At 38.7% G+C, this 72,089-nt stretch overlaps 1 protein-coding gene across 4 annotated transcripts; it reads right to left on the bottom strand.

The window, feature by feature from the left end:
- Positions 1-21,950: 21,950 nt before the first annotated feature.
- Positions 21,951-67,341, bottom strand: FAM193A (family with sequence similarity 193 member A). 4 transcript variants are annotated; one of them, XM_018088802.1, is made up of 22 exons: positions 67,280-67,341; positions 64,340-64,585; positions 61,904-62,070; positions 61,481-61,648; positions 59,167-59,401; positions 55,863-55,987; positions 51,463-51,607; positions 47,540-47,617; positions 46,256-46,336; positions 45,850-45,962; positions 45,453-45,695; positions 43,322-43,475; positions 43,041-43,220; positions 39,812-40,063; positions 37,678-37,876; positions 36,132-36,404; positions 35,510-35,792; positions 33,414-33,600; positions 31,397-31,627; positions 28,695-29,532; positions 25,666-25,747; positions 21,951-22,815 (listed from the first exon to the last, which is right to left on the bottom strand). In XM_018088802.1, exons 2-22 carry the CDS (start codon positions 64,427-64,429, stop codon positions 22,722-22,724), a joined length of 4,218 nt encoding a protein of 1,405 aa, XP_017944291.1. In that variant the 5' UTR covers positions 64,430-64,585; positions 67,280-67,341; the 3' UTR covers positions 21,951-22,721. The 4 variants fall into 4 exon arrangements, with proteins under 4 accessions (XP_017944291.1, XP_008919179.2, XP_025752144.1 ...); XM_008920931.2 differs by lacking the exon at positions 46,256-46,336; XM_025896359.1 differs by lacking the exon at positions 67,280-67,341 and having other exon boundaries at positions 46,256-46,333; positions 64,340-64,542.
- Between the last annotated feature and the right edge of the window lie 4,748 nt (positions 67,342-72,089).

The following is a 72,089-nucleotide window of genomic DNA, read 5'->3' as shown; positions in this document are numbered from 1 at the left end:
ACCAAATCCCCCTCCTCTCACACAAATCTCTTCTTTCTCCTACCTCAGGATGCTTCTCTTAGTTTCAAACTGTTTCCTTTTTTGCTCTGGCATGAGCCACCAGTACAGATAGATGTACACAGTAACAATCATCAATTCAGCAAAAACCCAAGAGGAAGGATAAGGGAAAGAAAAATAGGAAAGAACATGTTCTCTCTCTTTACATGTATCACTGCACTTAGGCTTCTTTGCTCCACGAGTGTTAAATCCAGTTGTTTCGGTCCTTTTCCTTACAAGCAGAAGAGAGAATAAGACTGGAGCTTGTAGAAGACAGTGACTGATAACTGTGGTGGAGACCAGAGAGCAGATATGAGATAAAGGTGAGCTCCCACCTGCTGCCATGGTGACACAAGGGAGAGGGGAGGTTGAAGTCACTGTGTAGAGAACATCCATCTCAAAATGTGCTCCAAGCCCTCACAGAGCGAGCCTGGAAAGCATCCTCCAGGTCAGCAAGGTCTGTCCATGGACTCATGGCTTACTACTGCTCATCACTGCCCTTGGAAGGCAAACTAAGCCACTGCCCCACTCAAAATTCCACCTGTGACAAGCACCAGCAGAGCATCTGTAGGAAAGACCATGCAACACCCACACAGCTTCTTTCCCATCTCCTGGAATGAGAGGAAAGAAGTTGTGCTTCAAGGAAGCTATGGAGAAACAAAAGAACAGACAATGGAGGAGGGGAAACAAACCCCTCCATGGAAATGTAATTTATTAAGCACGTTAGAAAAAATGTAGTATAGTGACCAGACCTAAAGAGATTATAGGAAAGGTATTATTTATTATAGGAAATAAATACTAATTTTAAAAGGGTAGAAAAAGTAATTTCTTATGTGGTTAACACAATAAGCAGAATTTGGCATTCCACTGACTTGTTACAGATTTTGAGAATAAAGGAGAGGGTATCATTACTTCAGAAAATGAACTGTGAAAGACAGATAAATCAGAGGAAAGCTGGAAAATTCAGATAAAGTTGAGAATTCTGAGAAGACCAAATGAATTCAAAAGTGGCAGCACAGGAAGAAAGCCTTCCAATGGACGAGCTGGAGTGTCACACAAACCCAGTTTCTGAAAATCTCGTTACCAGAAAAAGTTGTGTTACTGTTCCATGAGGATGTTGTAATTTCTGTGCAAATATACCTGAATGTGAGAGAGAAAAAAAGGAACAGCTTCAGATGCTTGTTAACTTCTGGAGAAGTCAGGGTTGAGCTTTTCAACACAAATTCCAAGTTTCAGTTCTGACTTGGTGCTAACTTACTACGGTACCTCTTTGGGGTTTTGTTCAAATGAGTCCTTGTAGCACGAAAGGGAGCTAGTGAGTGACTATCATCCTTTAACAGCCTGAAAAGTGAATACAACACAACTTGTGTTTGCTAAGGGACAGGGAAAAGATAGAATTTTGTTCCTCCTGGTCCCATGGAGAGTTACCACTTAACAGCAGTGCCAAATGCCTTTTTGTTAAAAAGTAGTATTTAAAATGAAATAGTTCAATCAAATATGAAACCCACCATTATTGAGAAGGATATTTTCAGTGATCTCTCATTTGTGCTCAGCACATTACTAGCCAATATAACAGCATTACCTAAAGTCAGAAGCACCATGTTAAAAGAATGCCCAACAGGCAGCATTGCCTTTCAGCAGAAAAAAACCCATCCAACCATAAAGGCTTGTGGAGGACAAAGATGAATAGAGAATATAACTATGGATACCAGGCACACTCTCAAACCAGTTTATCACTAGAGTAAGTGAAGGAATCCTTGATTCTGTACTGACGTTAGGTGAGCTTACATCTTCAGCAAAAATAAAAAGCCATCAGGCATGGCAAAGAAAAGGATAACAGTAGCCAACAAACTGGCAACTCCAAAAAGTTACCAGCCGGTGTCTGGATTTTTGTCCGCTTGAGTCAAACCCTGGCACGGTCGACATGTGACCTCATCAGCACACACATGCCCTGAAAAAGAACTCAGGCTCTTTTGAGGTTCACTGTGATGAAGGTAGAAGCAGTACCTCTTCTCACCCCAGAAAAAACACCCACCTCAAACCATAAGAGGAATTGATATGAGCCTAATGAGCATTTGCCTTTTGAGGGAGAGACAGTGGAACATCTTGGGATTTCCTACCTAGCGTGTGCATTCCCATTGCGGAGCACTGACATTCTTAGGGCTGTGAAACTGTGCCACCTATGTGATCTTTCAGATGGCTTTGGGGAGGGGGGTATGTGATAATTCTGTTGCTGTGGTTTGGTTAAGGATGGTTTCCTGTGAGGCTGAGCCTTCAGCATTTAAGTTTCAAAAGAGAGGAGGAGAAAAAAAAGAAAGCCAAAAAACTGACAAGCAAGTTAGACGCAAGCTTGGACTCTCCAGGAAACCACATAACCCCTCTGAAGAGTGCATAAAGTGCTGTTCCTGTGCCTCAGTCATCTTTTAAGGAGACAAGAATGGAGGAGGAAGGGCTATAGAAGAGAGCTGAGCATGAAACCAGAGCTGAACACACGCTGAATGAACACAGGCACAAAGGAAAGAACGACTGGGGAATGCCAAACCCTACTGAAGCCAACAGGAACTCCACCAGCAGCTTCGTGGAGCTGGGGCTGTGCACAAGGATGAAAATCTTTCTAGACAGGAACAAAGACAGACACCAACTGTCAGCATGGGAGCCATGCACGGGAATGCCCCTGTTGAGATGAGCAAGCGACCCATGAATGGTGTGCTGGAATTACCAGGCTGGCTTGAGTGACTGCAGGATTAGGCCATCACAACCAGATCGTGGTTGAGGGATGCTGTTATTTTAAGCAGGTCTTCTGCATAGCAGGGAAGATAAATGAGATGTGGAAATTGCTAGTGGGTTACCAGTTTGTGCCTCATTAGCTGTACTAGCCGTCACCACAAGGGTTTGGAATCCTCATGGTCAAGAGCAGAGGTGAGCCTCAACCCTGCCTGTAGCAGAGGTGCTCTGTGTCTGCTCTGGTTCAAAAGCTGTCATTGAGAAACACATACCTTGAAGATGTATCTGCCTCATTTGGTTTCCACACTTAAAACTGGGCAACATTTCAAGAAAAGATCAGCTAGAAGAGGGAAAGCATTTATATCTGACTAATGGCTCTTAAATGACCATGAACTGACCTTCACCTCTGCCTGTGCCTCATGATTCAAATTCATTTTCTAGCAGTGAAAAAAACACAGAATGCTGCATTCATTAGGCTGAGCTCCAGTTTTACATTACAGTTCACTGCTGAAAACCACAGGCACCTAAACAAGCTTCAAATGATGATTGTTCTGCTAACAATTAGAGCAGAATCCAACCCTAAAAACTGAGATATCATTTGGTTGAAAGACAAAATATTAAGTGAGAAAAGCTCACTTAAATGTTAAAATCAAAATATTAAGTGCAAAAGTCCTCTGTAGCAGGTGACAGATCTATGCTGTAAGAAATTAAGTAGAGAGCTCTCTTCAGCCTAATTAAAATATTACCTAACATGTTTTGAACATTATACACTTTCAGTCAAGTGACTGTAGTTTCAAATAGATTCACATTTTGAATTGCATGAAGTTTTTTTTAAAACTTGTATTTGCAACTGTATTAATGGTAGCAAAGCAAAGTTTCCAAGTGAAACAATAAAATTATGGGGAAAAGAAGGAAAAGTACCTTTTTTGTCCTCATAACAGGAAAACCCTTCTTAAGACTAATATTAGCCCATACTAACACAGACACCACTAACTTGATGCATGAGAAACTTCTGTATTTCACTACTGGTACAAAATTATTTAGTCTGTATTTAAACCAGGTCTCTGGTTTGACACAAAGAGGAACCCATTGATAAGGGAGTGATGCTCCATGCTCTGACAGTGACTTTACTGTAATGCTTTCAGCAAGTCATTTAACTCCACAGTTTACCCTCCTGCTGATCTTATGAATGTCATGCATGCCCTCAGCATCAATGTGTACATGAAAAGTGCAATCTAAGGAAAAAATAATCTTATCCAACCACTTCTTTTTTGGTACTTGTTTACTAGCATGAACTACACTGAAAGTAGTGTAGTTAGGGGTGCAAGTATAAGCACACTTCAACTTAAGAAATTACTCTCTCCAGCAAAGCATCAGTCCAGCTCTTTCACATCCATGCTATGGCTGCATATTTATAATTATATCCTCACCAGGAGACTCCTGCTTCACTGGAGGTGTAAGTGGACCTAGCTGGGGTCAAGACTGCTGCAGCGAAGGAGACATTGGTACAGTAGGCATTCTTTATATGGAGGCATGCTGCAAGAAATAAGAAATACTAAGAAAAATCCTTCCTCCTTTGCTGTGATTCCCTGTCCTTTATCTCCTGAAATACAATCGCTCTGCATACAAGAAATACAAGAGCACAGGTATATTGTGCCTGCAGCAAAGACGCCGTCTGGGTTTGCCTTTAGCCTCCCGCTGTGGCTCAGGTCTACCTTCCATGGCACAGATATGCTGTCTGGCAGCTGTGATCCCTTGGCCCCTGAAGGGGTGTCACAAGACAGGACAAAGCAGCAGCACACCGAGAAGCAAAGCCCTTCCTCTGTGCTCCTCTGCAGAGCCCGATGTGCCAGGTGGGAGTGGAGGTACGAGCTACAGGATGGACAGACAATGCACTGGGGGCTCTGAGAGTGCAGGGTAGCTTGGGGGGTGAAGTTGGATTGGCAGTGGAGAGGGATAAAGCTTAACTTAGCAGTGGGTGTGGAAGGGTAAATGTTCCCCAAACTGAATGGAGTCAGAGAGCTTGCTTTGACAGACCTCAGTATTTAAAGTTACTTTGGACCACATACCCTGTTAGTGCAATATAGTCCCCATTAATGTACACTATGACTTGTCAGATTACGTTTTAAGCAGTCTACAAGTGGGAAGAAGCCAGAAGTTTAATAAAATAGATGAAAAGTCATTACTCAAAGAAGAGGAAAGGAAACAATAGTTTGCATGTAAACCCTCAGTGCCCATACAGAACATGGGACAAACAGACAAGAACAGAACACTCATTACACCACAGATCAGAAAATGAATTTACCCAAAGCACTGCTCTGTTAATCTTTAACAACAGAAACAAGAAAAACGTAACTATGATTTTATCAAAACATCATACATATTCTCAGATAAATGGTATTCTGAGGAAGTTACAGTAACATTCTTGTACTGTCAAAGCACGTGAAAAGTTTTACTCCTTCTTGAAAAAGATTCCACTAATAACAGGCTGTTTCCATCTCCACATCTGCCTAGTGACAGGCTACATGCAATAAAATAACACAGCAAGGCACTCCATCCCAAGCTTTCACAGCTGCCCCCAGTCTCTGATCTGCTTTACTGCAATGTTTTCACCACAACCAAGTCTCGCAAGACACGCTCTGCTGGCAGGTACAGTAAAGGAGAGAATAAAGCTGAGCAATCTGTTCACAGCAGCTGTATAGCCCAGGGACACAGCACAGCTACAAGAAAGAGTCTCTCAAACTACATACAGTAACACCTCCTCAAAGAGAAGTAACCAAGATACCTCAGCCATTGAGCACATTGTAACTTCCACAGCTACTGAGAAGTGCTCAGGGGAAGTGTGCACTGAGCTCCTAGCAATTGTTCTAGGATAGTTCCTCTTCAGATAGTCAGCTTAGGAGCTATTACAGCCTGGGTGGAATTCACCTGAAGAACCCTGGATATGACAAAAAAATTACTTCTAATCATCAATGGCTGCACACATCTGAGTAAGATGAGGATGTGGGAGAAGGGAACCACAATCTTCCAGCTTCTGAGAAGAGGAGGAGCAAGTTCAGGACCAATGCCAGCTAATTCTGCTCCCTTACACTGGATAGAGGAAGAAAATGTTTTTTCTTCATTGTTCCTCATTGGGGACTAAATCTCAAATCCACTGTGGGACAGTCAGAGTCCCCCCTATAGAAAAACACTAAAAAAAAGCAAAATGTGCTTGAAGAAGGCTGAAGAGAAGTTACCACAAAGACAGAACAGATGCATGTGTTTGTGCAAGTGCATTAAGTAGGTGAAAGAATGTATTAAAGTAAATCATCTGGAATTTAGCATGTTTGGAAACTGTCAAAGAGTGACCAATCCCTAAGAGGTAGACCAGCATCATTCTATAGGTACACAAACTGCCCCATGTCATAGAAGTTGCCTATGAAAGAGGCAGATTAGAAATGCTTGTATCTCCTACTGTGTAATCACTCACTTGGTCCCCAAGGGGTTATGAAAGGCTTTTTCACAGGATTAACAGTACCCAGGAGTGACATTTCTGACATTTCCTACACAAGCGAAGCAGCTTCTTTGCTTCACAAAAAGATTAATGTTGTGACACCAGAACTCGTTCCATGGAAAAGGAAAATTAGGGAACATCTTGAAGCCAGTGCCCCAAATCTCTTCCCAAGACTCTCCCTCTCCCCATCCTCAAGGTGTATCACACTGGGCATCTCTGAAGGGCCTGTACACAAAAAAATGCTGCAAAGCAGAAGAAAAGTCCATGTGCAGCCACAAAGCAGTGATATCTTTAGGAGTAGAGATTTGGTGGGATAATTTACATGACTGCAGTCCTGGGATGGATGGATGGATGATGAGTCTCCAGGATGGAAAACAGAGAAGGAAGGAGAGCTTAGGGCTGTGTTCTCTGCAAAGAAGCAACCTGAGCGTGCAGAGCTCTGCAAAGCAATAGGTGACAGTCTGATCAAAAGCTTAAGGGTCAGGATGAGAGAGGAGACCAACGAGCGCTACAGCGTGACAGCAGCCTGCTACAGGCCACCAAAACCAAGAGAAAGTTGATGAAATCAGCTGTCACCAGCTGGGAGGAGCCTTTTGTTTACAGGCCCTGTTTCTCTCAGTGACAGGACAAGTGGACAGAACCTCACGCTGTGCCAGCGCAGGCTCAGGTTGGACATCAGGAAGAATTTCTTCACTGACAGGGTGGTTATGCATTGAAATAGGTTGCCCAGGAAAGTGGCAGAGTCACCATCCCTGAAGTGTTCAAGAAGCAGCTGGATATGGTACTTAATGCTATGGTTTAGTTGACATGGTAGTGTTTGGTCAAAGGCTGAACTCGATCTTGGAGGTCTTTATTCTAATCTTAATGATTCTATGATGCTCTCTGGCGGTTTTCACCATGCCAATATGTACCTGGGAGGGGAACAAGGAAGAGTGTAAGTAATCTAAAAGAGACAACTTTTTGATAAAAGTGATAGGTAAGTCAATTAGGAAAGGCCCCCTGGGTCAATCTGCTGCTCAGTAACAAAGATGAACCAGTTACAGCTGTGAAAGTTGATCACAGTCTTGGCTGCAGCAATCACAAGAGGGTGATATAAAGATCCTGAAAGAGGTGAGGTAGGCAGGGAGTGGAATAGAGATCTTGCACTTCAGAAGAGCAGTTCTACGCCTGGTCAGGGAACTGGCAGGCAGGATCCCATCGGAGGCTAGGGGACCTAGGAGGCTGGTTGATCTCCATCTCAACTCTCCAACCACCACTCAAAGCAGAACAGACTGCTCTGATGTGCAGGAAGTCAAGCAAACGTGGCAGGGGGCCAGCTCTGCCCAAGGGGGAATTCCTGACTGAGCTCAAACACTAAAAGGAAGTGGGGACAGGCTAGTTAGGAGGAATATGGAGACAACGCCTGAGCACAAATGAGGGCAGGAAAGTAAAAGTTTGGGAGGTGTTGAAACATGGAAGGGGTGCAGAAGACAATTTCAGCAGCAAGGACAACGGGAACAAAAAACCACCAAGGTCTTGGCTGGGAAACTCTGCCCACAGATGTCCCTGAAGGTATCAGCAGAGTCTGTGCAAGTGAAACATGACCCAGAGTACAGAAAAAGTGGATTAGGGGCCACTTAACATCATGAAAGGCAGCAGGAGGCTGGACTAGATGACCTGCAAAGGTCCCTTCTAACCTGAATTAGTCTTGATTAAAATTCTCAGAGATCACCATCAACTCTTTTGCTGTCTAAAGAAAAAGCAAGGTTGAAGTGTCATCTCAGTCTGTCATTTTAACCACAGCTGTGCCAAAGCTAAAAAAAGCTGCTGTATTTGAAGACAGAAGACATAACAATGCATACCTGAAATGGTGATTTTAATTTCACTAACGGTTCTTATCCATATACACTGTCAGATGCTGACATCTCTAGTTATGTTTTCATACACCAATATCTCAGGTGAGAACATGATGGGGCCAAACACAGTGCTGCCCTCTGAACCATATCAGACAAGCTGTTAACATCATTGCTTCCCCCCATTACCACTGACATCAGAGATTTGGTAGCTGAGGTTTAATTCTATATTACTCTAATAAAAAGTCCCCAAGCCCTTACACCATGTCCATTGCTACAGCTGTAAATTCATTTAAAATGGAAAAGGCAATAGCAACTTCTATGTGGAAGCCACATTATCCTGCTGTTTGTATTTGCTAACTTCTCCAGGAGTATCTGAGCTTCCTTTAAGTCTGGTCTGTAGGATGCAATTGCCAACAAATTATGAAATATTTCCCAGAGGTCATCAGTATGCTGCTGCATTGTCAAGTGGTGGTATTTTGATGTAATGTCAAAGCAAGCATTAGAGCAAAATAGGGTGGAAAAAACCCCTTCAGGGCCACCTTCCAGTGGAGCACAGTAATAACCAATTTGAAGGAAAAATATAGACAGGTATACTAGCTCTGCAAAGAGAACAAACCAGACAAATATTAGGAAAATAAGTAAAACATGAGTATCATCAGTTCTCTCTAAAAGTCTCTTCAGTGAACCAATAGCCAGGTGACTTCTTTTACATGTTCCAAATTCATTGTCATCTTGCAAACACAGAAAGCCAGAGTTTTAATTATTATTTTTAAATAAAGCAAAGTCAAGCATGAAGGCAAGGATGCTGCAACAATCAAACAGCAACTACACTCTTAGTTCCTGTGCTACAGCAGGAGGGAGCTGAGCTGTAACAGCCTGTGCCTTCAGACAACTGAAGCTTCTGAAGTTCAAGCCTTTTCAGACCTTTCTTAGAAGCTGAAACATTCTCAGCTGAGTACATGCACTCATAGATGCTTTGCTTTAATGAACTGAAAGTGTCAACTTCCCATTGGTGCGTCAGATGGACTTTTTCTCAAGCAGTGGAAACAATTGTCTAGGCAGCACTTGCGTGGGGCTGCAGACACCACTGAGCTGCTAAAGTACCTTTTATAATAAATTTGAAACTATGAGGAGAGACCATTCATTCTTCACCTCTGAATCAGGAAGTCCACTCATTCAAGCAATCACCAGCTCCTGCAGCAAAACACATAACATTCACACCACCACCACCACTTCTCCTCCAAACATTAACTCACAAAAAGCCACTCAGAGGATTCCGCAAGCCCACCAGGAAAAGCAGCGGGGGCTTTTTTAGATTTAGTTTATGGTAGTCTAAAGTCAATAGCTAATTTCAGATAGGGAAAGTCCACTGGCATTTGTTTATTATTTCCTTAATGTCACTTACACAAACTGAGTAGGTTATAAAGGGAAAGGCCTGAGACAACCATGATGCAGCCAAAATGCAACAAGGCTCCTCATCAACAAAACCATCTTGAGACAGCATTAACAAACATATCCCATTGCATGCCAGGTTTATACACTACTCCATCACAAACAAACACTACTGTTGCAATGCTGGCATCATTATTGTCACGTAGTGGAAAAACCTGCCACAAGAACATGATCTCTACCAGGCTGATGTAAACCAGGCACTTCACAATGGCAGTGCTGTTTCACTTTGGAATTCTTGAAACGCATGGGTTTATACCCACTCCTTCCCCAGAACTTGCTTAGGAGCCATGAGCATAAGCTTTCTGTCTCAACCGGTAAAAACGGAGACATGAAAGATGAGCCTAAATGCTAGAAAGTAAATGAACAATAATAACAAATAGAAGGTTAATTTATTGCAACAAATAAATCAATGAACAGATTGCCCAGAGATGCTTCTGTCCTAGAAGATTTTCAGGGCCAAACCAAATGAAGACTGGAGTAACCTGACCTCATCTCAAAGCTGACCATGCTTAGAGCAGGAGGTTGAACTGGAGAATTTCCTAAGTCCCTTCTGACCTGAATTATTCTGTTTTAGATTCCTGCTATGCAGCATTCCTGGGTTCAGCCTGTAGGTAAAGAGACTATGAATCTCTTCAAGCCTGGCAATACAGATATGTTCACATGCAGGTTTCAGAACTAAAACTCCCCTTGCAGGCTTTCTAGCCTTATGGCATTGAAGTGAGAAAGTCATTAACCCTCCAGCCCAATAAAATGGAACCATGATCATCTATTGCCAGGTGGTGCAGCAGCTTTGAGAGCACATCAGAGAGCTGGGCAACAGCCCTTGAAACAGCACAGGGAGCATGGCTAGAGAGCATCTAGAAGAATGCCTAGGTTGTAATGTGTGCCAGACTTCACTACCCTGACAGATTTCAGGGCTCACTAGAAACCACAATCACTGTGAAATTCACAGCCCACACTTCATGTCTGTTATTGGGCTGTATCAGCACAGCAGGCAGGGTGGCAGGGCAGCGGCATCTTGCAACAGGCATGGCCTCAGCCTGTCTCCTTGAAGTGTCTAACTAGACTGAGTCACACAGAATCAAGTTCAAAATTTGAAAGGGAAGCCCAAACCCCTGCAAAATGCCTGTTTCCTGATCACTGGTTGCCAGCCCTCTGCTGGGTGCAGACTTTCCCCGACTGCCACCTTGTGTCTTCCGAAAGCACCGCCAGTGGGGCAGGATGCTGCATCAGGACTTCTCCCTAGAGTTATCAGTCTTCACTGCTAAACTGAAAGTAATTTTCTTGACTAACACAGGGAGAAGTGCAATTAAAATTTCAGCCAAACTCTTAGAATGAAATCTCTGTTTGTCATCTGTTTTTCTTATGAGTTCCTGGCTAGCAGCACCTCTGGCTAATTGCCTTAATGAATCAGATGAAACTCGCCTTGGTGCCCCACTGGTTGTACCATTTATTTTGACAAGAATACTATCAAATTACATATGTATATTTATTGTTACATGAAAATCCACTTTATTTTTCCCACCTGGAGAGTGCAGTTGCCAAGTTCTGCTTAAAAAAACTCATCTGTCCTTTGAGGTATGCCCAAACATACCTCACCCATGGGATACTGGGGACAAAGAACTGGAAATTATTTAAAATTTGGGTAAGATTTGAGACATTCCTGATTCCTAAACATGAAAAAAACATCTAGTGTTGGCAACAGAAAACAGCAGGGGAAGATAACAGTGAACATAAAAAGGAAGCTCAGTTGGTCACGAAGCACAAACTTCTGTACTTGCCACACCACTCTCACTTACAGGCAGAGCTTTTCCTTCCCTGGGTGGCTTCTGTAACAAGGGATGGGCAGAATGCCACTATAAAAGGGAGCAGGACTGTTTCAGCAACTCATCCTAGAGGAAAAACAGGACATAACTTCCACAGTCTGATAGGAAAAGATCCACAGATATTATTTTTGTGTTTCTAACCGGTGAAATTCAGATCTACTATGTTTTAAAAGTCGGATTTCCAATGTAGCCAAGCTTCTGCCTTGGTTACACAGACCAAAGACAAACCAAGGCAGCTGGGTGAACATTACCCTGGAAAGACACTTCAATCTCCTAGGTTCAACTTTGGGTCTCATCACCATTAAAAAAGTTACACCTTTTGCAATTCTGGCAAACTCCACCGTGGCTGAAGCACAGCAACTGACATGACTGATAATCTTCTGCAGAGATAAAGGCAACTCTTAAGTGATCAAAAAGCATCCCACACTCCTTACAGAAATCTAGCATCTACTATCTTGTCCTGTTGGTCAAAGGAAAGATTATTTTTTCAACTGAAAACCGTGACACAGGAAAACATTTTTCTTTTTTTAAGACAAAGTGTCAAATTTTATAGTGAATTCTCATTAAACAGCTTTAAGAGGGCAACTTTTCATTCTATCAGAATAAAGTTACCCCACCAGCTCAAGATGCTTAAACATACTTGGCCAAGCTCTTTGCATATACCTGGTCTCCTTCCTCTGTGTTTGCACAGCAGATCATTTCAGCTCCCTCTACACTCCTCATCAGGAAATGGCACAGAGTAGCTGAACCCATTGGAAACTATCTCACTCCTATGCAAATAAGTACATCTGCTATGAGACAAGGATCCTCACTCAATGCAAAACCTGTTACCGCTGATGAAAGCTCTCAGTTTCTTTCTATTAGCAAAAGTAAGGTGAACAAAGTAAGTCATGTGCTTTCCTGGAAATTCATTTCTAGTGGGCAGAAACCATTGCCATTCTACACAGTTGGAGATCATTGCCGGAGATCACTTCACACCATAGCTGAGCTACATGAACTACCTTTAGTTTCTTAAGCATTAAACATGTAAGCCAGATGATTCACTCCCTCATACATCAGATGGTGGCACTGCACCAGTAGCCAGTCCACGCAATACTGATTTCAAAATGCAACCTACACCATTTAATGTTCCCAACACCTCACTTACTAGTTTCTGCTAAATTTCTGCATGACATCTTTCACATGAAAATTCTCCCCATAGGCCTATTCCATGATCTAAAGACAGAGCACCCTTCAGGGGTATAAAAGAAGTATTTAATATCAACTGTCATCTTTTAGAAGTACAAAAGTGATACTTGGTTTTAGGGTCACTTCACGATTCCTATTTCCACCAGGAAATGTGGTCATGTGTGATGGAAAACAGCAACAACATTAACCTGATATGCTGATATGATAAGACAAAAGACTGATTTACTAAAGCCAGGAGCAAGAAGTGAGATCAGTCACAGAAAACTGAACACTAAAGGTCTGGACTGCAGTTTGGCCACAACTGGGAGGTACATGCTTCCTGATTTATGAGAATTTACCAAAAGAAGTATCACCAGGAAACGGACAGCTCCCATCGATCCCAGTGACTGCCTCTTCCAGCACAGGACATGCTGTTACTGTGGCAGCAAATGAACTAAGAAAGAAAGACCAGATCCCTCCTCCTTCTCTCATCCAATGCCGTTTAGAGAACAAGCAGGAGTTCTGTTGTCAGTGATACAATTGTCCGCACATGGTAAGAAATGCTACAGCATGAGGAATGCATGGAACAGTTTTACTGAACAAATTAAGCCCCAAAGTATTAATTCGGAAGTTCTGCTCTCAAAAAGCCTCAGGAGAACATCACTGCTTACACAACCCAACTGCTCCTCAGGTACTACCTGGGAACCTCAGCCACAAGGTCTGTATGAGCAAGAAGGATCGATGTGATGGTCTGGGAGGTGGTGTGGGTAAACAGACAAGGAAGAGAACATTTAGTGCAAAAATCACCACAAAGCAAGAGTGTAATGCTTCACAGTGCTTCTCCTCTTCTTTATCCAGTGACAGTTCTTGTCTAAATCCTCATGACATAGGACAGGTTTGTAGTTCAGCCACAGACTTAGGTCTCTGGATGTCAGGGTTCAGTTTCCAGCTCCATTTCAGACTTGCACTGTAGCTCTGGGGCAAAGCTGCTTTATCTCTGTGCTGATGCTTCTGTAAAATGGAGTCAAGCTGTAGATGCCCCATGTCTTTCTTGTCTCATCTATTCCAGTTGTACATCAATGTGGGATACCAGTGTCATCTTGGAAACATCTTTACCACTGTTGAGATACTCATCAATAATCCTCCTAGAAAAGACCAATTCTCAGTGCACTGATGAGCTACTGAGTTGCATGAACAATAAATCAGAAATACTGTCAGCTGGTTAAGGCAAAAACCATTTAAGAAAGTAATTAAATCAGAATTAAAAGTAATTAAAAGAAAGTAACACATTTCCAAAGAGTCAAAGACACAAAACCTTGTATTAAAATTTATAACAATCTTTTTTACATGGTTTACAAATCAAGTGGAAATGAAAAAAGGAATTGCTGAAGACTCTAGGATGAAGAAAAAGAGATTTTTTTTTTAAACTACTTCAAAATAGCTATTTTTTCTCCTTCTTCATTTACCCTCAACTACCTAATTTCAGCTATCATACAAGATGTAACACCTGAAGTTGTGCAGAGCCCAGCACTTGCTCAGCATGGTTGTGAAATTGCATATCTTGTAACGTTTAAACCTATGAAATGTTACCACAACACACACACACACAAAAATATTAAAGAGGAAGTAGGTCATCTCCTTGCAACGTTTAAGCCTTACATAGTTAAAACATTACCTTTAAGACCAATACCATTTTAGATCATTATACATTAAAACAGGGCATTCATATTTACACATGTGAATAAAGTAGCACGCTTGTTTTTCATACTTATGCTGCATTATCTCCTGCAATCTAATACACAGAATGCCTTCCAGGCTATACCCAAAAAGAAATAGGTTTGTGGTGGTGTTTTTTTTTTTCCTCCCAGTCATTTCAAAACACTATCACTTCCACAATTTCTCAACCAGCTGTGCTGTTTCCTCATTGGGCGACTTTTGTTTGGGTGATTCTGTACTACGGCAAGAACATTCAAGATTGCTTAAGCTTCCAACAGCTAAACATGAAGTGTCAATTGACATCAAAACCAAATCCAAAGTACAGATGATAATCTCCCAGTGTAAATATATAAGAGGCATTGGTTTTATTTTTTTATTTAAAGAAGCTGTGCAATAAACAAAGTCAGCCAGCCAGCCTGGAGACTTCGATCTGCAACTTTGTGTTTGGGTTCCAGCTGTTTTTAATAAATGCTTGGCTCACAACATCAGGCCACGTCATGCCGATACACTGCTGGAAGAGAAAAGGGAACTGGTAGCAGGTCCTGCCAGAGCTTATCTGTCCTACACCACATCATTTAAAGGATTCTAACCCAAGGAGAAACATACCTTTCTTTGGAAGTGCCTTCAACGTTTTAAGACATCTCTTCCATGTTTATTCTACTTGCATGCATCATGCAGATTATCACGTCCTAGTTCAAGGTACTGCCAAAATCTACGTCTCTGCCAGTGCCTAATCCATCCAAGCCCCTGACTCCTACGCCTAAGATGTTCCAAGGCATGTAGAGATGACAATCCTGTTGCACAAGTGTAGATTAGCGTCCAAAAAGGCATCTGCATGAAGAAAGAGAAAACCAATCAGGCTATACTGGTTAACACTGACACAAACAAGACACAAAGTTCAGACTACATGAGAACATGCCAACTCTCTCCAGTAACTCAGCTGTGGCCAGTCTGGACTGACCAACTGCTAAGATGGGCTAAAAATGGATTTCAGAAGAGCTGTTACAATAATGATCACAATTGGTGGTCTCTGAATGAACTTAAATGAAGAAGTATCTTGCAAGAGAGTATCAGTCCTGATGTGGCAAGATGACTCTTTCTCACACTGCATAATCACTACACTGACCTGCTTAATTCTTGCATTTCCACTTACCTCATTATCTAGCATTATGTCCCCAGCTGTAGCTCAGCAGTAAATTTAACAAACACCTGAAACCCCTTATGACTTTACATATGCATTTACATAACTGCTTCACCAGTGCTCAACCACCAATTACGCTTTCGTACCATTTAAAAAAGCAGCACATCACAGTACAGAGAAGCTGAGTGATGTACTTACAACTTTCTCTGACTGGCTGTTAATGAACTATCTTGCTACATGTTAAACAAAAGCTCTCAATAGGAATAAGGAGCATCACGTAGCAGACTTAAATTAAGCCTTTTACCTTACCATTCTCTTCTTATGCCTTCAGTTTATCCTCACCGATATTAAACCAGCTCCTCCCAGAGCTACACTTGAATACTGCAGGCAGACCCAGAATTTTTTACTATTATGTTATTTTAATAAAAGAAACCCCAAACAGTCAATACACAATTTCATGCCTCTTGACTCAAGGAGCATAACTCACGATACAGAAAGGACTGGATTTTCTGCAAGACCGCCTTTGAAAGCTTCTCCACCTGGTGAAATACTAAATATGACCAATGTAAATGACAAAAAAGGCTCAGAGGCAGCTGGGGAGAATGAATCAATGAAACAATTTCACTTTAGACCACAAAATGGCTTGGGCAAGTGACATGCACCACAGCTACATTACTGAAAAGGTTCATTAATTCTTCAAATGGACTTTTCAAACATGCACTCTGAGTCTAAGAAGGAAAGAGACATCACCTTTTAAAGCTTTCAAGACAGATTGATGGCACAGAGAGGAATAAGTAGAAGCCCCCATACAATAAATGGTAGCAAACAGCACTTTCATTACTCTCTTCAAATGGAAAAGTTTTGTTACTTGCTGACTAGAAGACAAAGACTTTACCTGCAGACTGTTACAGACAGTAAGAGTACACCCAGTTAAGAAATCTCAGAAGTGACCTTGCATGAAAGGATAAAGGCAACAGTATTGTTGCCACGTTAGGTACTGGTGTACCAGGGCACTCTCCCCATCCCACTTTCTACAGTTCTAGCAATCACACCTTTCACAGTCAGCAAGGCTACACAATTGTGCTTCTCCTTCTAGCCTTGAGATTTCACTCACTAGAGCAAAGAGCTCACAGCCTGATATAAACAACATCCTTAAGTGAAGAGTCTGATGTAATGTCACTTAAAACTTGTCTTTCCCTGTCATTCTGTTAAGATTGTCCCGAGAGGACTTCTCTTGCAAACTGGTTACATCTAATTTGACCTAAATTCATAGGAAACAAACCAGACAAAAAAACCAACCAACCAACAAAAAAACAACAAAACCAAAACCAAACAAACAAAAAAACCCAACACCTCAATTTAACTGCCCTTAGCAATACTGTAGAATTCACTTAGTGGTAAAGCAAAAGTTAGACAAAAAACTTATACAAGGTCTTGAAGACAGACTGTATTAGACAAGGTATGTATGGTCAACTATCTGACTTCAAGTGACTTGATTCCTGTTTTTTTCCCCTTTTGGAAGAAGAGGGCTTTGCTGACTATATATTTCCAGTTGATACAGAACCACTCTCCCATGAGCTGACACAGATGAGGGGACTGAAGCATGAAGTCTGTTGAAGGAACACTTAAGTGATCTGATGAATTCTGCATTGCAGCTTTTCTACTCCAAACCCCTGGATTCAAATCTTGTATTTCAATCACAAGCAAAACAACCTCACACAAACAACATCGTGTTTCTTGCATGCAACTCCCCTGCTCCCCCTAAACCAGCACAAACCACTGTAGTAACAACTTGATTTGCGTCAACAGGCTGTTTAAGGGAAACCAGGATTGGAAAACAAGTCCAGACATCTTGCCCTCAGAAAAATCAAACTTGTGTAGGCTGGCTGAATGACATCATGTGGAATGCACACTACTTTATGCAATATGAGTGACAATCATTTGTGAGTGCATGAGTAGACAGATTTTTATTTATTCTTCCACTTAACACTACGTGTCTCTCTTCACGGTGCCTGCCTGCTGCCTCCTCTCTTCATCGATGGCAAGCTGGACATCAAGTATTATTTACAGCAAAAACATTACCTTGTCACATGTTCCTTGCCAGTTGATGAATCTGAAATTGTCAGCTTATGGGTATTACACCATTGTCAAAGAGATGTTCATTTTACTTTTCTGTACAGTTTCCACAAAAACATGGTGAAGAAAATGGAGGTTAAGAGTTGACACGAAATTCCTGAATGCTCGTTACTGGCATAGGTTCTTCTTTGGGCAATTTCTAGAAAAGAACTCTCCAGTAGATCCCTCTTGACACTTTGCACCTATGCAGATCTGTGGACTACTGTACTTCTGAAACACAGACATCCTGGAAGGAAAATTTAGGTTAAACACATATCCAGACTACACATCCTCTGCTCTCCTTGCAACTCTGCCTGAGGAGCCACAAACAACACAATAAAACTATGTATTTCTGGTGAAAAAGAATGTTAAAGGCTATGGACCTGGGACTGAAGTGTAAAAACACACTTCAAGCCATTCTAAAATGAGACATTCAAACTAGTAGAAAGTTTTAAAAAATCTTAGATAAAAACTTATCAGAGAAGGCACAATCAATACATACCTTCTTCCCTTTTGGTCTTTCATGGAGATAGGAATTGGACACCATCTACTTTAAAACCCCATTTGTACCTATCATGTCTATAAGCAAACCACTAAAAACCCAAAAGCAGTCAGAGAAAAACACAGGTTTACCTGGCATGTTTTTCAACAGTAGATCCAGAATGCATCAACAGGTTTCTTTCATATCCCTTAAGCACCGAGCTGGGAGAGGCCCAACTGCACAGCTAAAAGCATCAGCAAAGCTGACACTGAATACCCAGACCTGTGAAGAACAGAAACAAGGTCCAAAGGGTTGAATTGTTACTTCTTCATTCAGTGGGGAAAACAGAAGAGAAAAACATCTTCCTTTCAGCGTCAGTTCACTTACATCACCTGTTTGCAGCAGCAGTATAAAATACAACATTTTTATGATTATTTAACATTTTCAGTTAATGACGAATAGGGTAACAGCAGATAGACAAGTTGTTGGCCATTAGGAAGGCACTTAAGAAGACTGGAATTTTTTTGAAAGTCCATTCTGATGGACAGGAAGAGGAAAAGAGACATCACAAATCAACACTTCGGTGACTTTAGTTCACAGAATTCCCCTATCGAAGGTTTCAGTCTTCAGATTTCCTGGAGGTTTAGAAAGAGTCAAAGACAACAAAGATACTGCACACCTAATCCTGCTGAGATGTATGTTACAACAGAGCAAGCAGAGATTTTTTTTTCTTTTTTTAGAACAGCTTCTGCAATTGCAAGTTGCACACCTTCATTTGTACTGGAAAATGTGTGAAATTTTGACTATTAAGTGTAAACATTTATTCCAGGAACCATCAATTTCTCTATTATGATACAACAGAATCTATACTAAAGCAAAGGTAAACTAATCTTTCTCTGAAACAGAAGGCAACTTGCAAAGCGTTTTTGAACAGCAGCAAGCACACCACACGCCCACACACTCAGCAGTCACTATGTGAATTAATTTTTAACACATCAATCTTCTTCTCAGGCTATGGTGAGATCTGTGTCGCCAGCATGCTGAACCTCAGCTTCACAGTTTTAAGTACCAATGATGCCACACCAAAAAAAAATGTGCTGAAGACTTCTGAACTCTCAGTTACATTACTTCCAGAAGCAGCAATAGTGAATGCCAAGTAGAGATAAGACAGCCCTGTCTGAGAGTTGTCTTAGATCATCCAAAATCAACACTGCTCCAAACACACACATTTTGTGCAATTATGCCCTCTTTCATTAAGGAAATGCCTGACAGTACCACACCCTCAGATTCAGCAGCACTGGTATCAGCAGACAGGCATAAAGTAGATATGCCACCAGTCACCTCCAGAACTTAGATAACCATCTTTCATACAGGTTAAGATGAGTAAGGAATAGGGGGATAAGCTACACTACAGCTATCAAAGTAGGCCACTCTCGACGTTGGAATTACTCCCTCTTCCAACTCCTATGATGAACTCTAATCTACTCAGTCATGATGTATTATTTATAGCTGTCTCCTCTGGAGCTAGCTTTGAACGTATTTGTTCTGGATTGAAAGGATCTGAACCACACAAATATCAGTGTAGAACATTAAAGCTTCCAATAGGTTGTACCTCAGGCTTCACATCACTACTTATTTAATTTAGGCATTAAGAAACATGGTCATAATTCAGCAAATCCTCAATAAAACCATTTAATGAGTGGAGTCACAGTAACTAACTCATTTGCCCAAGGCCACTAAAGTGGTAGAACTGAAGCCAGTACATTCATAGAATCCTTCAGGTTGGAAAAGACTTCTAGGATTATCAAGTCCAACCTCAATCCTACCAACTGCCGTGTTACCACTGAAGTATTTTCATAAGTTCCACACCCACATGTTTTCTGAATGCTTCCAGGAACGGTAATTCCACCATTTCCTTGGCCAGCCTGTTCCAATGCTTGACAACTCCTTCAGTGAAGAAATTTTTCCTAATACTGAACCTAAACCTCCCCTGGCTCAACCTGAGGCCATTTCCTCTCATCCTGTCACTTGTTACCTGGGAGAAGAGACTGACTCCCACCTCACTACAACCTCCTTTCAAATCTCCTGGCTCCCAAGACTAAGCAATGCTTATCTTCACTTATGAAATTAAAAAAAATATGATTTGCCTTTAACTTCTCATCAAGGTGCAACAACAGCAGATCCATGGAGACTCATTCTTGGTGCTTTCTGTGTAGTGTGTGGAAGCACATCACTTGTACTAACACTCCATGATGAAGCACAAGGCAAATATCTCTGAAGGATATTACAAATACACACATATATTCCTCAGATGCAAAAGTACTATTTCTCTTGTCTTAAACCGGGATTTCAAAATAAAGAGAAGCAGTCCTATTATCACTCATTGAACAGCTTTGTTAGTAGAGAATAAAGCTGATTTTCTTACCCAATTCCTAGTGAAAACAAATGCTAAATGAGTTTTCTAGCACCATTAAAAATCTTGGTACTTTCAAAGCATTCCAACTCTAGAGAAGATGGGATCTGCACCAATATTCACCCATGTGACATCAAACAGTTTTCCCATCCCACCTCTTGATTTGTTGACTTAGTGATGACACACACTGCCATCTTGTGTTATGGCTCAGAACTGAAAAGGTCTGAAAAGTGGGGGTTCACAAACATCCAGCTTCCACTGTTTTAACAACAGTTTTTTTCCCCACTCACTGTGCTACATGAGAAGCCTCTCCAGTCTTTTATATATATACATACATACATAAATATATATATATATACATACACACATACATTAAAAAAACCTAAGATCTAACTCAGGTTGCAACAGATGCAAGCCTCCACAATCCCATGGACTAAAGTGGACAAAGTTCATTCTTCTCCACTAACTGGTGCAGGTATTTTCAACAGCACACAGTTTTGCAGGGACAGCTGGTGCTAAGTGGTATAAATATTTACCTTTTAGGTTTGAGCTGCTCTTCCTCCAGCACAAACAAATAAGTCCACAGACTACAATACTGCATTGCTAAAAGAGTGAGGCTAAGCTATTCAACTTCAAGCTGAAAAATCATAATAGAAGTTGTCCCTTTTATGTCCTGGGACTATCTTCTGAGAGGAAGTATTGTTCTCAAAATGTCTACAAAAACAGACTAAGGGTTCATTGACCTACAATGGCTGGGTAGAAGCTGAGCAAGTATATTCTGTACCAGCAGCACACACCGGGAGAGGAGCTCCAGAACTAAAAAGAAGGATCTGAAGTTGTGTGGGTCACAGAAAAATATGCATTAACAAGTAGAAGAAAGAAAATTGTAGAATGGTTCTGGAAAAGGATATTAATGGGCTTTGAAGCTGTATTGTACTTTTAAATATGTGCTGAGTGGAAATTCCTTTTTCTTAAAAAAGAAAAAAAGAAAAAAAAGAAAAAAGGAGATGACCACCTTACAACATGGTATGGTCATCTAGAAGTAAAAACACTTCTGTTGTCTTTATTCTGAAAAGAGTATCAGAAAAACTTCTACAAGTGCACTTTACACAGATCAAATTCCTAAATGACCTATCTTCTATCTTCTTTCTCACTGGGCATACTGTGAAACTGTAAAACATCACTATACTGTTAACTATTTACATGACAGTAGCACTGAGCCTACCTACTTCACTTCTGCACTGATATTAAATTGGAAATTTCTCTATTATCTTGTTTCTCACCAATTATCCACTGAAATAGAAACATTAAAGTAATTCACAGAAACTTAGTTCCACAATTCAGCAGGAGCCTTTCTCATTCTAGCAGACAGCAGTTTTCCTATTATGTGAGCTGGCAAACAAAGAATATGCAAAAGTTAATTAGCATTCACTGACCAATTCTGACACACAATGAAATTTAGTTTAGAAAACTTTTTTTCTGTAGGTTTCTTTCTTCCCCTTCCCCACCCAAGCAGGAAAAAAGCAAGACACAAGTTGTCTGCCATACTAATGTATTCCATCTTTCAAAAAGAAAGACATGATTTTAATATTACTTAACAATATGTTAAAAAAGTAGCCAGTTAGGCTTCAGTGTTAATACAATTATACACTCTATAACAGATTTGATAGTGTGAGTACTGTTCTTTTTTAAATTTTCTCATTCTGCAAGTATTCTTACACAAGCTGGCTACAAGTCAGGAAAAAAAATCAAAACACAAATAGCGTAACTTGTACACTCTTAAACAGTAGATTGTGAAAGAATTGAGGGAATACTTGTCCCATAAGAGCCTCTTTTTCATGAAGTCATGTCAGGAGAATTCTGGAGCAGATGAAAGCACAACTGACTAGGTCCATTCCTTTGTCAGGAGTCAGAATGACAAAACATAGCTAGATGCAGAAGTGACAGGAGCCACTGCAGATGATGCAACCTAGTATTTTGGCCTCCACCCAAGCCTAAGCAATTTAAAGTCTTTGAGGCCAAGGCATTCAGAAGGAGATGGAAAAGAGCTATTGTTCCAACTCCAACGGCATACAGCTACAATCAAGTAAGTCTCACTCACAGACTACAAGCACACAAGCTAACAAATTCAGGTAGAAAGTGGCAATTTTTCAGTCCGCAAGAATTATCAGGCCAAAGGGTTCAGTGCAGATCCACACAGCACTGGGGACAAGGCAAGGCAGCACTGGCTCAAGACCAGATAAGCTCTCAGCACAGCAGGACAGATAAGTGGAGTTGTCGTTCATTGATTCCTGCAGGGTTCCCTCCCCATCTTGTGTCATTTCAATGTGCAGCAAAGGTGGTTTTTTTCAAGCTAAAATTGGACCAGTTGATGGAAAGTCTCTGCCTCGTCTGTCTGGCAGAATCCAAGCAGAATCTGAAAAGAAAAAAGTGATAAACTGAAATCAATATACACAAAATCAAAACTCCTGTGTTATCCCTCTTTTGAAGAGGAGCTCTCATTCAGAAAGACATAACCTCTTTAAAAAATCATACCTGAAAAACATCACTTGTCCATCACTCAAATACATCACAAACTTTAAACATCACTGTATTATCAGGAGTAAGTGAAGGAGGTAGCAAGGAATGCTGCGTATTTAGCGGCACAGAAGTGAGTTAACCAGAAACAGAGACGGCATCACTGTATTCACCAAAAACCTCTGAAAGGTTACCACTTGAGTGAGTGGTAGGTAGTGGGTAAAGCAGCATCACCAATGGCATGGGACACTGCTGCTTCTCTCCTTAACACAGAGAAGTTACATGTGAGACAAAGACCCAGGGAAAGGAGGCCTGTCTATAATACAGTGGATAACTAGCCCAACATGTCTGGAAAAACACCTTTAGAACAAAAATCCACTTATTCACTTTCACTGAACACAATTTATGGAAGAACACTGGAAAAGGTTGCCACATGCAAGCCTTTCATTACTGTTAATTCATGCTGAAGAACTTTATCGAGGCAAGGTGTAGCTGATTTAGGCTAAAGGCTGCATGACTGCATTAAAGTAGTGTAAACCTCTCTTGAAAGCTTTACTGCTTCTGTAATAACTGAAAGCCAAAAAAGGGGAGCAGACAGAAGGACCACAATAGAACAGGTACAGTGGAAGGTTAAAACTAGGCTTATTTTGTTCTTTCTATGCTAAAGTTGGAAGGAGTTTGCAATATTAATCCTGATGTCAGAGTTTAATTAAAGTATCCATCTATTATGCCACTACAAGTCAAGAAGAAAAGATGAATGAACAAACCATCAGTAAAAAGTATGAATTCAGTGGGCCTGTGCAGCTCAGTGCCATGGTGGGTTACTAAAACAAGCCTTGTTACTAGTCTTCAAAGTATTATGCTGGGAATTAGCAAATTATAGAGAAACCTATATACTAAAAGTACCTTCATGGCATTAAGTACATGTTTTTCTCCCCTAAAACAGCATCAATCAGGGCTTTTCTGAAACCTTTTCTAAGCAGATATACATTAAAAAAATGGACAGTTACACACAATTCCTAACAGATGACAGGAAAGGAGTAGATTACACCAATCACTGAATGAACACAAAACGATCCACTTTAAAGTGCTAACTCTTCATCTGGAATCACATTTGACAAGTTTATCTCCAAAATTCAACTGCACTTCTTCAAATACAAGACACTGTTTCATTCGTCCTACTGTGAGTAAATAACTGATAAAAAGAAATTTGCTACAGATACTGCAAACTTGAATGAAGCTAAGAATATTCCATAACAAAGGCTTATGCTATACTAACACTAGCAGTGTCTAATACACAGTGTATTTCACTTGTAAAACCTACATTCCCATTTAAAAAAAAAATCCTTTAATTGGCACCACTCATAAAAATAACTTTTGAGACTAGAGACCATGCACTGGTGAAAATTTCATCATCTTGTACATTGTAGCTCTGTAAGTAATCAGATACATGCATTTTGCAGTAATACTTAGCAGCAGTTGTATTCTGTTCTTTTGCAAGACCCAGACACACACTACACCCCAGGCACAAAGGCTATGAAAACTATATAAATTTAGAAGAGAAATTGATGCTGAAAGTCCTTGCTTAAAAAACTCATCCTTTAAACAAATAGCTTTTGTTGCTTTGTGAAATAATACTGTTGAGTCCTGAATTATTCAAGTCAGCAAACTGAGTTATTTGTAACTTTTCAGATTTGGCTAAAAGGCTCACTAAATGTATTAATGGGAAATTAGCACACTCAGCCAACATTAAAGAACACAAACTGAGTGATTGTGTGGATTGAGTGGACTTTAGTGCTACAGGAGAACATGTGCTACACTATTTAAACATGAGCTGTCTCCTTATATTTGAGGAATTTAAAAGTAACTAATATCAGAGAATCACAGAACATTCTGAGTTGGAAGGGACTCACAAGGATCAAGTCCAACTCTCAATACGATGCATAAATCCCCAAATCAACCAAAATGCACAGAAGAAAAAGCTTTCACAAGGAAAGGTTCATGCTATTCTTTTACTGTCACTGTAATAGGCCAGGCTGGATGGAGCTCTGAGCAACCTGATCCAGTGAAAGGTGTCCCTGCCCATAGCAGGGGGTTGTAACTAGATGGTCTTTAAGGTCTCTTTCAACCCAGGCCATTCTATGATTTTATGATAAGCATCCCTTCTTAATGATTTGCATAAATTAATATCCCACAGTTATATCATCTCTACTTTGTGTATAGAATTCTGATTAATAGCTCCTGTAAACAAGGAAGAAAACAAGGAACAAACCTTTCTGAAGTATCTGTTTGGAAATTTAAACAGTAAGGTTTTATTTGCTCAGCAGTTAAAATAACGTTAGGTTTTTCTTTTCTTTTTTCTTAAACACTAATCAGTTATTTGGCCTATGTGGAAAATAAAGGAAATATTCATGCAAACTTTATTTTGAAAAAAAAAAGAAAGCTACCAGAGAATATTCTAAAGCCTCGATGAGAACCTGGGGGGGACACAGATAATTCTGGCACTCATTTCTGTATTTGTGCTATTCAGCTATGAGCTGTGCCCACAGATCACAGCTCTGGTGACTGTTTCAGTACTCAACTGTAACAGGATTTGCTATGTTACACACAGTGCAACACAGGCTTTTCTGCCAGGAGCTAGTTATTAAACTGTGGGTTGGTGTGCTGGAGTTGTTTTTGTTTGTTTTACAACCATGACATATGGAAAGAAGCAACAACAGTTTTATGTGTAGAGATTACAGAACTTTACCTTTTAAAATACTCCACTTCTCTCTCTGTTTCATCCATTTCCACGCTGTCTAGATCAATGTCTTTGGGTAGAAACACATCATCTACAAAGAAAAAGGATGACACTATGATAGATTCCATGGGGAGGGGGGAAGGAGAGAGGAAGAAGCTTGAAGAAGCTGCATTGAAGATGTTTTTGGAGAACTGACTGAACTTTGTAGACTATTGATTATTCATATTTAAGCTGAATTAATAATTAATAATACATATTTATAATTAAAAAGACACTTCTTAAAACCCCTATACTAGTATCTCTGCCCAGTCTTTAAGGAGTTACACTGGGAATAAGGAAGAGATTAATAAACAGTAAATTTACTGATTTCATGGGTTGCAAAAAGATACCATAAACCTGGAATATGCGTGACAATATTCAAATTATCCAAAGGGCTCAATGAATTAGATACCTGTTGAATGTCTGAAATTCATTGATCTTATTACTAAAAAGGTAGCTTTGGAAATATTTTTAAAATAGTATTTGTATAGAAAAATACTTTAAGAATTCTGGGTTTCTACAGCTGCTGTACTCCCTCTGGGACATGATCACCAGGCTGTGTCTGAAAGAGTTTAAGTCATGCTAGCTACCATTAGGGTTTGTTTTTTTAAAAAAACCCCCCCACATTTAACACATTAATATATGACCTGAATTTAGGTCTCAGCTATAGCAAAAAAGTCACCATAAAAGTCTCTTGGTATATTGTACTAGCTCAGTGTATGGTTCTCTTTTGTACTTTAAAAAGAAATAAATCAGAAAGCATAATTTTTTGTAAAATCAATTTGAACATTTTCCTCTTGAAATTTCTTTTGTGACCACATATATACTCCAATCTCATTTCTGAAGCTGCTTCACAAAACATTCCAAAAAGGCTGAGACAAAGAAACTAACCAAAACCACCAAATACACACCTGGACCCCAGAATCCTTGAGATTATGAGAATGGACAACACTCTTCTAAAGACACTTCTGGTGGTTTAAAAGTTGCATGTATTTGCTGTTTAACTTACTCTGAAGAAGCAGAAGGCCCTATAAACACAGGGTTTCCCTAACACTCCTAGTTTTCTTCAGCCTCTTTATAACAAGAAGTTAAAATACTCTGCCAGAATACATTTTTTTAAGAAACAGAGATCCCACCAAAAGCAATAATGTTCACTGCTTTAACAGTTCATTTTAAAACCCAGTTAAAACCCCCTAGCTTTGTTACCTCCTCTTCATGTTCTCAATTACCCAACTTTTCAATTTTTTTCTCAGTTCATTTTTTGTGTCTTTGCTAATTTTGTACATCAACCTTATGTCTTAAAAGAATTACAACCACATGAAAAAAAATGTATATTACAGTATCTTTCTTGTAGCTCCAAAGTCAGAACTACTTAAAGCAGAAATCCAGTCCCAACTCCAGAGAGAGCAGCACAATTCTCTCAGAAACATGTCCCTGTGTTTTTTCACACCTAAGCATTAACTTTCAGAAACTGTAAGTATACTTGATTTAAGCAGCAGAAAACAACACTGGGGACAGGGAGGAGGACAAGATGCAGGAAGGTACCTGCATTCTCCTACAGTAAATGCCCTCCATCACCACCACCCTCTTCAATATTTTCTCCTTCAAATGTCTCCAGTCTCCTCTTTCTGCTCCCAGTTCTGGAGCTTTATCTTGCTCCAATCACTGGAGTACATTCTTCTTGGTAAATTAAAAAAGCCAAACCCCAAACACACCACAAGAACTAAAGGTATCAGAGAAAATGGTTCCATGCAGTGGTTTAATGCTGTATTGCTGCTCCACTGACATGGAATGGAAACATTAAACATAAGATTTAAAAAGAAAGACTGGTGGGTTGACCCAACCCAACCATGAAACCACAAAAAAAAGCAAAGCTGGGTTCTACACCTAGCACTTCCAACAACCATGAATTAGGTTTACATTTTTGTAACAAAGCTTAACAAACAAATATTCTGAAACTCTGGCAGAGACTGCCGAAGGATTAAGGTCTGCTATGCTGATGTGCTTATCAGTCAGAACGGCAGCAAGAACTGCCATCATTTCATTTTTGCAGGGTTACCACTCGGCTACCAGGTGATCCCAGGGGAATGACCCGGTGCTCTGAGCAGAGCCATGTCCACACCACAGAACTGCCACCTCGACTGGCAGTCCCAGCAGGGACCAAGCATGTGCAGGAATAAGGAATAACCTGGTGCCTGAGAACGGCAGTTTAACTGGTGTGCTGACAAAGCCAACCAGGCAGCACTGCACATGCTTCTCAGCTCTGGTATTAGCTTTTGGATGTGTTCAGGCAAACAAAGAATAAGCTGGAAATAAAATTTTTCAATGTAACTTGCTTGAGTCAACTCAATCTCCCATGGTTTTATTCTTTCTATCAGATAAATAAAAAAATTCTGTTTACTATGACAAGCTAAAACGAGAACACAATATTATCAACTAATTAACAATCCACTGCAACTTTTCACTTGGGCAAAAACAGTAAATTAGTTTTTTTTATTTACTTACCTGTTAATGTAATGAATATAAGAAAGGAATTATTTCCACTGGAAAAATGCATATTTATGCATGAATGACCATTCTTTGACAGTGGAATCCCCTTATTTCTCTTGCTTAAAGAATAAGATCAACTTCATACTATACTATACTATGCCATATGAAAAACAACCTCACTTTTGAAGAAATTCAAAATGGATTTCAGCATACTATTGAATTAAATTATATATTTATTTTAAGCAAGACAGGCTTTCCAGAAGACTGGCTTTCTTAACTGACAAAAACCCCACACAAAACCTGCTATTTAATTTTTGAAAATATCCTACACCTCTTTACTAGAACTCTATCCATCTCTTAATTGTTACAGTTCTGATGACTTGAGTTTTTCTGACACATTTCTCAAATTTACATTGGCAGAAAGGTCTGAAGATAAAGATGTCAGACTTCTGGATTTAAATGGTAACAATACAAACAACCCAAGTTCTTCAACTTTCTTACACACTTACCAATGGAATTGTTGACTTTGTCCCCTTTTTTCTTCTTGTTTTTCTTGTTCTTGCCTTTTGGTTGAGGAGAATCTGCAAGTATTAGCTTATTATTTTGCTGCTGTTCACTTGGTGAAGGGGATTCACTTGTTATGGGTGCTTTCTCTTCCTTTACATGGTTCAACTGTTTTTTGTTGTTATTGTTCATTTTCTTCTCATCCTTTTTAGGTTCTGCGAGTGTTGGGAGCTCTGCTGCTTTTGCTTTGGATTCTATTTGGTTTCTGGTTTTAGTCTGAATCTCAGCTGCTTTGGGGGATTCAACAGGCTTTTTCACTTGCTCAACACATGATTTGTTTATCTGCTTTAGTTTCTGTTTGCTGTTTCCTTCTTTATGTTGATGCATAATATCAAGCAGAAAAGAGAGGGGCTCATGCTGCTTTACACTGCCCTCTTTCTGATAGAGCAGCTTTGAGTCTCTAGTGTTTACACTGGATAGTTCACAGCCCGTCTCTAGAACTGGCCTCTGTTCTGTGTGGTTCACGTGTCTCGACAGTGAACCGGAGGTTTCAATCTTTTCTGATTGTTCAAGTGTACCATTCTGAATGTCTTCGGGTGCGTTTGGGACAGGTTCCTTCACTGCCTGGCAGTTTCGAGTGAGCATGTCCACCTTCTGGCAGTCCTTACTGCTTCGTTCTTTCTTCTTTTTCTTTACAGCCCGCAGCTGCTGAAGTTCTTGAAGCCGCTGTAATTCCTGTTTCAGCCTCTCTTCTTCCTCTTCCTCACGCCGCCTCTGTTCCTCGAGCAACTGGTGATGCTCCCTCTCTCTGGCTTCAGCTTCGAGTCGAGCTTTCTCTTCAAGCTGCAAATTAAAAATAGGTTTATGGAAAGTGACAAATATTTTGGAAATTTAGAGTTTTAGGGATTATTACAACTTTTCTCTATGAACTTTATAAATACTAAGATGTGAACATATGAACATACTTAATCCACAAGTCTGCAGAGCAAGTAAATAACTACACAAAATCTGCCCTTTTAAGCACACTACAATCCTTTCTATATTTCCATTTTCTACATTTCTGTGACTCATCTGACTGTTGTTAATACCAACTGTTGATCTTCTCTTTGCTATTGCTAAGCCTAACTTCCTATCAAACCCTTCTATATCCACAAAAATCTGCTGAAAACAAAACCTTCAGCTGCTTTCTCAACGACTGTGTTTATTAGTAAGGTAACTCATGTTTGCATCAGGTTGTATCTTTTACCTTTTCTCTTCCTATGGCAGCAGAGTTGCTCTGTTTCACTGTTCAGGAACTTTAGGAAGAGCAATCATTAAAAACATGCACCAAAACACTGAGCACATAATAGTTACACTGAAAGTTGTCAAAAATACTAAGGGTAGCAAAGTTTTCTATTGTCATCCCTAAGTTCATTAACCAAAGCAAAGGCACAAGGGATTTTTTCCTGCCAATACTGCCAATGCCTAAAACTTTGCTGTGCAGCACTGAACTTGCATCATTAGCAAAATGAATGAAAGTCATACACCAAGAACAATCATGACCATTTATTTTCTTGCACATTTATAGGTTCCTGTATGGCATTACTTTTTCAGTTATGGAAGTCATGCAAAAAACCCGTGAGAATCTTCCACTTTTTATGCTCGAAGTGCATTGCAAGAGCAAAGTGAATTTTGCATCTGAGTTTTACTAAATTAATTTTATTTATAAATAATCCACTAAGCCTTCAAGATGATGAACAGTGCTACAACACGAACCTAAAGAATTTAACTAGTGAACATTAGGTCTTCCAAACCCATGGAATCATTTAAAGAATGCAGAAGTAGAGTCAGAAGGAAATCCACAAACAAGAAAATATTTACAGCGTGGTCACATAACATGCCTACCAGACTTCAAAAAACATTCAGCAACCAATCTTATTGTGCTTTGGACTGAAACCTAAGGCTGATACCTGAATTGCAGTAAGAAAAGCAGATGTCCTGCTTGTTCCAATTAAAAAAAAAATTTACTCTAGTAACTCAGCAAATACTGTTTTCAAAAAAATAATTTCACTGTTACATACTGGAGGGGTTTAGAAATCTTTTTTGCCAATTCTCATTTGAAAGCAATCTGTAATTTTTTCTTCTTTGCCCCCTCTCTGCAGCTTGCCACTTCACTCCAGCTTGGGATAACCCTTTGTGTCATCATTTGGCACAGCAGTTAACCTCTGTCAAACAGGACAGCAAGGTGCACAGTGCTAGCATTCTAAAAATATCAAACTTCAACTCTTCCTCTCTCATAAAAGCACTGACCTGTGTTCCCTGGCCTCCTACAGAGATACTTTACCATAATCATTATCCCAATACAGAAACACTGGCTTTCTAACTTCCCCCACTTCTAAATGTCATTGCTACAAAATAATAAAATTCTTAATGTTTCTGACACTCAGAAATAACTTTCTTAAGTGTGGGAAATTCCAGTATAAAGCTGACTTGCACCAAAACACATGGAAATGACACTGTGAGGAATATTCCCCGTCTACTACCGTAACTCCTTAGGTAGCATCAGAACAGGTAAGCTGGCTGTGTGGAAACAAACAGGCAGTCTACCATAAACTATGCAGAAAACACTTACAGCACTATTATAAATTCAGTGTACAGTGGCATACTTACAGAGACTGCACAGATTCAAAAACATGGGGTCTAGGATAAATGTACTTTCATGTCTTACCTTCCTTTGCTTATGTCTGGCTCGCTTGGCTGCACGAGAACTGCTTACTGGTTTGGTTTCAGAGCTGTTTATAAACTGTAGCAAGTCTTCCACCTTTCGATGGTCAACAACACTTTCCCTTTCAGAGATCTGATCTGGCTTCTTCGGCTGCTCTTCTTTCCTTTTTGTTAAACGTAAACGAAGTTTTTCTCGCATCTCTGCATAATTCCTACTGGTTGGGGCAGCCGGAGGCTGAAGGACACAAGACAAAAATGTAGTGACCAAATGGAAAAATTTCACTGACCTAATACTTTTGAGATTTAGGAATTTTTGAGACCTTCAAATAATGTGGAAGGTCCAAAGCTGACTATCAAACTCCTCATTGTTTGTAGGTGCACCTAAAAGTGAATTTGACCAGCAACAGACCTGTCAGACATGGTGCTGGCTTGTGAACTACGTTTTCCAACTGAAAGAATGACTGATCTTGAAGAGGATCACGTGAGTGAGAAGACAAAGAAATTTTCAAAAGCAAGAAAAGAGATTTCCGTATTCCTCTGTGATTGGTATACCATATCTGAGAATTTGAAAGGAGCAGACATTTGCTGTTTTTATTTTCTATGAAGTCTGTTTCAGAGTTTGGGCTACACGGGCCCCTGGGCTATAACTGTGAAGGGCTGATTATCTTGCTCTGTGCCAGCATCCCCTACAGCAGAGTCACATCAATAACTTAACACTGCTGCAAGTGGAATCCTTGCATCATGTTTTATATCTGTATTCCCACTCACTGCTCCTGCCTCTCAGCTCCCTCATTCCTCCTCCCCTCCTGACGCCTTACCCTCTCCCCTCCTGTACTGGACCTGGTGCCCATCTATTTGCAGCTACACCAGTTCAACTCATTAAACCAGCAAAACAAAGGTAACTATCAAACACAGATAAACCTTGAACATGGTGGGAACACACAAGGAGAAATGGTATCCCCTCCCTGCCATTTCAGCCACAGGGGTTTTTAATTCACTTCAAGCACCAAGATGAAACTGCATTTGATGCAATCCATGGCCTACAAACTGAGCTTTTATTTCAAATGGGAAAAGTGCCAGTGACTCAAATTCTACTACTGAGCTGATTATTAAAACAGATTATACACTGATTTACATTTAAAGAAAAAACTACATATGGCAGCTTGACAGCTTTTAGCATTTCATTTGTGCAATTGAAAATATATGTTTACAAGACTTCACTAGACATGTTGCTGGTATGAAGTTAACTTATGGATTCTTCAAATAAAGTCTAAAGTATTAAAATAAAGAACGTAAAAGATTCTGTATAACCTGCATGCATTAGAACTTCATAATTTCTTCAAAACATCCTTTAAATACAAATACACGTCAGTGCCTATCAAAATACACCAGTAAAGAAAACAGTTTGTAACTCTGAAAACAGTGAAAATGCAGTTTGGGCTTTCCTTGGATAAAAATATAATTCAAACTTCCATGGCCTACATTCTAGGTAAGAATAGGTGTTTTTCCTTTTTTTTTTTTTTTAAATCAAGTTTAAGTGAATACTTCAAGGATTGGTATTTTTACAGATGGGAGAATGGCTCATAAATTGCCACAAAGATGAAATGGTTCGTAAATTGCCACAAAGATGTAAACTAATATCCTATATAAAGTGTACTTTTACCCAAACTCATCACATTTATTATAATTACAGTACTACAGATGAGTGCATGAATTTTGTAAAGTTATTGAAATGGCTCAATAACCCTGTCTGCAGTTTCAGTCAAACATGGTATCTATTATCCAAGTCAGTTGCTTCCTAAATCTTTTAGTCATTTTTATAGCTCTTGAATGTTTTCAACTGTAAAGGTTTGTTTCAATTCTTCATTTCAAAGGAAAATTACTTTCTAAGTCCTTTTACAACTTCTCTTGAGTGAGTTCCAATGCCACCCCCTTAGTTGCAGTCTGATAAATCACATGCAATCAATGATGAGTAAGTGACAAAAGACCAAACAAAAGCAATTTAAAATACAACAACTTACTCCTCCATGGCCGAAGAACTCACAGTAACAGCAGTCACAGTATTTTCCTTCCTTCTGATTTGTGGATGTTGAGGTACTGGAGCTATGCTCTGAACAACTATCTTCATCTTGGCTCTCCTCTCCATCATACTGTTGATGATCATACGTGTTACTGTTCTCACAGCGATGGCCCTCACAATCAGGATCACTATATTAAATTAAAAAAAAGCTTATAAAAACTCTAATGATAATAGAGAAGGTATTTGAAAAAAAAAAAAACCCAAACCAAAAAACCCACAAAAACCAAAACAACAAAACAAAAAACCACCAACCACATACATTTATATGTACATCTACCAGGAACAATGATTCTCAAATTGGGATATCAGGCACCAGTATTGTACCCAACCCTAAAGCCTTCATCCACTAGTTTGCAAATGGAGACATTCCAAACCAAGCAGAAGGTAAACTGATACTTGGGAAAGAGGTTTATAAAAAAATTAACCTAGTGACTCACTGAACAAGTAGAAGTAAGAATAAGTTTTGGAACTGTTCTTCCTGGCTTTCAACAGGTAAAAGTATTTCAGAAGTAGTGATTCTAGATATTTTAAATTAATGCTTTTGAAACTGTTGCCCATCTCATCGCTTGTGGTCTGAAGAAAGCTTTGCAGTTGCAAATTCCCTGGTTTTAGATTGATTTGCAAGCTCTTGACTTAAATAAAAAACCCAAGGTCAGCTAAAACAAAAATGTTCCCATTACCCTGTTTGAAGAGGAAATACTAGTATGTCTCTTCAATAAGCCTGTACAGGGCAGTTGATTTCCTCCAGAGCTCTGTATAACTGTGCACCCAACATATCTACTGTCCAGTTCTTCTAAAACTGATGTGATTTTTCTTCAAAAGAAAGCAGTATTAAAAAACCCCCTCACTTGTCTAGGACTAGCATTTCCTTGTTTATGTTAGAAAGGTGAAAACAGGCCATAATCTGTCTTGCCTACCAAATTTATATAAATCTTCTTTCTAACCTCACTCCCCTTCCCCAGAATGCAATCACTGCTTCTGGGTTGTTGTCTCCCAGTTCATTCTTTTACAAACTAAAAATATCAAGTTAGCACCTGGAGATGATGAGAACAGTTGGCTGTTGTGTTCAATGGCCCATATTCAGTTATCTCCCTGCACCAGAAAATTTCTTTACAAAATAGCAATAAATTCTCATGTATGAAACAACAGTTACTTATTTTGTGACACCACCAATGAAACCAGTTGATAGCAGAAATAAGGGCATTTTTAGAAGCACTTTAGGTGTGCAGTTACCAAACTCTACCTAAACCTTGCATCTTCCTCTGAAAACCTATAGTAGCCAGAAGGCTACATTCACAGCATCCATGATCACAGCCCTACAGGTCACAGAGCCCTTAGAGCAATGACTCAGCTGCTTTTCTGCCTCCACCCTCCAGACTTATCAAATAGTTGGCACCACTGTCAGTCTTCCACAATACAGAACACTACCAGAAGACAGCTCCACCAAACTCCTCCCAAGCTCCCAGACCTCTGACAACCTTTAGAAATCACATCCTTCCACACTATAACCACTGTATAAATGGTGGGACTGATACCTAAGAAGTCTTGAGTGTAGTCAGGAAAATGTGCTACCATGCGGCAGGTTTCAAGACCACATATGACCTTTTCATATTTTGAGCTAAATTACAGACTCCATAAGTTTTCACAGCTTTCCATTCCCGCTTGCCACGTAGTGCCAAAATGACAGAAAACTGGTACATTATACAACAGGTTTGTGTCTCAGCAGCAGCAATCACTACTGGCAATGACAGAGTAAAAAAAAAGTAGAGTTGGACTCGTGTATCCCCAGGTAATGTTTCTAAAAGTGAGCAAACATTTGTTTTTAGGACTCTAAATTCAGTAACTAGACTCTGCAATGGAAATAGTATTTGTGAAGTCTCACACCAAGTTCCATACTAAGTATCTGTGCTCAGTTTCATTTGCTGAACACACAGACAGCTCTTCTTTCACACTACAACCAGAGGCAAAGGAGAAGAGGTATCTGTATTTTCATTTCCCTTCTATTGTAAAAAACAAGAATAACCACACCAAACTTACCTGCAGACACTTGGTGGGGCACTTGCAGAGCTGTCTGTGGTTGAAGTAGGAGGTGCAACTGTAGTAGGACAAAGACCTGAATGAGGATCCACAAATCCAGGGGCTGTTGCAGCAGTTTTGGGGAAAGGAGGAGCAGCAAGGTTTGGAAGATGTGGTGTAGAGGCTGGAGACAGTGCAGCAGGAGACAGTGAAGGAAGGGATGCTAAACTGGTAGGACTATTTCGTGGTGCAACTGGTGCAGAATGTCTATGGTCCTCTTTATTAATATTGTGGAACACTTCACCTGAATTGGGGAGGAAAAGAAAACACAATTAAAAATAATTAACAGGTCTCCATTAACTACCCAAACAATCATATGAAGTGTTGGATGTTCTCAGTTTCTCTAAAAATCAGAAGTATTTCAACACATTTCTATTACCAGTTTCAAACCCTGACATCAAGGTCTTTCACAAAGTTCTTTAATCCAGGATTACAGAGACTAACTCAGGAGTAATAACAACAGCCATTGACGAAAATCATCAAGATACAATATAACCAAAAGAAACACATACATAAATCTTCATGATTAGCTAAAGGTACTCGAGCCAGTTACTAAAGCTGTATGTGAATTACACATGCTTACCTATTGATGAAGGTCTCTTGGATGATACTTTGAATTGGTTGCTGCTTGACTGCACCGTAGTTGCTGTACAGGAGACAGAAGAAGTGGCAGAAGAAGTTGCCATGACAACTTTATTAGCTTCCATAAAGGCATCCTGGAAATTGTACAGACATTTCTTCTTTGCAGCATTTTTTTTCTCTTTGCTGTCAGTAACTGCTGTTGTTTCATTGCTAGATGTAGTAGGAAGTGCTTCGGGTCTTATTTCTGAGAGTGCTGGTGCTAATATATCACTCCCTTCAATTGAAACACACATAGTAATTCAGAATCACAGAATTACAGAATTGTCTTTATGGGATTTAGAATTAAGCATTCATTAATTTAGAAGCAGACAAGCAAAGATATATTTTGTTAGTGTTGGCTTAGTATGATTAGTGAAGGGAATTCTCCTTTCCCCGTTCCTCCTCCCCAGATAATGGAGATGTAACAAAAAGTGCTGTGAAGTCACAGAGCAGAAATCACAAACCTTAAAGTTACAATTGTAAGAAGACTACTAAATATGTGTTAACAAGCAGCAAAGATGCTACAGATATCTTCATCCATTTAGAATTAAAAAATTAAAATTGGACACCATTTTACATGCTAAGTATATAATCTTAATATCTCAAGTCCAGGTTAGCCATGCAACAATTATAACCACAAACAACATATCCTTTTATCAGTACAACATGATAAATCTTATCTTTATTTATTTGACATTCCAGTTAACTACAGTAACACCTTTGTGATAGACCTTCCACCCAAATGTGCCACCACCCATCTGCTGGAACAGCTACCCATGACTACATTTGTAAATGGATGAGCTATCCTATGGAGGAAGTTTTCTGGATGTTTTTAATGTCTTTCCTTTTAAATATCACTGTAGTAACCTGACACAAGTTAGCAGCAGATCAGCCTGAAAAAAAAAGCCAAAACACAAACCCAAACTTCCCTTTTCATATGAGTCAAATGAAATAAAAAAGGCATTATAATATTTGCTGTGATGCGACTGGAAAGTTTTCTTTCTCTCTGTAATTTCTCTTTTATTCTCTTTCACTTTAACCATTAGTGTTTGCAAAGGCTTCCTCGCTTAAATTAATCTTTTTCTTGATTTATGTCTCTGTCTTTCTGAATGACAATGCAGTTATCTCTGTGCATTATAAGAAGGAGGATGTAGTACCATGTTACCAGTGCTCTTACTAGCCTGTAGAAATAAGGCAGGCCTTTGTGGCAGAATTCTAGAAGTTATTTAACTTTCTCCTTACTTCCCATTTCTCTACAGTCTTAAACTTCTGAAGACAACCATAACTCTACAATGACCATAGATGAAAAACAGCATGCTATTCTTCTGCCTTTACCATCTTCTCCCCAGTACATAAGAATTTATTTTTCAATTTTCAGCCCCACTGTAGTAGAAGTGGCAGCAAATCTGCCAGAATCTCATCTTATAAAACCACGATGCTCCTGAAAAAAACCCCTATAAAACACAAGGCTTTTAACTACTCAGTGTGAAGTAGTAACAAACCCTCACCAGGAATTGTGTCAGGCAAAAATGTAGCAGGATTCCAGTTCTTGTCATTCATCATCTCTGAACCCCAAAGACTTATAAATTTAGAGCTATTCCAATCTGGAGTGCTCCCAAAACAGCTTGGATAAATATGATCTTGGAGAGATGCATTGAATACTTGATGCTTGTTTGTATGATTCTGAACTGGAGCTGGTGGTAATGCCTACAAAAATAAAGAGTATTTTCCTCATTAATATTCTGTTTGCTTACACAGTCACTCCAACAGCAATATTCAAATCACAGTGTTTTAACTGTGAAAAGCATTATAAAAAGCATAATAAACAATATTTCCAAGAATGATAAAAAAACCTGATTTGTTGATTATTAATGCAAATAATATATTTCAGATTGTATGTAATGTATGTTTTATACTCAAAAACACTGCTTTTAGATACAGCTAAATGATGAATATAAACATCCAAATCTCAAAAAATATTTGTGTTAATATGTAATTAAAAACACTATTTGTATGAATGTAGAACTTGTCAGTAATTACTACCTTCCAAAGCCCAAGCTGCCTAAACCAATCCTCTCTGACATGCCAATCACTACCACATTACACAATTGTGCAAAAGGGATTACAAACACTTCAGCATTGAAAATAAGGGCAAGAGAAAAAGAAATAAAACACATAAAACATAAAAAAGTTGATTATTTTCTTCCGCTTTTTTTGTCTCCAAGTATTAACAGGTTCCTGACTTTAAATTAACAGGCAAAGAATAAACCTTTTCATTTTAAGAAGCAACTGGAAAAAAAAAAAGGGGGAGGGCATACACTTTCTTCTCCTATAGAGGCAAGTTGTTCTGGCTCACCCCATTTCTTCTGGCTGAAATTGTTTATTTACATTCTAAAATGTAATTTCTCCTACAGACCTTATGCAATTCAAACATTATATTCAACTACTGCCTGCTTTAAAAAAAGGCAAGGAAAAGCAAGTTTATTCTATTTTTGCACTAGATTTGATGCAATGAAAAGCTATGCAGAAGTAGATAAAGATATTAAAAATACCAGTTGAGTCCAATGACATTTCAGACATGAAAGCCTAAACACTCATGGCCAAACAAATTACTTATCTCATTTCTTTATACAGAAGAATTTTCATTATCTGACTAATGGGGAAGGTGGGAGGGGCTGGAATAACATGCATTAAAGAAAATTCATATACATGAGTGCAAAAAACCACTTAATGGGGTTTCAGAAGAACAGTAGCAGTTGTTGCTGGCACACTGCAACAAAGCAAGGGACACTGATAAGACAGGAAAAAAGAAAATAAGTGGATGTTAAGGAGGAAAGTAAGAGTCAGTAACAGTCATCTTGGTGAGCTAATTTACTCTCCTTACAACCACAGGATCACTGGATCAGACCAAAGGGAGACAATAAGAATATGTATCTAATGACAAAGGCTTTGCCATTTTCAGCAGCATCCACAGTTCAACTCATTTAAATAGTGTGTTACTATTAACATCCCGTTAATAGTAACTCTGGTTTTTGACTCCTACTTCTCAAAAGCTGCCACCTGGTCCCAGTTCTTGCTCCATATCTTTCTCTTGTTAATTACCAAGTTTAAGGTCAAAAGAATTTTGCAGAACCTGCAAAAATGCAAGTTCTCTCAAAGCACAACAAAACTTACAAATAAGGCTCCTATGCCTCTGCTTTCTCAAAAAAAAAAAAAAAGAAAATATCACTAACATTTTGAACTACAAATCTCAGAATATTATTGCCAAAATGGAATACTAAATTTTGACCTCTGATATAAATGAAATTAATATTTAATTAGTCCTATTACACTGACTAAAGTCCCATCACTCTTTCCACCATTCAAGACTCATTTGACTCAACACACTTTCTAATCACAGTAAAGACATTATCAGTCTTCCTGACAAAAACTATCCTTAGCCCTTCTGTACCAAATCTTCACCCAGTTCTGAACCTGTCTAATTCCCCACCCCTCACTATTCCTCACAAAAGGAATACTATAAACAAACCACAATGTAAAGCAACTTTTCACTGTTGACTGGTAGTCAGTCATGCTGGTTTGTTCAGATGTACAGCATTTTTCCTGGGATGAGGATGCATCCCTGTCCTTCATCAGGCTTACCTTGTTGTGTGTGAAGGGAGAAGCAGTATACAAGGTGGGATGAATAAGTGGACGAGGCAGATGAGGAATTGTATGCAATGGTATATGCCCATGGATGTGAGGATAAAGATGAAGTGCAGGATGTGCAGGTTTTTCAGGATTCATAAACTGGTGGCCAGCAGGCAGCCTTCCAGTTGCAAGTGCAGGGGCTGTTAGTCCTGAGGCTTCTTGTTTGCAAACGTGACATTCACAAGCATTTGGACCTTGATCAGCCTGTAAAAAAAAAAACAACAAAACCATAACCAAAAAAAGAACCAATTAAAAAATTCAATCTACTCAACAGACAGTAAAAACTTAGTAATCATTATTTCATTATGCATACATCAATTTATATTTTCAGAGCATCCACAAAATTATTTTGTCTAATACCAATGGAAAAGCCTTGTAGTAAAGTGAAAGCATTAATGAAGGATCTTTATCTTACTTAAGAATACCCTAAAACTGACAGCACTTCATACTATACAGACATTTAATGTCCATGATCAGTGACAACAAGCAAAACACTCATACAAAATACTGATACAAGCCTTGACAGTGCTTGATCATTACTAGGAAATTAATTACTCCAGTATACAAAGAAAAAGTTGAATTGGATAAATATTGTCCACAATTTTCCAAGCATACGGAAAAAAGTACATGTAGGAAGTAGTGATAAAGGCTGATTTGCTGATAAAGTTGGAAGTAGTCCTAAGCTGCATTAGGCAGAGCACGGCCAGAATCTGCCAAGGGAAGCAATCTTTCCACTCTGGTTAGCACTGGTGAGACTGGTGCCAGGCTCAGTTCTAGGCTCCCTAGTATGAGAGAGACATGGACACACTGCAGTGAGGCCACTGAAGGACCACAAAGATGATTTAGGCCTCGAAGCATCTGTTAAACAAGGAGAGAATGAGATCACTAGGATTGTTCAGCCTCAACAAAGAAGACCCGGGGATCTTATCCATGTGTGTTCGCTGACTGGCTGGGGAAGAGACAAGTACAAAGAATGGAGCCTGACTCCTCTCAGTGGTGTCCCATGAAAGGGACAGGAGGAAATGGGCAGAGAGCGAAATACAGGAAATTCCACCCTAACCACTGATGTGTGAGAGTGGTTGAACACTGGAACATATTTACCCACAGCAGTTCTGGAGCCTCCATCCTTGACGATACTCAAAACACAACTGGACAGAGTGTTGATCAACCTTCTCTAGATGATCTTGCTTTGAGCAGGAAGGCTGGTCTAGATTATCTCCGGAAGTCCCTTCCAAACTCAACAGTTCTGTGATTGTGTGAAGCTGACATTTCTCATGAAAAAATTCATAATCCCACCAACCACACCTTCTTAGAAACTTTTACTCATCTCAAGGTATTATCAGCCTCTGTTGTCTCAAAAGGACTCAAGACTTTAGAAAAAAAGCAGCCCAGGAAAGAGCAGTTCCATTTACCTCTCTCAGCTCAGTATTTTTTGCTGCCACTGTCACCTGATATTTCACTGAAAGATAATTTTATCAGAAGCAACAGCAGGACCACTTCCCAACTGCTCTTTTTCCCAGCAATATGGAAGTACACATTTTTCCAAAAATGTAACATTAGCTAATTACATTTCTAAAAAAGAATTGACAGGTGATATTCTTCTTAAATATGCCTTCCTCTTAGAAGCAGGGAATTCTTCATTACCACCTAAAAGCATTAAAGCCTTTAAGATGAGATATATTTTAAGAACAAAAGATTTTATAAACCAAACACAATGATTAAATTAATTTGGTGTATAAAGAAGAAAAAAACCCAACTCTCTCAAAAAGGAATAGTATTACTAAGAAACCAACACTAATCTACTAAAAATTAAAAATGGAAAAAAGAAGTCAAACAGAATGATGAGACTCAAAACCTAATTCTGACAAACCTTTGCGTACTGAAAAGGAATCCAAAGAGAGACAGAGATACTGAATAAATGAGCAATCCCGAGAGACAATGCCAAAAAATCTCAAATGCACATGACATGTACCAGTGAAATTAATCACTTAAATACAACACTATACTCACTCAGCTCTGATTAGAAGATCAGACTAAAAAAAGAAAATCACTACGAGTTCCCCAGAATAATTCTGAGAAAATCCCTTTTCCATAAAAAAAATCAAAAAAGTGAAAGGCTAAATCCATCTTTTTATTTTGCATTTTAGTTTGCTTCCCTAAGGCAAGTAGACTTACATAATCTCATTTGATTTTCCACAACAAATGCAGAATCTCTTCACTGGTTTCAAACTAGTTTGACAGAGGTCTCACCCCATGTAAGTACACCACTGGTCAACCATACACAGAAAAAAACCTCTACATACTTGCTGAAAGAAAATCAGTTTACTCTTAACACATGAGAAAATACTTTCAGTGGAAGGTCTTACAAACATCCTAACCAGAGGAGAACACCTACTGGGAGATGACTGTTGTCTAAGCCCTCAAAGGTGCACCAATGTGGATTCTTTTGTACAGTAAGAAATAAAAGTAACATTCTCCCTTCAAAGCAGTGAGTCTGTGTCATAGCTGTGTGGCAACTCAGATTAAAAGCCACCCAACTACAAAAGCAAATCCATCAGATACTTTGCCTTGGCGCTCAGCTGTTAAACTGAACACCACTCCTGGCTGAGCAGATATTCTGGGCATGGTTCTCTGGGTGGTCTGGTGACCTTACAGTCAAGAGCTTAATAATCTTAAACCATTAAAAACAAACAAAATCACACACACCAAGCCCCATGACATAAGTCATGCAATAGATTTAAATACCCAGGGTTTTTCAATGGGGAAGGTTAATCCTCAAATATAATATTAAAAAATACTTAATGTTAACTAAGTACTTGTAACATCCCCCAATTAATTTCAAATAACATAACATTAATATTTAGCAAAGACAAAGGTCAAACTTCCAAACAGAAATGCTCCTTAATGTCTCTCATTCATACAGGCAAGAATAAGTTTTTTACCCTTTTAACTGAAGCCACCTTCAATATGACTTAACATTTTTCAGGTTTTGACTACAGGAAGATATTTGCCATGACAATATAACCTTTAGTCGAAAAATATTTTACATGTCATACTTAACCATTGATAACTTAATATTTTAAAAGTTAAGGAAATAATTGATGATATACATGTCTTCTCATTCAAGCAGCCACATTTCAGAAATTAAATTAGTACAAGGGTTGCTTTTAGATGACTATACCTGTTGACTGGGGTAAGAAGGTGGTGGACTATCCATTTTTGTTTCATCTTTCCTTAAAGCCCTTTTTCCTAGAGATATTTCCTCCTTTTGAGTCCCTGGTGGTTCACCACTGCTCTCCCCATCTGCTTCTTCATCATCTGCTTCTGAAGAACTGCTGCTCGTACTGCTCACCTGAGGAGACTGGAAAACATCAAGTCATTAACACGGGAGTGAAGGACAGGCCTTTCCCCAGTGAGCACATCCAACTGCCAGAAAAAGACAGGACACTGGAAATGCTGTACCTCATCTTTCAATGCCATATTTTCACCTCCACCATTCAGCTCACTGTGAATTCCGTTCATGTTGGCTACAACCTCTGCATCATCGTAGTTATTCAGGGGGTAGATATCAGCAAACTTTGCTGATAATGGTGCAACATCTTCATCATCACTACCACTGAGGGGAAAAGAGGCTTCAATAAATCACAGTGCTCAGTAACCTCAGTTACAGTGAAAGCAGCTAAAACACCAAAATGAAATGAAGTTGAAAGTATCCCTCGTATAAATGTTCAGATTAGGAATCAAAGGATGGTCTCTCAAGTTGTTCAACTGAACCTACACTGTCAAGCAAGTAAAATCAAGCAAACTGCCATATAAATCCTACTGAATGTAGCAGTCGCGTGTCTGAACAACAAGTTCGATCAAAAATGTGATTCTCTGCTGGTTTTTAGTAAAACATTTTTCCACCACTGCTTTCTGAGCAAGAATCTATGGAATTAATAATCACAGGATACGGATGACCTTTAATTTGATGGAAAGAGCCTCATGCCAATGATTTCATTTACAGAAATTGTGATGTGGAAAAAAATACAATATAAAATTCAAGTTTTTCCACATATTAAATGTCAAACCAGTAAGTAGGGAACACTGAACACACCACAGTAACTCTTAAATTTCTCAACAGCAACTAGTTGGTAGACAACCCCACATCTGCTTTTCAGAATCTGCTCTAAAATACTTAATGGAATTTTTTGCCATACATCACGGCTAGGCTTCCCATACAGATAGCTAGTAAAAGAACCTGCATGTTTAATTACTCACTCCAGGGATATGTTGCAAAGATTGGCTAGTTCGTGTTGCTACAACAACCTAGAGTTCTTAGAAGAGTTCTTAAACTGCACACTTTATCTTGTTGCATTCCACAAAATACTGTGCCAAAATCTAATTACATGACGGCACCATCAGGCATATTTCAAATGTGCAATGAAGAAATAAAACACAGCAGATAGTATGAGACACAAGATGGCACCTCCCCAGGGAGCAGTGGTACTTCCCTAAAAATAGGCTTCTGACAGTAAATAATACTTGGATTCAACTGAACTAGCTTCTAAAGAGACAAACTGAACAGTTTTTGACATTTCAGCACCAAAACTAGTGAGAGTTTATGGAAATGGCAAAGCACACACTTAAGAATACACAGCTAAACATACCACCACAAAATCTGTTTTCAAGTGTTCCCTGAATGGGATCAGAAACTTAAGTCCTGTTACGGAAGATTAAATCATTGATGCTGGTAGATAAACGTTTAGAGGAAATGGAACTTAGTGAGTGACAGTCATCAGAAACACCTCACACATTGGCACTCTCCTCGTTCATCACACCATATTAACATGGAACACTAATGCAAATTTCCTTGACTGTACCTACAGCAAGTATTTCATCAGTGTTCCCACCAGTACCAAAGCTGGGTGGTTTTTTTAAAGTATTCTTTTAGAATATCACATGACAGAGGAGACTCCTGGTTAGCTGTACACATACCCAATACAAAAGCCAACCCACCAAGCAACTCTAATTCTTCAGAATTATGAAGGGGTGGGAGTTTACATTAGACTAATCCTCAAACTTGATGGTTGTGATCAGAGTATAAGAAAGGGGGTGGCAGATACTTCTGATAGAGACAATCATTTTTAATGACTCGGGTTAACACAACTTCAACAATCCTAAAAGCCTTCTAAAAAAAAAAAAAAGGCTTTCTTGGAAGTAAACTGACTTATATGAAATGACAATCCTCCAAAGCAAAGAACACCAGTTCCCTTGCTCAGTCCAGGAAAATGTGACATTTTAAAATGATCCTCTAAATTAGATATGTATCTGATGTCCTTGTAATTGCTAACCAGGAAAGCACACACTACACACAATTCTAGCAATATTGGTAAGTCAGTATCTTCAGAAATTTTTAAGAACTTCACAGGATTTTTTTATATATGTATGTTAGCGCACATACAGCACCCGAGTTGTGGTTGGCTGAATACAGTACTGTTATTAAATCATTTTCGGAGGCAAAACTAACATTACATAACAACAGCCTGCCAATGCCACTTGCCTGCTCAAGTCCAATTCACTACAAAAACTGAGAACAGAGAAAAGAACTTACAAAGTTGGTGCAGAACCATTATCTGCGAGGATCAGTCTGGGATGTTGCTGAATTGTGATAGGTGAGCTGGAACCTGATCCTGAACTTGCTGAAGACATACTGGGTGGGCGGATCTCAGACAGATAATCCGGAGCAGAATCAATTTGTAGTGGTAACTGGTTAATGTGGATATCATCCGTTATAGGGGAATCCATGATGCCACACGTTAAAATGTGTGAAAGGCTGCAGTCATCACAAGTACACCTGTTCAAGAATTAAGATTACATGTTTCTGTGACCTTGTTTAAGTAGCAATGATTTAAAGTAACCACATTCTTTGTTCCAGTAATGCATTTCTTTTTTCCTTGAACGAGAAAGTTATGCTTTATTATGATTCCAAACTAAAAACATCAGCTCACCTTCTTCTATAATTACAGTTGGGACAGTCAGGCATGCTCAAACGTGATGACAGCATGTGTCTCATTGTGTCTGTGAAGTTGTTCTCCCCAGCTAGTGCTTTCTTGTTATTAAGCTGAAGTAAATGGTAAAGGCAGTGTTTTAGTAGTGCAAGTCTTTCCATTAAAAATTCAATGGCACATAATGACAAGTTACATAATCAACAGGGGTTCTTTGGGCAAAATAATTTAAAAGCAGAACAATTCAGAATAATTTCATGAAGGTGGCGTTTTGATCATGGGTGAAAAAGGAAAAAGTTCAAAGTTACAAACAACAAACATTTGGCACTGAGACTCTTTAAATAAAGTATGTTTCTACTATGAAATAGCAAAGTGGACAAGTCCATCTCCTTGACTCATTCGTACGTACATCTTGCACGGTATTTCTGCTGACGCACTCTGAACTTGAGCAGTTCTTGTCTTGTTTCATGGTATGCACAAAAGGACACTGCTGACAAACGGAGAAAGCAAACTCACCCTTAACTGGCAAAGAAGAATTAGCACTAATTTTGTAGCCACAATGGGATTGAGTCAAGAAACAAAGTAGCTGCCCAAGACAGGACCTGACTGCATTAGTGAAAAAATAAAATCCAAATAACCTCCACCTGGTAGAGGTCTAATCCTGAAAGCACCTAATTTCATTAGATACCTACAAACCTTAGGTTAAACAAGGATGTGCCTAAGCTCCCACTTCTATGGATGCCCAGATCTGATCCCTACCTAAGCAGCCATGGTCTTAGAGCTCACTTAAGGCCAATTAGGATCAAGGAAAAAGAGGATTCTTTCCTCAAGTCCTCTGAGAAGACCTGTATACCAGATGTTCTAAAAGCATTGTTAACATAGGCTTCCTTTCAGGAAAAAGTACTTACTGATGACTGCTTTGAGACATTGCCAATTTAAGCTTAAGTTTATTAAAATGTACTGCCATACTCTCTGGCTCAGGACTAGTGTTTCTTGCTGCATACTGGTACAGGAATGGGGAGGTTCTCCATCCAGAGTTGACTCTACCCAAAGCCCACTGTACTCTTATGGAAAGCATGATGCACACTTGAGCACTTCCAGGCTGGAGAAGAGAGTACTGAGTCCTAAACAGCAGTTTTATAATAAGTGAGGAACTTCTACTGGCCCCTGTCTGGTTAGAGCTTAAAAAAAAGAAATACAGTTCTGCTCAGCCTTTTCCCCCACAAAACAGATGCAGGAGCCATCTCCAAAGTCCCGAGGGATGGAATCATCTGCCCTGCTACTGTAGCTCACAATCCTGCACACACAGGAATTTGTCAAACTCCTGAACACAATATTCCCTATCAAGCAAATTAAGACAGCTCCACACTCAATGTATTGGCTGTTTTGGATTCCACTCTAAGGCAGCAAAAATTCCCCTTCTTTTGTACAAAGGTTTTAAAGACCTGGTATTTAATCCTAAAACTATGGGTTTATCTTTTTATCTTGTAGTAAGTGAGATTACATACTTTTACTTACTCTTCTTGGATCTTACTTTTCTGTATTTTAGCTGATCAAATTTCATGCCTGGCATAGTTGCAGAATTAGATTGCACAGAACTGGTACAATATACTACACTCATTGTTTGCATCTTACAAATATATGTGTAGCATTATTATAACTTAGAATGGTATAACAAAAAAAAAAATCCTACCTGCTCTTCAATAAAACGCCTCTGCTTAAAAAATTCCCAGTCTTCCTTTAGCATGCGTTGTTTTGTTTTCATTGCCATCTAAAACAGAATTTAAGGAAAACTCATTGACTTAACAATAGAAAACCTAAATTATTGTCAATTGATTTAAGTTTCATTAAACCTAGCTTATCTATACTATTTTGCAAGTACTTACTTAGTCAATATGAAGCGTACTTTATTTGCTAATAATTTGATTAGATTTACTTAAACGTAAGAGTTCATATTCATTAACACTACTTTTCAGACTTTCCCACTGTTACTCCTTATGTTAATATTTCTCTTCATTAAATACGTGCAGAACATTTTCAATAAAACGTGACTGGCATTAAATACTCAGCATCTCAGATCCATTAAAATCCACTAAAATCTAGAGATAAAGGACTTATGGCAAGGCCTCAACACAGGCTCAAGTGCAAAGCCTGATGTACCACATGTGGAACTTATCACCCCAAGAGTCAAAAGAATCAAAAGTACTGACCTAGACTAACACTATTTGGCCCATTTATTCCTCAAAGTTTTTCATGTTCCTTGATTTTGCTAAGGCTGGAAAAATACTTTATAATTACTTGTCTCTTGAATCATATCACCATAAATGCACATAGAGCCCTTAACTTTTTGTACACAAATGATATTTTTCCGGTTTAGCAAAAAAGTTGTCTCTGACAGGACGCAAAAACTTTCGTGAATTTTAACACAGTAAAATGCAGGAACAAAGCTCCTCCTGTTGTACCTTACAACATTTTAACAGCACTACTTCATCAGTGAGGAAACAACTACCTAAGGTTATCTTTTACAGTTCTTCTTTTTTTCATTTACCTAATTAAAAAAAATAAATCTACTACCTTATAGAATATACCAAATTGCTTCATAAAAATAGGTTAGTGAGCCATTAGTTATACCACTAGAAATCTTTTTTTTCTTCAAAAGCATGACTCCAGGAATTCATACTTGATCAAAAGTTTAAAGTCTAACAACTAAGCTAAGTATATTATTGTTATTATCATTATTTAACTTAGGAAAATGAAATTTTAAGCTGGGGATCTGGAACAGCATTAAGTGGTAAAATTTTGCCTAATTAATTTCTGAAAGGATCAGCATCATATTCTAACTACTACTACAGATTCTGATTTCCTTTGCTCCAGCGAGGTTATGTTAACATCAAAAAAAATGAGTTTATCGTGTCCATGTGTGTTTAAAAAAAAGAGGTACTGCAGAGCCTGTGGCCAGCAACACCAGAAATTTCATCCTGGGTGCAATACCAGCTTCCCAGAATCCCTGAGCTATATTTAAACCGAGTAACACTCCCTGGTTTAGTTGCCCTGCCACCTAGCTGAATCCTCACCATCAGACAGCTACCTACATTCAATATACAAGAGAAGACTTTTAATGCCAGAGAAAGACTTTTTTAAAACAGCCAGTGCATTAACTGGGAGCTGCCTACTCAAGCCTGCCAAGAAACTGTCAAAGCAAACAGCGTGGTACAAGTGTTGGTACTCTGCTATTAACGGGAACAGGGGCTGACACGCAAGATTTCCTACTTCTGACTTAGCAGCCTTTCCAATATTCCATGGATGCAAGTATCTTAAGTTATTGATTCCATAAATAATAGAAAATCACTTCTCTCCCCTCTTTCTTTTCCCCAACGAATATTTATTTCAGCAGAGCAGGGCAGCTGCAATACAAAGCACACGCATCGTGCCCGAGAACTCTTCTAGGGAGTGCGAGATAAATTCAAATGCCAGATACTCCAAAGATCTTCCACAGATGTAACAAGTGATGAACACAGGCACTGATATGAAAGCAGTGTATTAAGTTGTACAGCAGTGTATTAAGTTACATGTCTGTGTGTGACACAGCTGTCATACACTGTCTTAAACTAATATTTTAATCACTTGAAAAAACTATTAACTTTGTTTCCCATGAACAATTAACATAACACACAGTAGGAGAGTCCACTACTTATCTCTGCTGATGCCTTGTCTACAGTTTTGGGTGTAGTTCCACAATAGATAAATGAGAACCATTCTTACACTTTCCTTCCCCTCTAACCTTTCAAATAGTAGCAATAAAACCTCACAAGTTTGTTAAGTCAAGAGGCAAGCAAACAGTGAATGCACGTTCATTATTAAGATCCACAGTTTCTATAGCAGCAGGGCTTTCTGATTTCTACCCTGTTGACAAAAACATCACTGCAAACTCAGGTTTGATGGTCATATTGCATGATGTATTTTTGATCAAGAGAGTAAAACCACAAGTTATCATCAACATGGGGTTTAAGGTATGATTGTGAAAATGCTTTTTTCTACGTATAAATACCAATATAAATACCAATATCTTCTTTAAAATTTGATGGTTTAAATTTTTGAAATGTTTCCTCTACCTACCTGCACTTGCAGGTATTTTTGGTCATTAGGAAATAAGCCATCACATTAAGTTTTCCCTATTGGGAGAATGGTGTCTGTTTGCACCAGGATACAGGTTTCACTGAGCAAATTAAAAAATTATATAAGACAGCACTTGTGGCAGTTGCATGGTCACTTGATATGAAGAAATACAGAAAAAATCAGTTAAGAACTTTATTTTGGCATGATGCAGAACCACCAGTCAGAAGCCTGATATGAAAGTGACTCTACAGAAGGGCCACTTTTTTAAAAAAATAAGTGAATAATGCAAAATGAACTGGGTTTCTTTTCTTACTAGAGAGGCATCAGACAGCCATGACACCCTGAGACTATGGGGAAAATCACTTTTAGTAGCAAAAAATGTGAGATGATCAAATTTTACTGAGCTGCAATCAAATATTTAGGTGCACAAAATCTGCCAGGCCAAGACAAAACTTTGTAACTGATAGCTCACAGATGCAGTCCCCAAATATAGAACAATCTCTAAAAATAAAATTAGTTATGTCTTGTCTCCATCTTGAAGGTACTGGTATTAATGGTATAAGTTCACTTAAATCTTCAGCACAGGGAACAGCTTCTGAAGGACATTTACAATGTACAGTAAGACTAAAATATGTTTGTTATCTATAAGAAGTAACATAACATTACTGAATCTCAAACTGGATGTCCATATTCCTAGTGCTCATAAAACTTCAAAACAGAAGAAAAGTTCTATAAAATTCTGTATCTTCAGATATTTCCAAGACATTATTTCTTTCAGACCACTTAAGATTGAACTAAATTCAAAGCCTTATCCTGAGGTGTTTTAGGAAAATCAGGTTCTTTAAGCATGAAACAAAAAGCATGAGAAATTTTCTTTGAAGAATATGAACAACCACTTGCAAAATAAACAGCTATTTTTCTGGAAAAATGTAGGAGTCAGCACAACATGATTATTTTCTCTAATGTAGCACAAATTCAGAAGAACCAGCTATCAGATCATATACTTTATAAAAAGACAACTTCAGAGGTCTCAAATATTTGTGTATGGAGACAAATTGGAGTTCCTTTTCTGAGAACAGTACAACGATCATCATCACACTATGCAACATGCAACAGTTTTTAAAAGCAATATCTTCCTCTGGCTTCATTTAATGCAGTTATTATTTTGGAAGCTTAGGGGGTTCCGTGGGATAAGTTGTTTTTTTTCTCCCTATGGCTAATTTACTGGGTAAAGTAATTAAAAAACGTTCAAAGACCATCTCTAAACAACGACAATACAATCTGCTTCAACAATTTAAGGAAGTTATTGTACAATCAGCATTAAGTATTGGTATGTTAGTGTTCTTTTCTATTGGGAATGAATGACATAAATGAAAAAAGTTACATTTTGTTGCTTCAAAGCTCTGGATAAAAATATCAAAGAAATTATTCCTCGCTGAAGGCACAGCCCCGAACAGGCTACTCCCTACATAATCAGTCTTGAGACTGCATGACTCTTACCTGCTCATCAACATAATCATCTATTCTTTTCTGGCATTCAAGCCATGCTTCAGCAACTTGGCCCATTTCCTGTTCCAGCTGATGATACCTTTGTAGCAAGGTACTATACATATCTTCACTACAGGAATCGTGTGTTGTTCCAAGCCTAAAAGTCCAAACAGCACTTGTTACAGAAGAGACATTTCACTGAAGAATCACGCTTTTAAGTTCTGCCAGCCAAAAAAAGTGGTGTTACAGTGCAGTTATTGACACACCCAGGCCCACAGAGCTGCTAGTATCCTAAAGTTGAGGACTATTTTTAGTAGTTTTTCAAAAAATATCCCAGAACTGCTTATTCCCATCTTCTGTAACCAACAATAGCAAGAATGTGGGAAGTGCCACATTGCTAGAGCCTCTTTTCCATGAGCAACCAGATGACAAATACTGAGCTGTATTCATGCAAATTTTGTTGCTTGATATATTTATCCTTCAAAATTCTATGGGCTAAATATACATGTTGACTATTTACTGAAGAGCTACATAATAAAAATAAAGCCAGAAGCTTGTTAAGCAGAACTCTCATGACCAATGCTAAAAAGATTACTAGACGAGTTGGAGTTCCAGGTGGGAAATGTGCTGCAGAAGGAGGGAAGTGAGATATAAGCAGTTATTCACTAGCACTTGAGCAGCACTGAATTAAAAACATGATTATGCCATTCACTGATGACTGTCTCTGTGAGGAGTCTCAGAAACAGGAGAAAGACTTACATCCTTTTCTACATCTTTGCACGGCATCAACAAAATGCTTCCTGAGTAACTATGCAAACTCCCAATATGTTGACTTTAGAAATAACAAAAGACAAAATTCTACATGTGTTTAAAGCACACTGAATCGTAATGACTAGTCAACTGACGCAAATAAACTGAAGTTTTATAACATTTCTACTACTCAAAGTAATTAAGGAGAAACTGGGTAGTAGTTAATTAGGCACAGAGGTTGCATGGCAAGTCAACGTCAGTACCAAAACACCAGAATTGAAGCATCTCAAAATGTGATATTTAAGCCCAGTTCCAGCATTTGAGGGAAGTTTGTTACAGATTTTCACTGCAGCAGGATGTTAACCCAACCTAAGAACTGCACAGTCTTGTTTGTCACCTGGTAAAGAACTAATCCCTTAATTTTAACTTGACAATTAAGTATAATGAAGAGCTAATCATACAGACGACTCAGTAAGCACCAAGTTACAGCTGTTAGTGTGACTTCACCAATAAATTCAAATTTGTTTCATTTTGTTGTTCTTTCCAGAACCTGCAACACAACCACTTAAGAAAGGTGCATAAGCAATTCTGCACAATAAAACTTGGGAAGTCTACAATTGGAAGAGTAGAAAAAGAAGTTTCAAGGTATACAGTGACTCTCCCTTACTATCAGTGTAAACACTGTCAATTCACATTACTAGACCACAATTTACTGCTTTTCTGAAGTCTTTCTGATATCATGCAATTATGTGAAAATAGGACCCCTACTGTACAGAAATCAAGAATTTGTTCTTGTAACTGCTGCTGTGTAGCACTATTCTTTCAAACACTTGTGCACAAATTATTTTAATTTTTAAAAATTTAGATTAGCAACACAAAAGAACAGCATTTACACTGTCATTTTTTATTGTGATTCTGAGTAAAGGTTAACAGGTTATTAGTAAATACAGTCTCCCCCCCCAAGGCAAGTATAAAGCAACAATCTAGGTAATATTTCCATTCTGTACACAGAGGTGGAATGTATTTCTGGACTGCAGTATAAAAAAGTGATAAAAAGAATAACACATACATAAAAAACTTAACAGGAGTTGCTCAGTTTAAAGTAACTGAATCTTACAAGTGGTACCTGTTGACACAGGTCTTACTGTATACCCACATATTTTGATTTTCTGGACAACAGCATTTAACTGAAGCTGTACAAACATCCTGAACACTGGGAAAGCAAAGCAGACAGAGAAGCTCCAGGTATCAGTTGTTTCATTACCAAACCCCAATAAAACAGTCTGTTGGATGTAGGAGGCACGTCAGCGGCTGCATGGAATCAAAAGCATCTTGACCAAGCAAGATATTTAACCTCTAAGGAACTCTTCATATCGACACCACCATCAGAAGTACTGGAAACTTATCTTTGAAAGGACTGGATTTCCTTAAATACTGATTATGAAAACACAGCCTTATGAAATGCTGTGTCTGACCTAGAAGCCCTGCTGATTAATCAACTCTTGCTGAGCTATGGACAGCTCTCACAGCTGGTCTGCACACTGTGCAGCTGAGTGTGCCTCCTAAACCAGCCACAGATGCTGACTGGGTAGCCAAATAAGATCTAACACATTAAGACCCTGGTAGTTTACCCTGAGCAGATGACCAGTTTCAGATGTGAAACACTGGCACAGCAGATCTGATATCAGTTTATAACCTCCATCCCCACAAGAATGCTGTCTAAACCTCCCTATGTGAACATCTTTTCTAGTCTGACATCTGATAAAACACCCTTGGAACTAACCATAGCACACCAACTACATATTTTGAAAGAGCCAGAGATACTTAAATCACTGAATTTTTTGTGTAAGGGATGAAAGAAAGGGCTAACACCCAAAATCTAAGCAAAGCTGAGATGCCTAAATGCCGTTTCACATTTCTGTTCTTTGGAAGACAAAGCAATGAGGCCAATGTTCTTTTGTAAAGAAACTGGTAACACCTTCTCTACTGCACACAGATGATTCTCTGTTGATCAAATGATTAGAGGACTAGCCTGATCCCTGCTTCTCCATGTGAGGCCTCTGTGATGGAACATTTCTCCACCAATTCCCAATGGAAGGCAGATGATTACCCTCCAGAAAGATTTCTCAGGGAAGGATACCCAATTCTCTCACTTCAAGATCCAGAGAACTCAGAAATAAAATCCTGGGAGTCTATGAAAACAGACACAATCAAAGAAAAACAAGACATACACTATGTAAACCTAGAAACCATGGAACAGGAAGCTTGTGCTGAACCTCTCCTTTCAAAAATGCTCATGTGAACCAACCTAGGCAAAACTGTAAGTTTAAGGGTGTTTCACATAAACTACTTAGTGAACACAAATGCACTGGAAAAGAAATTCCTACAGGAAGAGATTCTGACTTCATCATGTGTAAGCTCTGAATGGAGCTGTCACTACAGTGACAACAGAGAAACCACCTCTGTTGCTCAGAGTTTATTTGCAGTAGCACAACAGGTAAATTAAAACAATCCAATGCTTTTGTTAAGAAAAGACCATAAACTTCACTGAGACCATTCTCAGCTCTTCAGATGAAGGCAATATAAAGAGTCTTGATATAGCCAGGATTGCTGGAGTAAAGAGATGGAGAGAAGCCTTGTCAGAAATCATGGACATGACTGTAGGATGGCCACAAAAGAAGATACAGATCACTGAAAAAAGTGCAACTGAACAACATGATGTTGAACACAGCAACACAATTAGCTGTCTGGAGAGGGAAAGCTTTTAGTGCCAACCCAGCCTCATGTAAATGAACTGAATAACTTATGAGGGACCTTAGACATCTAGCTGAGCTCAGCAACAATGAAGCTTTCTTGTCTTTTCTTGTTTTCCTTTCTATTACCTATCAGCAAAAGGAGAACTCATCAGAAATTTTCTTTATTCACTGTGAGCAACATCTCTTGTGACAGACTTAATCAAACTGCTCTTATACCATGGAAAATTACCCAAGACAATACCTTTAAAACACATGTACATAGAGCATAAATGCATCTTCATCAGAAACAAGACTGAGAGGTCAGCATGAACTATCCATGACTGTACTGCAAAAATGTTCAGACTTAGGATAAAGAATAAAATTTCTATTCATTAATACCTCTTTCTCAGGAAACCCAAACACTTTGCCAGTACACAAATTACAAGCAGAGAAATCCTACTAGGAAAATATACAATTTAAAGCCTCAGGAGTGGTGAAGTCCTGAGAACTACAAACATATTGCTTTCTCCAATGACAAGACTGCTTAAAACTGCTTAAAACTAAGTTATTTGTGCACTATGGGAAGCAGAAGGCAACGAGGCTTTAGTTTTCCTGTAGAGCTGTACAGACAGCAGCAATGCCTGATGATAAGTGAAAACAGTACTATTCAGTCACACCATCAGCATTTTCATGGGATGCTGTCATTTTACAGGGTAACCTACAAATAAGCAGATTAGGGTTGTAATTCTTCTGTCAAGCAAGTTATGACAGCAGCCTGCTCAATCAACAACACTGTTTTCAAGACAGATCCACAAGGATTTTTTTACCTATTCAATTCTAGCAGCAGATTTTTTTTTTTAAAAGCTGTGGTTGCAAACATGTGTTTTCATTTCTCCTTTAAATTACAAAACAAAAGTCAAACTCTACCTTAGCTGTGACACCAACGTTGGCAAGCTATTCTGCAAGAGTGGCTCAGAAAATACCAGATTTTCAAACAGATGCTTGTTGTGCAATTCCCATGTCACCTGAAATTTCTTCAAATGTTCATTTTCCTATAACGATAAAACAACCAGAAATAAGCTAGGTTAGAAAAAAAATAAAGAATTCTGTCCAAGGCAAGAATCTTTTTAAAAAGTCTTCTTTCCAACCTACTGGCAGGATTAACCAGCTCAGTTAATAATGCAGTTTTAATATCCAGAAACTCAGAATTTAAGCCATTTTTAATTACTTAAATAACATAGCTTAATTCCTTGTTTTTCTAAATTGTAATGAATTAGGAAGAAAAAACCCCACAAAAATCAGGCTATATTGTTCAAAGCTTTCATTCATTTCTGCACCAAAAGATGTATTTTATGATCTGAACCTGTAATTCTAAGGTTTTCTTGTCAAAAAATTGTCTATCTCTGATTATTTTTCAGTCCTTTGAACTTATCTAGTAAGACACATATACAATGACAACCTATAATCTTTATTCAAAACTGACATAAAAACAAGTAAACAGTTCTCCCAAGTACAGCTTAAAAAACTAAGTTTTCTAAGCAGACAAGAGATCAACAGCTTACTTCCCTAGTAAGAATAAAGTTTTTGTATGTGAGGTTATTTAACACATAATTGTATGTAACTTCAAGGCCTAAAACTTAAAACTATTACCAGAAAAACACAAGAATCCAAGACAGGTATAATATATTTTTCAAGTCAGCAAGTTTTCCCACATATAACCAGCAGTACACAGATTTTCTATACCAGGACTCACCCACACAGCAGAATTAAATTCAACTGTTCTGGCTCTCAGATAAGCAAGTGAGCCCAGGGAAATATAACCTCTAGTACTCAGAAACACCAGAATACTCTGGAACTTTTAAGTTTTGTTAAGCATAGTGGGTTAAAAAAAACAAACCAAACCCAAATGTTTTTATATCAGACCTAAAGACAAGACTACTGGAATTCAAAAAGAGAATTAACTTTTAAGTTTTATTATCATTTAAGAAGGATGGGTGGTGGTGTTTTTGAGTAGCATAAGACACCTGTACCTCTTTACTATTATGTCTTCAAAATATTCAAAATGTCTATAAATTGCTAATAATTTCTCAAGAGTCACTGTGACAGGTTGATTTCTTAGGGAATTTCCATACTATGCTGTGAACAAAACCATCAACAGTTATCTACAAAATCCTGTCTATCAGTTTACACAAAGAAATACCAGGAAGTTTTCCTCTCTAGTCTGCTACACCCTGTACTTGAGGACTCTTCAGTACTGACCACAGTACTTGCTGTCAGTATAATCTGTCATTCCCTGGTGGGGCACATGGCTTTAGTTCCTGCTCTTGAAGTCAGATGGATTCCTTTGAAAGGAAGGACAACTGTTCATAATTTCATCGAGAAGTTAGTTCCTCACAGGTGGAGGTTCAGGGCATTATATGCCTTTGTACAGTACACTGAGTGCAAAGCTTTTATCTTTAAAAGGAAGGCTGCACTAAGTTTAGAGATCTTGGCTGCCTTTTATCTTTTCAGCCGAAAAGATTCCTTCTTCCACAGTGCACTGGCATCTTGAGAGGAAACATCCACACACACTGAAACAGCGTGTGACCCTACTACCTGTACTGAAAGCTGTGACACACTACTCCATTTAATAAAAAGGTTATTTAATAAATCTAATAAATATATGACAAGACAGTATTCTACATTCTCACAGTTCAGTTTCACAGCTTAGTAGAAAGAAGTTTTTAGTACTTACTGGGCTGCAGAAGGAAAATAACAAGAAAAATCTGGCATATTTTGTGTTTTCCTATGCTTTGTTTTTTAAAACACAAATTTTATTTTACTTTGAATGTTATCAGAAAAGGGGTAGATTAGATAGTTCAAGCATCTTCTTTCTTTTCATGGTTGTTACCTCAATCTCTCACACCTGCCAAGTTTTCATGACTACTAGTTCACAATAACTGCCAGGGAAAAAGTATCAAATGGTTATTTTCTGATTAGCTGGTACTAATGGGATAGTTATTGGCAGATCCACTTTGAGAAAGCTAACATCTGTACTGTAAACCATTCACTTTTCAGCTGAACGAGGTGGAATGCAAATCAACCTGAAGAGCAATCTTCTCTCAAGCACCTTATTAGAAACTTAATGACTATTAAAAGCAGACAATAAACAGGAGATGGCAGTGACCTCAAATCTGTATTTAAGTGATAAAGCTAGGGAAGATAATACAGACAAAAGCAAATACACAGCATTGAGAGCAGAAAAAGAGCATCAGATATGCTCAAATTTCTACATAGAAATATCTTCCTGCTTTGACAACTCAATTTTGGGTAACAGCCCTACCTCAGTAACGACAGTCTGCTTCCCCTCCATTTTATATCCTCACCTGTGGCCACCACAATCTATTTCTATCTCTCTTTATAAAGTTAGACAGTCACTTTCAGCTAATTGGCAATAAAAGCTAAATTCACCAGTTTATCCACCTTTTTTTTCCTACTTGCACCAAGTTTGCACAAGAAAAATATGGTACAGGATAAGAACATTTACAAAGGATGCACAAGAAAGGATTATTAACAAAACAGGATTAATAACCTTCTCAGGCCTTAAACAAATAGAATTATGGAATTTGTTTACTGTATTACTCACTCATGATGAACAACTACACAAGAAGAAATTTTTAAGGCTATTGCTTATTTTATAGCTGACAATATAATCCCAACTCTAATATCACTGTCAGTTGATAAAACAAACATTTAAGAAAGAACTTTGGAAATAATAGCAGATTAGTTTCAAGGCAAGAGAAAGTCTTTTCAAGTAGCCATCCCTGATTATAAGTGAAAAGAAAAATTGAACACCAAAACAATTTAAGTTAGTGCTACTCATAAAAGTTTGTGTTGTTTAAACATGGTTGTCAACAGACCATTTTGGATTAACAGAGAAGTGTTTCCCACATCTTCAGAGGCATTAACTAATATTTTGTAAATCTGCTTAAATACTTGGTTCAGAATAAGTGCTACACACAGCATCCCACCTCTTTCTTTACAAACAAAACCCAGTTTCATTAAGTCACTGCAAGAGGTGCCTACTCTGCACTTCCGAAAACTTAAATTTTCATTTTCAGAATCTCCCTGTCTCCAAGGATGCACACAAAAAGAACCTGACATTTTATAACCACAGAAGACCCCTGAAAGAGCCCAGCACAACTCTGGCAGCATCACCCCAGAAGAACAGAGGCTGTTTCTTCAGTCTTACCAGAGTAACTAGGAAGGCGCTGATTGTACACGCTGCCTGACAGAGTGCACTGTATTCTTCAAGTAGGAGTGAGATGAACTGCTGTGCCTGGGGTGGCCCTTCTGTCACTAATGTTGATGCAACTTTAGATCCCAGTGACAAGTGCCTGAGCAGACGAACCTTCATTTCAAGCACATATTCTCTGGCTTGCTGTTCCAACCGTTGGTAAAGCTGGTAAGGATCTCTTTCACAAAGCCTGTATTTTTAGAATATTTGTGACAAAAAAGAAACAAACAAACAAAAAACACCACACAAAAGAGGGAATGTAATCAACAGTTTTCATTTTCCTAGAAACTTTTACCAGCTACCATTATCATCATCAAAAATAACCTCAACAGCTAGGGTTTAGAGAACTACCTTAAATCCCAGAGAACACACTCCAGTCCCCTACTTCTACACTGTGGAAACTGAGCTCTAGTGCAGCTCTAGGACTAGGATGCCTACACACCTGAGGAACAGACTAATTTAGGACCTTACTATTTCACTTCAACTTGTGAGCTCAAAAATCTGAACTCAATTTGCATACAACCCTACAGGCACCCAGACTCTTCAGACAAGCTTCTTCACAACTTCCCCCTTTTCTTACACGTAACATATTTGTGTCTACCAAAGAGAATTAAACACAATGGCTGCTTTGAAGCACTTTAAATAATTTAATTTCACTCTAAAGTCCTGTGCATGGAGTTTAAGCACTCGCCTCAGTGTTTTTACAGCACAGGGAGGTGGGGAAGAAGAACTTACCTAATCTCTTCCTTAAGAGTTAGATGAATAAAAGTTTGCAGCTACTAGTCCATGCTCTTCCCTCACCACTCACAGAACAGTCCTATCATACTGCCATCAAGTACTCCAATATACAATAGGGACATTACTTGGCACCACTATGTATTCCAACTAAGAAGACCAGACACTCCGTTTCTTGCCAGCTGTATCTAACAGTCGAGCATGAAATTAGGAATTTCTGCCTTTTAAACACAGAGTTACTTGGTCACAGCATGGTCTTTGGTGTGCTACCTAAACAGTTTTGTGTTTTATTTGTTTTTTTTTTTAAAAACTTCTGACACCTACATTGACTAGCTTTGTTAAAAAGTTCTGCGTGACATTAGCACCACAGACTGGACACACTGGTGCCTGCACAAACTGTATCCCAGTTTTATTTCATATTTCAGAGACCATAAGGAAAATAATTCTATTGGCATTTAGGGATTCCTTCTCTGAGATCCTGTTTCTGCCTTTATATTTTGAATAATCTCTCTCCAAAGTGAAAAACAGTTCTAGAGCAATCAAAGTTCCTGAGTACATAACAAAAGTACATAGTATATGTTCTAATTTCCACAACTTTTCGATTAAAGAGAAAACACATCAAATCAACCACCATTTTAGCTGTGATTCAATTTTAATTACCTACACACCCAGCAACATTTAAACACCTTCTCTTTCAAAGCCTATGTTGTGTGTTTGGATCACTTAAATAAACAAAGAGTGACTAATACAGAGGCACACTATATTACCCTGCTTGTTCAGAACTCATATTCAAAACCAAACACTCAGTTTTTATATAACCAAAGTGCAAGAAGATTATTTCATTATCTATTAATGCTGGTTCAGGTTCACAATCATATAAAGAGCATTGCTAGGTGACTATAACCTTTCCAAAGTTTCTTTACTTCACCAGAATTCAGCTTCAACTAGAAATTCCACATATGAACTACAGTTGGTCAGAGCTCAGTATATTAAGCACATACAGACCCAAAAAGAACAACTATTCCTTGACCACACACTGAGTTAGAAACAGAGATAATCCTCCTGGAGCACTTTAGTGACTGCCACTTTTCTCAAAAGCAAAAAACCCACCACTGAGGATCTCATTAAGCCCATCTTCAACTTCACACCCAGAAGAGCTAAAACTTTTGACTTCTAAAATGGGAAAAAATTCTTAGAATCCACCTCATCTAATGATCAATGAATATTATTTTTTTCCATTTTTATGAAGTCTCTTCCAGCTGTTAAAACTACAGTAAAGTGCAAGCACTTTTATAACTCAGGTTAGTTCAACAAGGTAAGATTTTCACGTAGGACAATTCAAAGTTAACAGTGTCTTACAAATAATCACCATCTGAAGGTCTTTTGAAGAATAAGATTCTGGGACCCTTCCACAATTAGACATTTATATTCCTATTGCAAACAGCATACAAATTTAACAGCTTCCTGTGCATTCAAACTAGCACTGAAAAATCCTGCACAAAATAGAATTAATATTCTTCAAAGTGATATATACCTATCCACCAGCTCCTTCATTCCTTCTTTATCTGGTACCAACGACTGGTCTTGGTCATCTGCCAAAGGGGTCCCAGCCTGGCGATATATGCACCGAACCATGTATCTGACTTCTGACCAGTAATTTTGAAGCTGCTGAGGTTCACGTTCAGGCTCTGCTGAATTTTCTCTGCAAATAAAGACAAAAATAATTACCCTCTATTTGTACACATCACAGAGGTGTATTGATTCCTACTATTCTGGAAAAAAAACCACCATAAAATACACCTGAAAATGCCTAAAATAAGGTAAGAAACGGGATAAATGCTGCCATTTGTAAATTACTCATATAAAGGAGTTTAAACACACACCCACAAACAAGCCACAACAGTGCCCACAGTCTGACCATAGCCACCACGCTGCTGAGTTTGAATTCAGTTCTTACCTGCGCTCATTACAGGCCTCACAGTTGCATGCTATGTCTGAAGGAGAGGAATTGCTAAGATCTGCAGCAGGCACTGTCTGCGCACCCACAGTTATTCTTCCTCCTCCTACAGATTCCTGCTGTGATCCACTGTTTCCAAGAGGCATGTGCAAAAGGAAATCTTGGCTCTGAAGGAAAAAAAACAACCAAACAGGTAGCCTTCGGTTTGTGAGGTCTGATATGTTAAGAGGTGGGCAAATATTAAAGTGGTAATTCTTAGTGCTGCATATATTTTGGGAGGACACTCAAACAGACACAAAGAATTTATCTACGAAAAGCCTAATAAATGTAAGAGATGGACTGAGAAAACCAACTATACAAACAGAGTTTCATTTCTAATAACCAAAGGTATGTTGGTTATAATTATCACCTTTATGTACTTCAGCATAAACAATGAACTAAGCTAAAGGAAGACTTGCATCATCCATGCTTAACCATAAACCAGTTGTATCTCCACAGTCTCCATTTAACAGTATATTTGGGGTTTGGAGTTTAACAATTCCTTCTAGCAAAAATCACTGAATCTCCTTGCTTGTAGCAGCCAGACATAGCATTTCCTGGTAATGGATGTTAGAAAGCTGCTGTCACTGGGAATGGATGTGACCTCCTGCACCCAGCACTGCTCAGTACCAGCAGATGACACAGACCTCTCGCCCAAGACTGCTGGTATTTTTGTCACCAGTTTCTCTCCCTTCTCTGTGCTCCAGCCCCAGTACATGCCATCCTTCCCTCCTGCACCCTCCCAAGGCTGCCACAAGCTTTCTGTGGCACCAGGCAGGGACCTCTCCCACAGCAGCAGCATGACTGAAGAGGTATTTTTGTGCCCCAAAGCCTGGATCGGGACGCAAACAAGTTAAAACAAACCCGCACGCATTTGCTACCAAGCAAGGCAAGGAGAGCACCAGCAACCTGAGCACAGGAGCATCTATAGCAAACCACCTGTACTCTGGCCTGCAGTGACTGCTAACAAATGTTTTTTTAGATAATTTTGGCTTTTTTTCCCAGCTGGCTTCTCAAATTTGGCTAGTTACCAAATCCACTTGGGTCTTTTTTAAGTCAAGCATCCTGACTTAGAAACCACTTTTGCTGTTTGCTTTTAAAAATTCCTCTTTAAAAAACAAAACAGTCACCAAATTAAAAAAAAAATGCTGTAAATTTTTATTTCATCTGGAATATCTATAACTTAAAATGTTTAGGAAGCAATTCCTGCTTTTCCTGCACTTGTAGAACACTTATTTGCTTTACTAATTCACTAGTAGAGCTTAAATAAGTCAAAAATTTTGACTAAACTGAACAATAATGTGCCTCAGTCTTGCTGTGCTTTGAATTCTCTAGGATGTGTTTACCATCTTACTACCAGTATAATTTCCTCAGTTATAATCTCCTGATTAATTTTACTACCCTTGTTAATAGCAAGGATATCTGTAAACATGAGATGTATACAAGTGATATACTCTTAACTTTTCCTCACAAAAAACTATGTTAAGTGTGCTTTTAACATGAGCTTAACAACACACACTATACAAAGACAATCTTTCTTCACCTTGATTTACTGAAATAAAAAGCTGTATGTGCCTATGGGCGTGTGCACAGCCTGTTAGTTCTCTGCAAGGAGATGTCAGCTGGAATTTATAATACTTCCAATTATGCCAAGTGTGTGGCTTCCCAGATCAGCCAGATGATTTGGTTCTGCAGTATAGCATAGTTTACTTCTAATGAGGTTTTGCTGGACCTGTCAATGAACTTTTAGTATCTTTCTGGTACACTGAGCACAGTTCTCACATGAGGCTGAATTCACGACTTGAAATATTAGCACCATGTATTAAATTGGTGTTTGCAGTGCTACCAAGAATAAGAAATTGTTATATGCATACCAGGCAAAGTTGTGCTTCCCTTTTAAAACAATACAGGAAAGAAAAGACTGCAAAACACAGAGACACAGGGAAGTGTCAGTGCAAGTATAGTGACTCCAGAACACTGCTAAAAGAATAAGGAAAACTCAGATAGATACTTTACCTCACAAAGAGGGAAAAACACACCATGAGCAGATGGTATAGAAGAGTGTAATGACTAAGGTCACACTTGTAAGAGTAGAAGAAGATGAATTTAATTAAAGGGAGTAAGGACAAAGTTCGAGATATGGCAAATTAAAAGGCAAAAAAACCAGTAAGAAACAGATCTAAACCTTGCTCTACTCGAAAATCCAAAACTCAGATTCAGAACTCCTCATTTTTGAAACACCTAGCTGGTTCAGTTTACCTCACAGGAAAACCAACTCAACATCTCCTAGAATGCTTCCTGAGCATTTACAGTTGCAGTGATCCCAAAGCACAAAGTGCCATTCAGCCCACAACAACACATCTTCTCAGTGGAAGCAACGGAAGTACTTGAACGTACCACAAGAGATTGCTCTATTGTAGCGTGCCTCTCCTCCTTTTCGACTGTTCTTCGACAGTCTGGACACACCCACAGTGGAAGATGCAGCATATTGTTTGCTTTTGGAGATGTGGAAAGTGCTGTTTTGCTAGAATTTTTGATTCCGCTCTCTGAAAGCGAAGTATCTTTTCGTTCACTTCTACAAAGAAGACAATGCTCGCCAGTTGTATACGGTGCCCTTTGGCCCAAGCCAAAGGTAAATGGTGTCTGCAAACAAATATGTTGATAGGTAACTGGTGATTGAGAGAATACACACCAGAAAAACTTATTCTCAGATTTGAAACAAACAAACAAACAACAACCCCCCCCCCAAAGAACAATGTACATATTTTACTGGTCATTATTAAATGGTGAATATTTAGAGCGTCCCAAGATCAAACACATCAGTCTCAATATCCATGAGGCAAACAAGTCAGACTATGGATATATTCACATTTAGAAAAAAATGTTTTGAGGGAGCATGGACCACAGCCTTTCCCTCTAAAACAATTCAGCCTAGATGCAATAATCTAGTAAGTGAAATTAAAAAGGGATAGTACAATTCCTTTTACTGTTGTCATCATTACAGATAAAAAGAAAAATAACTGCTCTTTGAAGTTCTGTGTAACCTCCTTTCTAATACTATGTGAAAAGAGACACTTTCAGCTACGCTTTTTACAAAATAAAAGTATAAATCAGTTTAAACAAAACCAATCAGGAGGATCTTAAAATCCACTAGCATCTATTGAATACAGTAGACTCAGTAACTCAGGGGGACAGAGACAGTTCAAAACCTAAACTATCCCTCTGTCTCTCTATGGTTCAGCCATGAAATGCTGATCATTCACCAAGACTGACAGTGAAAATCAAGTTGGGCTGCACAAGACAAAGAGAATCCAACTTTACTGGACATAAGTGAAACTGAGATGAAAGGAATAAAAAAGTGGCAGAATCACAGATTTGTCCCATTATATTGCAGCTACCAGCTCTGCCTTAATTACCATCATCTGTGTAAGCCTCAACATTGCTAAATTCTTTCTCAAAGATAAAGCAAAATTTAAATAAGTAATTCAAACATCCTTCTCAATACTGCTTAAACCTCAATACTAACAAAAATATTGCTTTAAAGATCTTGTAGGGCTGAACTGCACAAGCACAGGTGAACAGTTCTTTAGGTCAAAGGACTAGTTCAAGCTAAAAGAGAATTAAATCACCACCTCTCTTCTTTTATTCACAGCAACAACAAATCAATGCCCTATTGCTGACATGTAATGAAAAATGGCAGAGCATTACAAACTCTGATTTTTGTGTTCTTCACATTTGTAAAACTGACAAACTCGGCAATATGGAAAGAAAAACTAATAGTTCTAGACATAAAAAAAGACACACTGAATTCATCTCCACAAGTATCCTCCTATCTTTCAGAAGTTCATGAGAAATTTAACAGATTTAGCAAAAACAGCTAATCACTTTACTTATTGATGCCACTCCTAGAATTCACACCTAGGGCAGGAAAAAGAACACCATCTCTCCAGGAGTCTCCTGCAGGTTTGCAGAAAACCACCTTATTTGGGAAGATTCACTCTGCCTCCTGAAAGGCTGGGACTGACCAAATCCTTTGTTGGCTCTACAAGCACGAACAGATTTCTCAAGTTAAACATTCCTCTCGGCTGCCCTGCACTCAACTGCAGATCTTATTAATGCCTAAAAACCCTGCATGCAGGAGGCCATGGCTGCTCATGAAAACCCTGAAAGTTTCCTTCCTAAATTTTTTTTGAAGCCAAATTAAGTCCCTGTTGGAATGATGGTTATAGCTTATGAACATCATCCAAGGACATCTTCCAACAAGCAGGAACAGCAGAGGACAAAACATGAAAGTTCAGAAGCTCAAACAACCTGACACTCTTAACGTCATGGCAAATGCACCCCAGACATACTGCAAGGACTCCTAGAAGTTAAGATGATGGTGTATAATTTGCTTAAAGCTGCACCACAATTATTATAAAAGCCATGGCAAACACAGAAGGAACAACAATCTTCATTCTGACCAACTCACAGACTCAGGAAAACCCTAACTATTTCCCCACTGGGCCCATATTTATGACAGATATGAAGTTTAAATTAAAGCACTTGGTTCCTAGAGCACAATGCACATCATGAATGAAATTTAATTTAAGCAGTTTATTCCTAACAAAATTGACAGTTGGAACTTTGACAAAATCTAGATCATAAGCATCTCAGATATCTGCTACAGCTCTTTCATACTAAAATGAAACTATGAATTGCAGTTTCTTAGTTATTTAAAAGATGATGAATGCAGTTCATGTGATCATTTCACCAGGAGCAGGGGCAGTAAACTCTTCCTGGATTAGATGAGCTTGGAATTAGGTCACATACACATTTGTATGTGTCTTCAGTGCAATCAGAGCAAAGTGTACATTTTGAGAAAAGCGAGATCTTTTTCCACTAGTCAAGCTTCAAAAAATGTGGGCTGCATCTCTACAAGAAAACACCCAGTCTCACTTTCTCTCTGAAACATGTTCAGATATAACATTCATAAATGAAAGCTGGAAGTAGGACAAATTGGAACAGAAATAACTGCACCTCTGCTATGTATTTAGATTTATTTCCAAGAATAACTTTATTACCATAAAACTGCACAGATTTTTTTTTTGAACATCCGTGTGCAATTTCAAGCATATTATAACAATAAAATTTTACTTTTAAAAAAAAAGCTTTCACTGCTTTTTAAAGCTTGATTACTGAAATTATCAGAAACTAACTTCAGTTGGCAAAGTCCCAATCTCAAACAGAATTCTTTTTGAAGAGTTTGCTCTAGTATGTTTAATACTGTTTGGTACCTTTTCCCATTAGTAAATAATTCTGCAATCATATACACCCACAAAATTTGCCTGCACTTACCTGAGAAACACCTGTGAACTCTGATCCAACAGTACTGTCTGTAAACTGTGTACCATTTAGTGAAACCTGGAAAAAATCAAAAATGGGTTGGTGACAATAGCTGAGTTTAATGCTAGAAGACCGTTAAAAAATTACACAAAACCTTCCCCTGTATTTGAGGGTTGATAAAACAGCTTTTGAAACTTCAATGACTAAAAAATTGCACAGATGGAAAACTCCTTGTCTTTTGTAATAGAAGTTCTACAGATGTAAATTTTGCAATTTATGGATTTTCAACTTTTGCACAGTAGCTCTTCCAGTAGCAACTTCGAGGTGAAAGAATTGATATAGGAACACGGAAAATTCATAAGCAAAATTATGTTTTTCCTTCAGTATTTGATTGTTTGTAATTAGCTTTTAAACTTCTATTGTGAATTGAAACAATTAAAAGATTTTTGTCTTCTGAAAGTTGAATACAATGCTACTCAGAAAAATATGCAGTATTCACCAGGAAGAGTATTCCACAGCAAGCCTCCAAAAGCCACTCAGCTATTCCACTGCAGCAGCTTCCTTCCTGCCCCAGGTTATAACTCCAACAGAAATCTCCCAGATCTCCTCTACTCCAGTGTAACAGAGACCACACCAGGCAGCAGTGAAACACCTTTTACAAGCCCCAACTGTTCTCATGCAGCATTATTTGAAGACACTAAATCAAGTTAAGACAACACACAAATTCAAGCCCATGACAATGAAGAGCCCTAGATCACACCAACTTGAAGAAAAAGCATTAGATTAAAAACAGTGGGAAAGGGGAAATAAAGTCAATTATATTATTCTTTACTTTCCTTCTTCTTGAGCAGCGGTTGAGCTCTGGGATTTCAGATATCATTTTACCTCTGTTCCACCTTCCACATGTTTTTGCTAACCTCTTTTTGCCCTCCAGTTTTCCACCTACTGTTGTCAGATATTAATATCTCTAAGACTTCTCTAAAGACCGTGATAAAAAGCGGTGTGTTTAACGTAGGACCCCCCCACATCTTGTCTGTTGTATTGACAGAGGTCAGAAAATATTTCTGCTACCAAACCATAAACTCTGACTGGAGCCTTCTTCAGTGCAAAAGAGCATCCTTCAGATTTACACATCCACAAAATTACCAATTGCTCAGTTTAGAGACAAGGGGATCATTGCAAAGTCATTGTCTTCAGCTAGCTTTTTTCAAAGGCAAAAAAATAATTTCAAATAATTGCTAAAGCAAATACAAACAAGAAACCACACAACTTCTCTTACATACCCTATGCTATGTTTCCAGAGTAGGTATTTAAGAAAAAAAACCAACCTCATATGCAAGCCAAGCACCTCAGATCTAAAATTATGGGAACAAAAATGCTGATGTGGAACAAGTTACCTCTTTTTATTGAGACACCTTCCAAAAAGTGAAAAAAACGAAGGTTTTTCTAATTAAAAGAAGTCTTCTTGACCAAGAAAAGATATCCTCCAGTCTGGAGGTCCACTGGTTTGTGGTATGCATATGTATTCAAAAACCAAGAAACCAATAAGAAAGCTCAGAATGAAATTGGTATCTGCAGCTAAAATTTTATAATTTTTTTGAAAATTAATAAAAAGATAAGTTCATCAATATTATTAAAGGAGTACATTTACCTTCTTTACATTCAAGACAGTGGTAATGAGAAATGCATGAGCCATCACACTGAAACATGCAGGAACTGAGTGGCCAAGCTAAAAGCAGTCAGAAATGTTACAAAAGCAGAGACAAAACCAGTGGGAGGTTTAGTTACCCACTAAATGTCACAAGAAGCCAAGACAAAATTACTGAACATCAGGAATGACTGCCTCATGGAATGAGTTGTCATGTTGCTAACAAAAGAAAAGACATCTCTTGATCCTAAGCACTGTGCAGAATTTGCTTAAAAATATTAGCATAACACCCCCAGAATTTAGTAGTGACCTAAATATCTGCAGGAGGAACAAACACCAAGGAGTTTAAAAAAAAGGAATTAGACAAATAGGAGGAAACAAAGAGAATCATCAAAAATTAAGTGTCTGTAGGCAATGAGATGTAAGACATTGTGTGTGATGCTTGGAGCAAACACAAAAATCACAAAAAAGGACTTAAGTGGGGATGAATAATGACGTGACAGGCAAGGGAAGGAGGTGGCTAAATAACATATTAGAGAAAATATTAGAAGAATCTTGTAGAAGTTGTCCAAACAGGGCTCAAACAATAGCAAGCTAAAAACAGACTGAGAAAAAAAATACAATGAGACAGTTCCACAAATAATTTAAGGAAGAAAAAGAAGTATAAAAACTACAACTAAATCCTTTCTCAAGGCCCATAAGGAGCAAGGAACAGTAAGTAGCCTGTGAGAATCTCTAAAGCTAAGGTAAGTAAACAAATAGAAACATTAAAAGTGCTTAAAAAGCTAAGGTCACAGCAGAAACACCAGATTTATTTTTGTATGTTTGTGTTCACTACGGAGGAGCTTAAAGATGTTCTCCCAGTGAAAGGCTTCTTTATGGAAGATGGATTAGAGGATCTGTTTCAAAGCAAAGCACTGCTAGAAAAAAACCAGAAAATGGACAAGTGAAAAATTAGCAAACCACCAAGAGTGGATGACATTCAGCCAAGAGTCCTAAAGGAGCTCAAGGACATTACCGTTGCACTAACAATTTCAGTATGTTAATTCTTGCTCTACAGCAGCACTAGAGGAGCAGATGATTTTTTAAATTATTTATTTATGAAGCTTTCAAAGATCTAGGAAACTGCAGTTATCCAAAGCCTATAGCAAGAAAGTGTCTGAGATTACAAAGTTAACTATCAGCATTAAATTCCACATGTAACTAAAGAGACAGGAAGAATGGCAGAAGGACCTTCCAAGATCTAGTTACGGGGCCATATGTTGACAGATATAACTCTGTGTGCAGAGAATTAAAGTGGAAGTTACAAGCTAGACAGCTGTCACTTCTGGATAACCCTAACTTTTTTTTTTTTGTTAAATTAAACTTATTTTTACAGCCCTGAATATCCTTTTTAATGATTTTATAGTTTTATGTTTTAAAAACCTGTTTTGCGAAAGTGAATGTCAGAAGGAAGGCTGACATGGATCATCAGGAAAACATGAATCTCCACGAGAACTCTTCACCATAATGAAGTGTGTGTGTGAAACCTTCCTGTTCTTGCTATAAATGGTATTTACAATGGAAAAGATATAGGGAAATATATCCTGTGTTTCTTAGAAGCTGCTGTCACACTAACTCACCTTCTTGAAAACAGTGATTTTCTAGAGAATAAGGCATGCATCATTTTGGCACAGTATAATTCATACCAAAAAGCGTGAAGAAGGAGAGAATCACATCTTAAACAACAGTGCTTGATTACACCAGAATGACCTTGAAGAACCAGTTGAGCAATTAGAAAATAAGCACTCAGAGGCTGCCATAATTTGCTCTAATAGCCTGCCACTATCGAAATCAGACCTTCAGGAGGCTCAGTGACATATTACTAGACAACACAGCCCCATCTTTCTCCCAGCTGAAGCCTTGTGAAGCCACAAAGATCATGGAAGTGAGAGTGATACAACATTCTTGGGAGAGCTCAGGAAAAGAAAAGCACAGGAAGGAAATTTAGATTTGATGCATCATCACTGAACCCTGAACAGTTCAACAGAAATGTGATGTTAAAAAAAAAATGCAGGATTTAATAAAATTTCTCCTGGGGAAAACCAGCAGGGATATACTGCACTGATTTTCTCAGGAAAGGTTTTGCTTTCTTAGAAAAGATAGACTAGAAACAAAACAGTTACCAAGGTTCAATTCAGGCTACACTTTATTCTACAAGGTCCTAATATAATAAAGGTATTCCATACCACTTGAATCAATTACCTTATTTTTATATAGGGAGGTAAAAAATTAAGTTTGTTGAAAGATCTGTGAGTGTCTAACACTAAAGAAAAGTACTGCACTTAACCCTGCTACCCTCTCAAAACCCATCCAGATGTCTCATCCATGCCACTTGCTCTCCTGCCTGCATTTCTGTGCCAAAACTCATTTGCCACAGCTGTTCTGTGCTGAGCCTTCTCTCAGGCACTTCCAGGCAGTGAGCACACCCCAGCACTGCTCTGCAGCTCCTCAGAGCAGCTTTGCCTCGCTCCCCACCGCTGTCACCCAACACCATTTGGGAGGCAGCAGTCTCAGGAGCCCCTCCCTGGTGAAGATCCCTCTCCCCAAAGCCTGAGTGAAGCTCCAACTTGGGAGCTCTCCAGTCTCAGGCTGAGCTGTTCCTCTCCTCTCCCAGACACAGCTAAATCGGTCACAGAACTGCTGCTGGCAGATGAGTGATGCTTACAAAATCCTAAGTGACTCTCAGATATGAAGAATGATTTCTTTATGCATTTAGTTCAACAGAATAGCAAACTATCTGATTTCAGTAAGTGAAAATTTAGGATCCTTCCCTCCCTAACACAAACTGATTTAAGGATAAGCCACTGTAAAAGTCAAACACATGGATGAGAGGAAAGAATGATGATAAGTGCATAAGAGAGGTTCAACAGCAGGTAACAAACAAAATCTGATGCACGATACCCCTGGATTGTAAGACCTGGAAAGACAGATGGGGGGAGGGTTATTCTACACATCCACTGTAGTTCTCCCTCTCCATTCCCTAGCACCAAGCACTGTCAGACAGCACAGTGTGCTGGTCAGACCTCTAGCACATGAAGGCTTTAGGGTTTGTTTGCTTTAAACACTGCTCCTGAACTCCACCAGTAGTGATCGTATCCTCTGCAGTAACAATAGTCTCTGCACAATGTATAT

Source organism: Manacus vitellinus, unplaced genomic scaffold (genome assembly GCF_001715985.3).
Source record: "Manacus vitellinus isolate BGI_N305 unplaced genomic scaffold, ASM171598v3 scaffold_0_pilon, whole genome shotgun sequence".
Classification (NCBI taxonomy): domain Eukaryota; kingdom Metazoa; phylum Chordata; class Aves; order Passeriformes; family Pipridae; genus Manacus; species Manacus vitellinus.
Note: the sequence above shows the minus strand (reverse complement) of the source record. Positions and strands in the feature narration are given on the sequence as shown.

What these genes read in the sequence shown, in the direction of transcription:
- FAM193A (XM_018088802.1), bottom strand. Translation starts at nt 64,429, where the DNA reads ATGCTGCATCTTCCACTGTGGGTGTGTCCAGACTGTCGAAGAACAGTC. An exon ending in GAGGCCTGTAATGAGCGCAG is followed by an intron (nt 61,649 to 61,903) that starts GTAAGAACTGAA and finishes CTTTATTTGCAG; the next exon opens with AGAAAATTCAGCAGAGCCTG. An exon ending in GGCGTTTTATTGAAGAGCAG is followed by an intron (nt 46,337 to 47,539) that starts GTAGGATTTTTT and finishes TCCGTTTGTCAG; the next exon opens with CAGTGTCCTTTTGTGCATAC.